The 72,089-nt window shown below is 35.6% G+C and overlaps 2 protein-coding genes across 2 annotated transcripts; both read right to left on the bottom strand.

Moving 5' to 3' along the window:
- Positions 1–26,691: 26,691 nt before the first annotated feature.
- On the bottom strand, positions 26,692–27,297 carry LOC131040859 (germin-like protein 9-3). The gene has a single exon (XM_057973816.2). It carries the CDS (start codon positions 27,295–27,297, stop codon positions 26,692–26,694), a length of 606 nt encoding a protein of 201 aa, XP_057829799.2.
- A 10,550-nt stretch (positions 27,298–37,847) lies between these two features.
- Positions 37,848–38,309, bottom strand: LOC131858935 (uncharacterized). Its single transcript, XM_059212425.1, has one exon. The coding sequence runs from the start codon at positions 38,307–38,309 to the stop codon at positions 37,848–37,850; it is 462 nt and encodes a 153-aa protein (XP_059068408.1).
- Positions 38,310–72,089: the final 33,780 nt, after the last annotated feature.

Raw genomic sequence — 72,089 nt, 5'->3', positions numbered from 1 at the left:
TCACATTTTTTGACACAAACGTGCTTTCATGACATAAACGTGCTTAGAGACTGCACAAACATGCCTATGCTCTACATAGACATGCCTAAAAGACACAAACGTGCCTGCACAACATAGATGCGATCGCATCTTACACAAATGCCTTTTCTGGCATAGACACGCCTGGCACAAACACAGACATGCCTAGCCAGCATAGATGCGCTTGGCACCAGCACAAATGCGCCTACACATTTTGGACATTTTTGATATTATCCTAAATGCACATTTATTGCACTACCTAACATGCATTAATGACAACAATTAATATGACAAAGTACAAGGAGCTTTTGTGGTACTCACCGGCTCTCCTACCTCTACTGGCCTTTGAAATTGGTGAACGCGATCAAATCTATGCACCAATGCCATTGCTGCTGACTGTTGCTGCTCTATTCTCTATCTATACTCTGATCTCTTGAAGGTGTGGATGACAATGAGGATGTTTTCCCCTCGTGGTCTATTTATAGACTGCCCTATCCTTAGTCCTAGCCCTCATTTCTCGAGTCAGTCTTCATTATCCCATGATTCTGTCACTTTATTCGATCAGTCCATTCTAGCTTTTCTTTCTTATTGAGAGATTGTCTGTGATCTTTTCAGACATTTTTTCATCCAATCTCTTGAGGGGGCATATCATTCCCATCTTGGGGCAACTTTGTATTAGTTCATATTATCTTCTTTGAAACAACACGACAAGCCGCATTGTCTCAAAGAGGGGCAAAATGTAGACACCTAAAATTGTCCAGTCTAATTAAATAAATATTTTATTTATTTAATTATTTTAAGCCTAATTCTTCTGTTAATTAAATAAATCTTTATTTATTTAATTAATTTATTTATCCTCTTCTAGCCTTATTTCTCATTTAAATAAATACCTTTATTTATTTAAATGATCTTTTTCTTAAATTAAATAAATATCTTATTTATTTAATTGATCCTTATTCCTCTTTTAATTAAATAAATCTTTATTTATTTAATTAATTCATTAGCCTTTTCTACCCATGACACATGTCATTCATCTCTTAATTCATACACTACCTACCCCCTTTCATTATTTTATTATTTCCTCTACCTACCCTTTAATCATAGCCGACCTCTTTTTACACCTCTCAATCTTATCCCTCCATTTCATATAGTGTCTTCTATATAAGGAGATGCTTCCTTCATTATCAAACCCTAACTACCTGACTACTTGACTACACTACGCTTTTCATATGTGATCCTACTTGCAACCACATTTCCGTTCTTTGTTGAGCTCTTGTGCACATATAAAATCTGAGAGCAAATATATCAAGCAAGATCAATGGAGATAGGAAGAATGGAGATTCAAACCCTATTGGACATGTGATGGTATAATCTTTGTGATTTCATTTGATTTGCATTGTCTTAGGTAATCTTCATGTGTTATGGTGGATCTTTTTTGTTGTTAGGCTAGGGTTTTTGTGGTTGAATCCATTTAGTCTTTCAATATCGCCATTGTTGTTATCCATTTTCACCATATACAAATAGATGTAGCCCTAGCTGGATCAGGGGTCTTTAAGTCCCTATGGAAGGCCTGGGAATAGGTGAAACATTTGGTGCAGTACAATCTGAAGGGATATAAACAGGGCCAGTTCACTAGTGATAGATCTGTCTGGTGGAATCTAATTTATCATGGAAAACCATTGGCAGCTCTTCAAGGTTGCTTTGCTCTTAAATGGAACAATATGGGAATCAGGCACTTTGAAAAGATTCTGGAGAATGGCCAACTGAGAACATGGGAGGATCTACAACTTGCCTTCTCTATTCTGGTATCGCAGAGCTGAACCTATAACATCCTTAAGTCTGCCTTAACCAACACTCTTCCCTAGCCTCACCTTTCTCACCCCCTCTTCTCCTTCTCTGCAATTAGCTGGGTTGATGGCACACCTCTTTCCTCTCTTAAAGCCAAAAACATTTATGCATCCCTCACTGAAGGAGATACCATTTTTCTTCACCTAAATAATTGTTCGGAGCTAAATTGGGAACCCGAGGTATGGAAAGACAGATTAGGTAGATTCTGGATGACTCCAAATGATCCAAAAAAATAGTTCTTTGGCTAGAGACTGTTGTTAAATAAACTCCCTATTAAGGATAAGGAAGGTAACCACTTAAACTGCAAAATTTGTGGAACCCCTAAGACTGTGAAACATATCTTTTTTTACTGTCATTTTGCGAAGGAAATTTGGAACTTGTTTGGTCAAAATCTAGATGCTAATTGTGTTGAAATCATTAATGTTGTTTTAGGCTACATTAAGGGTTGTAGGAAAACTACAAATATCTTCTGGTCTTGTTTATCTTTAGAAGTTCTTTGGCTTATTTGGAAATACCATAATGATGATGTCTTTAATAACAACACCAGGCACCTCACTGAGTCTCTTAGGGGACTTATTTTTCATACTGTCTCAATGCAGGTCACTGTGGTTATAAAGCTAGATTAAGATAAGTTTGACAAATGGATAAAGGAAGGTGCTACCACTATCTATATCAGAGAGATATCCCACGGCTTCACATGGGAGAGAGATGAGCTAGGAAAGGTGGCATTTGAGCAAGCACTCATGGCCTTCATGGGACAGATTGACTACAGACATCTACATATGGAAATTTATCGGGAGGAAGCTGATCTGATTCACCAAAGCACCTCACACCCTCATAGACAAGACATTCTTGATGGCCGTATGGAAGTATGGTAAGATAGAGATATGGGCTGGGTGGCTTGGATCCCACCAGTGGGAGTCAACTTTTCTCCAGACTCTGAAATTTCTTTCATATAGGCTATTATGACTCTTTAGTTTGATCTATTTGCTCTTATAATATGATGTAATTGTTGTTATCATCTCTCCATATGTGGTGTTACTCGTGGATTATAAATTTTTTTGTTGATGACTACACCCTTCTATGGTGCCTTGATGTGGATATTCTCAGACAATTTTGGTGATATGTAATGACCTTTTGATATTTAATCCAAAAAAAAAATTTAAAATTAAGTGGCAAAGGGTCCAAAACTATTATAGATCCAAATTATAAGCCATAAAAAATAACACCAAAAACCACCATAGGGCTTGGAGAGCAAGCCCACAAAATAGCACCAAACCAAAAGTTTATAAAAAGTACATATAAAAACTAATATAACTAGAGTTTAAAAAAAAAGCAATTAAAAATAGCTAACAACACGAAAATTAAAAATCACATGGGCATTAAGAAATATAGCCCCACCAATCTAGCATCTAATTCAACTCAACTTTTCATGGAGAGGAGACATTGATCTTTTTGCCTTTATTTTTTCCATTATTCTTTCTCCTTGGTTCATTCTTCTTTTTCTTTCTTTTAATATTTCTTCCAATGGTCACCACCCCAATAATAGCTCAGGTTCCCATTAATTTTCACCAGGTTCTAAATTTTCTTCTCTAAGTGTCTTATACAATCTGTGTTCTTCTTGTAACCAATACAATTTTTGGGAGTCACTAAACTATCCACTTGGGCATTGAGATCTTCTAGTTCTATAGTTAAAACATGCAAATTGTGGGAGTAATTATCTTCACTATTAACACCTTTCTCAACTATTTGTTCTTCATCCTTAGTGCCATAATCTTGTAGAATATTAAGCCCATCAACGACATCTTGCATTTATGGGTCTTACCAAGTGGGGAGTGGGAAAAGGTGTCACCAGGATTTAGATTTAGGGAATAATTGAGGGTTTTCTTTGCTACTATGTAGAATATAATTTTTGCTTATATGTAAACAAAGAATATATTCTCATAATCCATGATTTTAGAGAATAATCATGAAAAATTATATCCTTTTTTTAGGTCTTCAGGGTCCTAAGATAAAATTCATTACACATTGGAATAGTTGATTATGTGTAAAGAATGCATCATTTTTTCCAAATAATATTAATTTGAATAGCTCAAAAATGGTACATTAATTAATATTATTTATCCTACTTAAACGGGAGACTCTTAAGCTGGAGCTGGATGATATTCAGATGCAAGTTCAATCTTAAGGAGCTTTCTTGAATGTTGTTGATAGGGAGATTGTTATCTTGTCTAAACTCCATGATATCATTGCTAAAGAAGAGGAGTTTTTGGAAGTAGAGATCCAGATCCATTTGGATAAAAAGCGAAGATAGAAATACTAAGTTTTTCATATGTCGACTCTAAAGTATAGAGCCTCTAATAAGATTCAGACCATCAATTATAATGGGGCAAATCTTCGTAAGGATGAGGAGATTATGTAGGAGGGCATGAAATTTTTCTCTAATCTTCTCTCTCAATATCATGCTCTTGACTTGGATGATTAGCGATAGCTCCTTTTTGAAATTCCTTCTTTGGTTTTGCTAGACATGAACAAATCTCTTTCCTGGATTCCCTTAGCTAGAGAGGTTCATGATGCTATTTTTTATTTCAAATATAACAAGGCCCCGAGTCTAGATGGCTTTCCTATGTTCTTCTTTTAGAAATTTTGGGATATTGTTGAGAAGGATGTGGTGGCTTCTACTAAAGAGTTTTTTTGGTCCAAATCTTTGCTGAAGGAGTTGAATGCAACATCCCAAGAAGCCTAAGGTTCATTCTTTTATGAATTTTAGTCCTATTAGTCTTTGTAATTCTATTTACAAGATTTTCACTAAAATAATTATGATGCATCTTAAGGCTCTTCTTCCTTCCCTTATCTTTGGTCAACAGAATGGTTTTATGCTTGGTAGGCAAACCCTAGACTTGATTATGACTGTGCATGGAAATATTCACTCTTTCTCGATGAACAAGAAGGTTGGATTCTTTCTTAAACTGGACCTTCTCAAGGCTTATGATAGAGTGAGTTGGAGCTTCTTATTGAAAGTATTGCATGATTTTGTCTTGGATGAGCCCCTCATTAAGATTATCTCTCCACTGATTTCTTTAGTCAAGTTCTCTATGATTATTAATGGCTCTCCTACTGGTTTCTTTTCCTCTTCATGGGGTTTGAGGCAAGGAGATCCCCTTTCACCTTTTTTTTAATTATAATGGCTAAGGCATTGGGTAGATATATCCAGAAACATGTCAGATGTGGGTCACTGAAAGGATTGGTCCCCTCTTCTAATAATCAAACTTGTTCTCATCAACAATTCATTGATGACACTATCCTTATTGGGGAGAGTTCCATTTCAGAAGCCATAACTATTAAGAGAATGTTGAAGTTGTATGAGAATACTTTAGGTCAGATTGTTAGGCTCCATAAGAGATTCATTTTCTTTCTAAATACCCCAGTGAGGAGACAATACAGAATTTCCCAAATCATCATATGTATAATTGATTCTTTATCGTTGATCTATCTTGGTTTGCTGCTTTGTGGTAATGAAGTTCCTAATGATTTTTTGGGTAAACTTATTGATAAATTCCAAACCAAGATTTCTATTTGAAAGGGGCCCCTCTTATCCCAGGAGATGAAGGTTCAGCTGATCAAGGCTTCCCTACCAAATCTTCCTCTTGATGCTCTTAGCCTCTTCAAAATCCCAAAAAGGTTCATGGTTAGAATTGAGCAGATACAATGGAATTTCTTATGGCCAGGGATGAAAGATAAGAAGAGGTTGCAAATGGTCTCATGGGACCAAGTGTGTTTGCCTAAGAACATGGAAGGCAAGGCCATTCGTAAGATGGAGTTCAATATGACACTTTTGATGAAACAACTTTGGAGGAACTAGAAATAAGATAATAATTGGACCCGAATTATCCATAGTAAATATTTAAATGGGTATTCTCATACTTGTGATATGTTGGTTAATGAGAGACCTATGGCCTCTTACTCTAGCCTTTGCAAGTGAATCTCAGGTACGAAGTCCTTTCTTTCTCAAGGTCTTTGTTGGTCTTTGGGAAATGGAAGGAAAATTATGTTTTGAGATGATTGGTGGTATGGTGATGATCCTTTGGCAGATGATCCTAAGATTGATCATTTTTGGGAGGCTTGTATTAGGCGGTTTGGTAGATGGGTGGTAGATTACATATGCAACAACAAGTGGGTAGACCTGACTGTGGTGGATCCTTCACTTCTGATTCTTTAGGACTGGCTAAACTTTGTGCATATTCCTCTTTCTATGTTGGAGGATCTCTTAACCTGGTCTCAATCCTTGGATGGAAACTTCTTTGTTTCTTCTGTTTCTAGGCTACATACCGGAGTTCTTTTTCCCAAGCCAATCTGGGGGCTAGTTTGGAATCATAGGATCATTCTGAAGGTAAAATTTTTCTTTTGGCTACAAATTCAAAACAAAATTATGACTATTGATAATATTTGTAAAAGAGGTATGGCCATTCCCAACTATTGTTATCTGTTCTTGAATGATGTTGAGGATGCTTCTTATATCTTGTTCAGTTGTGCCTTTTGTTAGGAGGTTTGGGCTTACTTTTGGATTTTGTGGTCTCTGGATTGGTTTTTTCCCAACTTCTTTGTGGATTGTTGGACTCAATTGACTTCTCCTTGTGGTAATCATTCTCTATCCTACATATGGAGCCTCATGATACCTCATATTGCATGGGGCCTTTAGAAAGAGTGGAACAATTGGATATTTAGGGATAAAGTCTACTATGATAATGTTGTTTCTAATAAATTTCATCTAGCTATCAGAGAAAACTTTTAGGTTATCTATAATGATGTTAAAGTTTATGATTCCCTCACTCCTTCGATGGTTGATTTGGAAATTGCTTATAGATGGAATCTCAATTGGGATATCTCCAAGCCGATGTTTAAGTTGAAATGTTCCAAAGATGGGATCAAGTGGTGTCCTCCTCCCTTGGGATGGGTTAAAAGAAATACAAATGGGGCAGCGAAGGGGAAGATCAGACCTACAAGATGTGGGGGAGTGGTGCATGATAACAATGGTAGACTGGTCTCAATAGTGGCCCTCCCTTTGGGTACCCAGACAAACCACTTTGTCGAGGCCTTCACAGCCTATGTCTAGATCAAATTGGTTAAAGTGAAAGGTTTGAGATGGGTCTGGTTGGAATGTGACTCCCTAAACATCATTAATCATTTAATGGGTTCCTTGCCCCCTAGTTGGTTGATTAAAAATATAATTGAAGATTTCCTAATGCTTCTTAGAGACTTTGATGAATTTAAAATTTCACATGTTTACCGCGAAGGTAATAAGGTTGCAGATAATTTGGCCAAGATTGGGGTTGGCTTGCCAAGTAGGAATGTTTGGAATATTTATGGTCAGATCCCACTGGATCTCCATATCTTACTCTATAATAATTATGATGCGTGTGAAGTACAAGGGTTTTTTGGAAATTATGGAGGATGACGTGCTCCAAGGTGTCCTAGACAAGACATCATTTATGTGGGGAAATCCAAACTTTCTGGTGGCTTTTTTAATTATTTCTATTTGGTTTAGCTTGGCTCTGTCTATGTTGTAATTTTTTGTGAATTAAGATTTTTGTAGGATGGGAGGAGATAGGAACCATTTGGAGCCCATAGTCTATGGAAAATGGCAAAATAAGGAAGTAGTGTGGAATGAGCTCTTGACGGGAGGTTTAATTGATTATATCGAGAAGCTTCATGGTGCAGATACATTTTATACTAAGGCCTTAGTTCATGGGTGGAAGGATGGTGTGCTCTGTGTCTATGGTATCGAGCTAGAGGTTAATGAGGAGTTGGTGGCTAAGGTGTCCAACACTTTGATTGAGGGAACCAAATTCTTTAGGAATAAGAAATGTGCCACCGAGGCGATGGAAATGTTTTTCCTACCAAAAGAAAGGGAGAAGTTGAGGAAGAATACTAATGATGGGTGAGAGAGAATGTCACTTCCGAAGCCATGGCAAGAGGTTATCATGCAGTACCTCACTCTTGATGATATATTCTGTACAACTTATTTAGCTATCACGTCATCATTCTAAATCACTTTTGACATAGCAAGTGCATTTCTTTGCCCTTTTATTTGGTCTTGTCGTTGAATAATAGCATTAGGGTTCATGAGAAAAGTGCATCCTCCCCTATTCTCCATGAGGACTTAATCTCATTGATTATGAAATATGCCAAGGCTCTTCATGTTGAGAGGAATCCTGGGGCAAAATTGGTATTCAATATAAGAAGAATGCTTGTGTTCATTATGGGGACACCTCTTCGAATGAGGAGGTGGACTCCGATGGGGACAAGGTCTTTCATATATATAATAAACAAGACCCCTCATCATCCTAATATAAAATCCCTAACCCCACTGGTAGGAAAAGAATTGTTTTATCTGATGAGAATGACGACCCTGAATATGTCCCTAATTTGATGGACCCTAGTACTGATGTGAAGGTTAAAAGGGTGGCTAGGGTTTATATGTTGAGTGCTAAGGGAAAAACCAAAATCTTTGGGCTCTTGTCTGTTAATGTCAACAAGAAATATACTGAGAGGATGAATACCTATTAGATTGATTTGGATGGGCCTATGGAGGATTTAGGTGTCAATGTTTTTACACCTATTGATGGTGGTGGGGTTACCCCCAAGGAGATGGGCTCCTCGGTCCCTGAGAAAATGATTAATAATACTAATTTGTGGAATTTACAGGATAACCAAAATGCCTTGTTCACCTTGATATTTTAGGAGATCAATAATCTTAAGGAGAAAGCCAATCCACCCAATGGGGACCTGGACAGTATTCTTGCAAATATGCATACCTTGGCTAATGGGATTAAAGACCTCAAGGAGAACCCTGAAGAGCGCATTAAGGCTCTAGAAAACTAATTTCATAAACTCTAGCAAAGTTTAAGTGCGGTGGTGGATATGAGTATGTTTACCATAGACAATATCAATGATGGTCTCTGTAGACTCAATGAGAAGGCTGAGGTTCTTTATGCTATTTCTTAGGGAAATTCCCCCAGCGGTAGCACTAATATGGTCAAGAAAGATAAGGTTGTGGATGAAAGTACCCATAAAAAACATAGGGCTCCCTTGGAGGATGTGGATGTGGATTTGGATGTGAATGAGAAGTGCCTACCTAGTCCAGTGACGAGGCTCCACAACAAGGACAAGGGTATGACACCTATTGACAACATCATTAAGAAAGTTAAGAATATCAATGAACATATCATTCAAAAGAATAATAAATTGGTCAAAATGTTGTAGTTTTGTTGTTTAGGAGTTTTGTTTTGATATTGGCTGTTGTTTTGTAGGGCTGCTATGCCCTCAGCTTTTGTGGGCTTGTTCGTGTCTGTTTTCCTATTGGGTCCTAGATGGTTGTTGTTTAAGACTATTTTTGTTTCTTTTTTGTTGACTTTGGGTTTCTAGTCCCAATAAAACCAGTTTTCCCCTTTAATCAAAACATGTTGGAATCATTGGTTAGGTGTCATGACATGAAGAATGAAAAATATCAATCTTAGCATCCTTTCACTAGAAATTGAATCAAAGGTATTAAAAACTTTGCATTTGTTCTTATGGTACGAAATGAAATTTAAGCAGAAAAGAGGATGTACCTTTGACTCTAGGGTTTTATTTCCTAATTAGATTATTTTTTACATTCATTACCTTTATTTCTCTAAATTATTCTCATTTGTGGCTTCAATGAATTGTTGGGATCCGATTCAATTCTTAAAGCTGGTATATCTTTAACTTTAAATTTTTATTTTTTATTTTCATAATTTTTTCTTGTCTATTCTCTTTTCTTTGCATCCTTAGCATTATATTCCTTTGATTTTTTCTATTTTACTCATTTTCTTAACACAATGCTCAATTCTATATCAATATAGCATAATTTATGAAAATTGTGAGAATAATGATTGAAAATATATATTCAAAGAAAAATTATGCAATTGGAATGTTGAATTCCAATACAAGACAAAAACTAGTTATTTTATCAAAATAATAATTTGTGTTCATCAAAATAATAATTAAAAATATCGATATTGAAATACAAGCGTGTAAATTTTGAAATATTTAATGTCAAATAAATATTAAGGAAAAAATTACTTTTGTCAAGCAATGATAAAAATTCCTTAAAATATTTGAATGAATGATTCTATATAATAAAATTGATAGAGCATATGGAAAAATCGAGTGTGAGCTCCAAACCCCATGTTTTTAGTTTTCTAATATATACCATATTTATCTCATGTCAAGCAAAAACCATGTACTGAAATGATGTACACATGTTTTCAAATACTCTACTTAAAAAATTCGTAGCCTTAGACTTGGCACTATATGTAAGGTTCCCATATACATGATTTGCATTAAAAAAAAATAAAAATGTTGAGCATTCTCTCCACGAAGATTGGACATCTTAAGATATTATTGTAAAAATATGTCATGGTGACATTAAGATCTCTATTACCTTCCAAACCAAGAAATTTTTTATATAATGCAAATACAGTAAATTTTTAATATTCTTTTAGTTTTTCTAGTTTGTTAATTTTTCATCTATGTTTAACTTTTTCAAGTCTTTTTTTTGTTTGCTCATCAATTTTTTAGAACATCCTATTAAACTGACGTGTAATTGTTGGATATTGGGGAGATTGTTGGACATTGCTACTGGTAAGATATGTTGTTGTCATTGATGTCAACATATTCCTATGATTTGCTTTAGCGGTTGCAGATTGGGAAGATCTTATGATTTGGTTTTGTAGTTTGTTTGTTTGATCAGTGCTTTGTAGAGTTCAATATTTCCTTCGATATATTCCAGTGTGATCAAATCTTGTGCTGAGTTTTTGGGATGGTCTTATGTATCTTCCTTTCATATGGTTTGTGATTTGGTGCTCCACATGTTATCTTTTATTCATGATAGTTGCTATTGTTTGAGTGTTCCCGAGTCTCAGATGTTGATCGATGAAGATTTGATAAGTGGTGTTGGTGTAGCTATTACTGATTATTCTCACATGATTTTTGATGTTTCCTAATTGTTTCCTATTTTTTTGATGATCCACATTGATTATTGCATGATTTATTGGTGGTTTTCATGAACCGATGATGATTTTCGTGTTATGCAGTATTTCTGGTGGGGTAGCGTGTTGCTGTTCATTTTGGCATGATTTTCGGTGGAGTTGAGAATTAGGGAATTTGATTTAGGTCCATGTTATGTCATGTAAATCATTATACTAGTCTGATGGTCGGTCTTTGTATCATGTGATGTAATCTTGTAATTGTGAGTTGAGGGTTTAGTTGACTTTTTTGTCAAGGTTGATGATTTGTATAAATAGGTGATATACTCATGTAATTTAGGTGTTGAGGCTGTGTCTGTATTATTAGAGAGTTGTATATGTGCGAAAAGTGATTCATCCTTTGACATTGTGACTGAGAAGAGATTGGTGTTGTAGAGAAGACATTTGTGCTTAACCAAAACTATAATTAGGCATTTGGAGATGCTATTCTTTCAGTTCATTTCTTCCAGATTGTAGTCTAAATGTTGTTGTAAGTCAGTGAGACTTCCCTGAGGGTTGTAGCCTTTCGGGTCATTGTATTTGAGCATTGAGCTCTAGGTAGTGTGCCTGAATGCATGTGCATTCCCCATTGTAATATTTTCATATACTACTACAGAGTATCATCTTACTATGGGTAGGTTCCCATCATGGTTTTTCCCTTAACTGTGTTTTCCACATCAAAATCTTAGTGTTGTGTGTTGTTCTTTTAATTTGCTTATTGCTACAGTTTATCAGATTTGTGTTTGTGTTTAAGTTTATAGATCTGATGAAAACTGATTCAAACCCCCCCTCTATTTTATTCATTGTTGTTGTCAACAATTGGTATTAGAGCTAGATCCTCCGAAAGAAGCTTAACCACTTGAGGAGATTCGAGATGGCAACTGGAGGTGTTATCTTTAATAAGGAAAGTCCGAGATTTGATGGTAGTAACTATTCTACATGGAAGAATCAGATGTAGGTATTTGAGATGTCTTGGAGAAGATTATTGGAAGATTACGAATAATGCCTATTTTGCTCCTCCGAATGGACCATTTACTGCTGATGAGATCAAGGAAGTTGAAAATAACACAGAGCGAAGGAAGCATTTCTTAGTGCCTTGACTAATTCAAAGATGAAAAATGTAATGGGACTTCATATCGCACATGAGATCTCGGAGAAGCTTGAGACCCTGTATGAAGGAGATAAACAAGTGAAAGTTGCTAAGTTGCAGATCTTGAAAGGAAAATATGAGATGTTGAAGATGGGAGAAGATGAGAACATATACTCTTTTATGGCTAAGGTGAATGCCCTTTTCCTAGGTATCAAATGTGCTTGTGGAACCCTTGAAGAAGATGAAATTGTTGCTAAGGTGCTGAGATTATTGCCTTCTTTTTATAAACATAAGGTATCTGCTATTGATGAGATCCAGGGTTTGACTACAGTGACAATCTAGATATGTTGGTTGTGAAGATTGTTTCTTTTGAGATGAGCGAATTTGGTGAATCACATGGAAAATTTGAGACAACATTTAAAGTGTTTGTATCTAGTAAGCAGAAGTACGATCCAAATGAGTGCAAAATATCTAGATATGAAAGAGAGAGAAGAGCTTCAAGCATTGATTGCTCGGAGATTGTGTAAAGGAGCCAATGAAGAATCAGAAGGAGATGAAGATGTATTTCTTGCCATTAAACAAGATGGACCTGTACCTGTTGATTCCACTAGCTGGATTGTTGAAGAGAATTGTTTAGCTGCTAAAGTTCAAGAAAAAGATGAATGGGTGATTGACAGTGGTTGCTCACATCATATGATCGGTGATAAAATAAAATTTATGAGCATGGAAAGGTATGGTGGTGGAATAGTAAGATTTGGAGATGACAAAGCCTATGTGATCTATGGTAGAGGTTCTATCTCATTTGATGGTAAGAATAAAATTGATGATGTCTTGCCTTTATTGCTTAGATTGATGAGAGTTGGTTGTGGCATAGGAGAATAGCTCAAGCTATTAGAGATCTGCCTAATATTTTTAATCGTGCTAATCCGATATGTAAATAATGTCATTTGGGTAAGCAAACAAGGTTTTCTTTCAAGAGAAAGCAATATACATCTGATGGATTGCTATATCTTGTGCATACTGACCTATGTGGACCTAAAAACATTAGAAGTGTGCCATGAGATAGATATTTTATGTTAATTATTGATGATTATTCCAGGATGATGTGGGTTGTCTTTTTGAGGGAAAAATTAGAAGCATTGGACAAATTCAAGATATTCAAAGCAAAGGTTGAGATTGGGTCAAGATTGAAGGTGAAATGTCTAAGATCTAACAGAGGTGGAGAATTCTATTCCAGTGAGTTTAATTCATTCAGTGAGAAGCATGGGATTGGAAGACAATTATCTTCTCCTAGAACCCCTTAGTAGAATGGATTTGTTGAAAGGAAAAATAGAATTGCCTCACATGTTGTAAGGCCTATGCTGATTGAATGGAATGTTATGAAGATCTAGTGGAGATAATCTATTAGCACTACTATTTATACATTCAACAAAGTTCATATTAAAGGTTATACAAGTGAGACCCCTTATGAGCTATGGTTTGGTCATGTTCCTACTCTGAAATATTTCAGAGTATTTGGTAGCAAGTGTTATATCAAGAGAGATGAGGACATAGGAAAGTTTGATGCTAGAAGTGATGAAGGATTTTTCTTGGGATATTCAAGAAATAGAAAATCCTATCGGTGCTACAATAAAAGACTGAGAAAGATTTTAGAAAGTGCAAATGTGAAGGTGGATGAGAACCTTGGAAAAGAGATTAGAGCATGTGGATATGATGATGGTCAACATGTTTTTCTAAACCCTATTCAAACTAAAGAACCAAAGAAGACTGATTTGGTAGAGACTGTTAATCCGGATGTTGCTGCTACCATTGGAGGAGGGCAGGAACCTGAAAAATCAAAAGACTCTGAGGTATGTAAGATTGAATCATTCAGAAAATTAGATTATCAGAGATAAAAATAAAGGTGTGATGACTAGAAGAAGGTTAGTTGTTGAAGAAGTATGTTTGATTTCCAAAGTTGAACCTAAAGATGTTGTTGAATCTTGCAAGGATGAAAATTGGATGAGAGCTATGGAAGAAGAATTAGATCAGATTGAAAAGAATAACACATGGGATCTTGTGCCTAGACCTAAGGATAAAAATTTAATTGGTACTAAATGAGTATCCAAGAACAAACTGAATGAAGCCGATGAAGTTGTAAGGAACAAAGCTAGATTGGTTTGCAAAGGATATTCACAGAAAGAAGGAATTGATTATGAGGAGACTTTTGCTTTGGTGGCCAATCTTGAAGCTATTAGACTATTGTTTGCATATGCTGCTTATAAATATTTCAAGGTATATTAGATGGATGTCAAATATGCCTTTTTGAATGGTGATCTTGAGGAAGAAGTTTACATTGAGCAACCTGATGGATTTTCACTATTAGATAATGGAGACATGGTATGTAAACTGAAGAAATCTCTTTATGGATTGAAACAAGCCCCTAGAGTCTGGTATGCTAGATTAGATAAATATTTGTTCAAATTGGGATTTAATAAAGGTGTTGCTGATAGTAATTTGTACTTTAAGATTGAGAATGATAACATCTTGATTGTTGAAGTCTTTGTTGATGATATTATCTTTGGAGGAGATGATAACTTGAGCATGAAGTTTGCCAGTGATATGTAGAAAGAATTTGAGATGTCTATGATAGGTGAGATGAAATTTTTCTTAGGTTTATAAATTTCACATACTAGAAAAGGTATGTTTTATATCTCAAACTAAATATGTGAAGGAATTACTAAAGAAGTTTGGGTTGGATGACTCCAAACTAGTTGGAACTCCTATGGTGACTGGTTGTAAATTGTCTAAGAATGATGAATCTCTTAAAGCTAATCAGAGCTTGTGCAAATCTATGGTTGGTGGACTACGATATATTACTCAAACTAGGCCTAACATTATGCATGTTGTGTGCATGGCTACTAGATATCAAGCTGATCTGAAAGAGAGTCATGCCACTACTATGAAGAGGATATTCAAATACTTGAAGGGAACTGTGGACTATGGTTTGTGGTATCCAAAGAATGATGATTTCATGTTAGGTTCTTACATTGATGTTGATTGGGCTAGTGATGTTGATGATCGAAAGAGTACCTCTAGTGGTGCATTACTTTTGGGTAATAAATTAGTTTCATGGGCTAGCAAGAAACACAATTTAGTATCCTTATCTACTACTAAAGATGAGTACATTGTTGCTGCTAGTAATTGCACTTACGTAGTTTGGATGAAGAAAACGTTGAAGGATATCAGAGTTATCTATGATGAGCCTACTGTTATATATGGGCCAGTGCAAGAAGATGAGTCTAGTTTTTGGCAAAAAAGTGGAAGTGTTTTCCCTGATTTTCAGGTTTTGTCTCATTTGAGATTAAATTTTGAAACACTTAGAGATTGAATCTTGGAAAAAGTTAGTAATATAAAAGATATCCCTCTAAGGCTACTTTCCAAATATATAATTTATTTTGATACCCACATAATAAAAAATAACGTTTTGAATGGATTTCTAAAAGCTATGTTTTCAAAATGGTTGTTTCAAGACCATACCATGCATGTGTATGACCCACACTTTTTGACACAATTAAAATTATTTTTTCAAACCATTTTTTTAAAAAAAAATTACATATTTAGAATCTAGACAATATATTTTGAAATGGGTTTTAATTTCGTATGAAAATTCTCTAATTAGAGGCACGTAAACTATTTCAGAAGTTCATATTTGTGCTTTAGTTCATGGAGATTTGAATTTGTAGGTCCATGTCTTAGGTGTGGCCATCCTAGGCCTATCCTGGACCTAATCCTGAGATAAGTTGTGGATTATAGAATCAACTTCCACAAAACAGGCCCCCATTTTGAAAACGGTGACCTGTTCCTAAAATTATCGTTACTGTCCAAAAATGACAAAATGCACATGAAAAAATAGGTAAAATCGGATTTGAAAATGGGTGCCCATATTTTAAAAATGGGACCCCATTTCATTTTCAAGCGGGTCCCCATTTGCGAACAAAACGGGGGCCTATTTAGTTTTGCATCAGACTCCCATTACTTTTTGCCTTGGGGCCCGAAGCAAAAATGGGCCCCCGTTTCTAAGAGCGTGTTTTCTCACACATAGACTTTTGCCAATTTGTGACCCATTACCTTGCACTTAGCCATACTATGATAATTCTAGTGTTATAAACATGTTAAAGAATCTAGTGCAACATTCAAAGACTAAACATGTGTCAATAAAATATCATTACTTGAGATAACAAGTCAGTGAAGAGAAAGTGAAGCTAGAGTATGCATCTACAAAGGAACAAACTGCTAATATTTTTACTAAGCCTTTGCCTACAGATACATTTGTCTATTTGAGAGAGAATTTAGGGGTATCTATCCCTCCTAATGAGATCTAAGATGCATTGAGTTGCATCAATCAGGTTGACTTCATAGTCTTATTCCTTTTATTTGGATTGATGTGTTGGTGTTGCTCCTCTAGTGGAGTAGTCTGTTGGTTTGGTTTTATGTTTCAAGGATCTCTTGCATTGTTGTTAAAGGAGGAGAGAGATCATGTGAAAAAATACTTTATCTGTCTTGATCATAGGGGGATTTTGTTGGAGATATCTTCTTTCTTTGTATTGATTGTTTTTCACATTTATATATTGACATCAATGCCAAAGGGGGAGATTGTTGGATATTGCTACTACTAGGATATGTTGTTGTTATTGATGTCAACATATTCCTGTGATTTGCTCTAGTTATTGCAGATTGGGAAGATCTTGTGATTCGGTTTTGCAATTTGTTTGTCTAATCAATGCTTGTAGAGTTCAGTATTTCCTCCGATATATTTCAGTGTGATGAGATCTTGTGCTGATTTTTTGGGATATTATTTGAGGTTGTCTTGTGTATCTTCATTTCAGATGGTTTGTGATTTGGTGCTCTGCAAGTTATCTTTTCTTCATGATAGTTGTTGTTTGAGTGTTCCTGAGTCTCAGATGTTGATCGATGAAGATTTGATAAGTGGTGTTGGTGTAGCTGTTACTAATGATTATAACATGTTTGATGATGTTTCCTAATTGTGTCCTATTTATCTTGATGATCCATATTGATCATTGTGCGAGTTATTGGTGGTTTTCATGAACCGATGATGATTTTCATGTTATGTTGTATTTCTGGTGGTGTAGCATGTTGTGGTTGATCTTGGGGTGATTTCTGGTGGAGTTGAGAATTGGGAAATTTGATTTAGGTCCATGTTATGTCATGTAAATCATTATATTGGTCTAGTGGTTGATCTTTGTATTATGTGATGTAATTTTGTAATTGTGAGTTAAGGGTTTAGCCAACCTTGTTGTCAAGGTTAATGATTTGTATAAATAGGTGAATTATTCATGTACTTTAGGTGTTGAGGTTGTGTCTGCATTATTAGAGAGTTGTATATGTGTGAACAAGTGATGCATCCTTCGATATTGTGTTTGAGTAGAGATTGGTGTTGCAGAGCAAACGTTTGTGCTTAACCAAAAATCTAATCAGGCATTTAGTGATGCTATTCTTTCAATTCATTTCTTTTGAATTGTAGTCTGAATCTTGTTGTAAGTCAGCGGGACTTCCTTGAGGCTTGTAGCCTTTCGGGTCATTGTATTTGAGTAGTGATATCTAGGCAGTGTACCTTAATGCATGTGCATTCCCCATTTTAATATTTTCACATACTACTCCAGAGTATCATCTTACTATAGGTAGGTTCCCATCGTGGTTTTTCCCTTAACCAGGTTTTCCTCATCAAAATCTTGGTGTTGTGTGTTGTTCTTATTGCCACAATTTATCAAATTTGTGTTTGTGTTTAAGTTTATAGATTCGGTGAAAACTAATTCACCCCCCCTCTCAGTTTTCTTCATTGTTGTTGCCAACAGTAATAACTTAATGATCATCAAATTATTAAGTAAAAATAATACTTTCTTCTATTTGAGAATTAAATAAGTTTTAGGATAATGTCAAAAATTATAATTTTACTATACAAAAAGATCATCTCTTGAATTACAATTATGGATATATAAGAAAAGATACACCCCACATCCTCCTGTGCCTTCTTAAGTGAAATTTCTCCTTAAATTTAAGCAACTCAAGTGTTCCCATGCAATTTTTTTATTAAGGAAAATTGATCAACTCAAACATTTCCCTATTTAAGTAGAGCAACTATTTCTTAACAATTAGTAATAAGGTTTGAAAAAGGGGTGGTTGTAAATAAGCAACAATTGCATATTGAGAAAAAAGGCACATGACTCCTCAAAGTTTTGTCTTCTTTTTATTTTCTTCCCATTTTTCCTTCAAATTTAAATTGCAATGATTATTCCAAATAATCTCATTTAAAAAAATAATTTAATATGAATGCTAAAAATTAAGTAGCAAAATTAAATGTTCATGGGGTCACTAGCTCCACAAATTGCTCCTTAAGAAGTTGAGCAACACTACTACCCAAAATAAGCTAAGTAGCTATATGGGACCCACTCTTATATTTAGAAAACATAATTGATCTACCTTTCCTTTAAACATAATGAATTTATCTTAATATAAAATAAATTTTTACGTATATTAATCACTTTGTGTCAATGACTCTAAACTATTAACCTGTAGATACAAATACATATGCAAGCTACAATAATTTCTAAATTTATCCAGCTTTTTAATTACATCTAATTCTATGAACTAACAAAGACATGGTAATAACAATGGAGCATGCTTTACCATGGGGAGAACCTTGGAGAAATGGTGGGGCTTCTTTCTTGTAGAGCCTACATCGTTGGTTCAAACCATAAAGTTTTAGGTTTTAACAATTGTTAGAGTGAATTTTGGAGCAGATGGAGCAAAGGTTTCAGGATGGTTGCAGGAGGGATTCTTCGATCACATTAGTAGTGACATAGATAACTAGAGTCTGGCTACTTGTCCCCCAAACTTATTGGTGATGTAGACAACCATGGGGAGGTTGGATACGAGGATGGTGTAGATCCAAAAATAGGGTTTCAAGTGGACCCAGATGATGGGGCCCCAAGGTTGATATTCCAGGGGGAGTACTCTTCATCCTGGCGATTCGCAAGCTCCTTGTTCGAAGAAACCCATCACAGGTCAATCAGAGTGGGTTTTCCAATCTGGTGTCATGAGTAATTAGTGAGCCTCATTGTTTGGGGTTAAACCAACAAGGAAATAGTCTTTTCCACCAGTTGTTATTTTTGATAAAAATAGTGAGTTTTTGTTAGTAAAAAGTGGAAGCTAAAGGGCTAGGTTGAGATTTTTGCCCTTCTTAGGGGATTCTTTTCCTTTTCTTTCTCATGTGTTGAGCATATCCCTGCTATTCTCTATGGGGGGCCTTGGATTATGGGGTGGTCCTCTCTTGCCCTAAAAAAAAAGACCTTGTGCATGTTTGGGTTAGGTTCCCTGGGCTTCGCTTGGAATACTAGCACAAGGATATCTTTAAGGGTATTGATGGAGTTTTTCGATGATTTGTTGTTGATTGACCCTATGATTTCTATCAGAAAAAGAATGGTTTATGCTCCTATTTGTGTGGGGGTTAGTTGATCTAAGGATCTTCCTCCTTTGATTGACTTAGTTTCTAAGTTGAGGTCAATGACTCATACCATTGAATATGAGTCATTGCCTTTTATTTGTTTTGTGTGTAAGAAAGCTGGACATTGGGTGAAAAGATGCCCTCAAAATGGAAAAAATGATGATCTTGATCAAGAAGGACAAGGTGGGGGGAGATCCTCTAGTGAACATGAATGCAAAGGCTTCCATTGCTCTCATAAAGGATAACCAAGATAGGATGAAGACCCCTCCTGTTCAGATGGTCACAAATATGGAGACATCCTCTATGCAGAAGAAGGATAATGACAACAAGGAAGGTATGAATGAGAGGCTAGCAGAAAGTAATGATAGGGATAAGATTGATAACACAGAAGATGGGGATTTGGTAGTCCAATTACCCCATGATGTTGGGTCCAAAAATATTCTTCTTGGTAATAAAGGAATTGATTTTGAGGGTTCAAAGCACTCAAATGGCCATTTGGAATGTACTTTCAAGGATCAACAATCCTTGCTTGTGCTTGGTTCATCCTTTGGCATGTTGGAGTCTAATGGTGTTAAGAATTCTTTTCCTAAGGTTTCTTCAGCTCTGAATATCAATGAAATTCTCTCAGATGTGGATCTGAATATCATTGTGTGGGATTTTGTTCACTCTCCTAAGGATGAGCAGAATAGAGATGAAAAAGAGAATATTAACCTGGAAGATATTGAGATTGATGAAGATATGTCCTACACGAAAGTGGAAAGGAGGAGGAAGAAATCATAGTAGGTCCCTAGGATGAGAGTTTTCACTTGGAATAGATCTAAAGTGAATTGTGGGCCTCCACAAAGTGCGGGTTGAAAATCAATAAAATGGCAAAGAGAGTAGGAATGTCTCCAGAATATTGTTGATGGGTCACAGAAGATGATCCATGAAAGTCTCTTCAACTCTCTTGGTAAGAAATAAAACTTTTATCCTAGAATATTCGGGGGCTTAATAGTACCCACAAACAAGACATTATTCACAATTTTTCTAGGGATCACAGACCAAATATTCTTCTTATCCAATAAACTAAAATGCCTAAGGATAGAGTTGAGAAACTTAAGTTTTTCAAGTTTTGTGAATCTCAAGGTAGTAGCTTTGACGGTGCTTCTCGAGCTATTGTTACTGTGTGTAACTCACATTTTTTTCAAGGTACCCTTATCTGTGATGATGACAACCATGTTGCCACATTGTTCAAGAATAGTAGAGATGGATTTTCCTAGATCATATCTAATATTTATGCTCCCAACGATAAGGTTTGTAGAAGGAGATTTTGGATGAAACTTCTTTTCGAAGAAACCATCCTGATGTTTCGTGGCTTATTATGGGAGATTTTAACACTCCTCTTCAAGAATCAGAAAAGTTTGTGGGGTCCCAGATTCATAGGGATAGTAAACGAGATTTTTCTGATTTTATTAATGACTAGTGCCTCATAGACCTTGATCTATCAGGAGCTAAATACACCTGGACTAATAGAAGGGTGGGTGATGAGCTTATCCAAGTGAGGCTGGATAGGACTATTATTTCCACAGATTGGCTACATCACTATTTTTCTCTATAAAAGTGATGTTCAGTATCGGATCCGATCACTTTCCAATTAGTTTTTTTGTGGAACCCAAGGGTGGGAGGAGGAGGTTCCCTTTCATATTTGAAAAAATGTGGCTTTCTCACTTGAGTTTTCATAGTTTTATTAAGATTTGGTGGGATATTCAGATTGTCGATACTGCATTGCTTTGTATTGCCAAAAGGATTAGAGTTGTGAAGGAGAAAGTCGAAAAGTGGAAAAAGGAAACCTTTGGTGATATATTTATGATGAAAACTACCCTTCAATCTGAGCTGAATCTTATTCAGGAAGAAAATCAAAGAGAAGGATATTTTGGGCACAATTTTTACAAGGAAAGTGACATTCTGTCAAAATAACATAATATTATTTTTTGGAAGTATCAATCTAGGTCTCTTTAGTTACATGCTAGAGATAGAAACACTAGATTATTTCATGTTACTACCTTGAAGCATTGAGATGCAAACATAATTGATTATATTATTAAAGGAGGAATCAAACTTGAGTGAGAGGAGGAGATTAGTAAAGTTGTTGTGGAGTTTTTTGCTTACCTCTTAAAGGCTGATCCTTCGTTGGACTTGGAGGCTCAGAGCAGTCTTGTGGATTCCATCCTGAAAATTTTGACTGAAGAACTAAATAGAATGCTAACCACTATCCCTGCAAATGAGGAGATCAAGAAAGTTATTTTTTCCTTTGATGGCAACAAGGCTCCCAGTCTAGATGGCTTCCCCTTGTTCATTTTTTAGATCTTCTGGGATATTGTGGATGCTAACATGACTAGTGATGTTAAGGAAGTTTTTGGGGATCGATCTCTACTTAAAGAACTCAATGCTACCTTTATAGTCCTTATTCTAAAGATGCAGGGAGCCAATTCCTTGGATTCCTTCCATCCTATTAGTTTGTGTAACTCTTGTTATAACATCATCTCAAAGGTGTTAACCTCTAGACTATTGAGGATCTTGCCTCTTTTGATTTATCCTCAACATAATGGATTTGTTCTAGGTAGACATTTTGGATTCTATCATAACTATTCATGAGAACATTCATTCCCTTATTGTCTCTAAATCCCAAGGCTTTCTGTTGAAACTTGATATTTCAAAGGCTTATGATAGGGTGGATTGGGATTTCCCGAAGAAAGTTCTTATTGCCTTTGGTTTCTCTAATAGGGTTATTCATCTTATTTAGAAACTTATTTCCACAGTTTCATTGGCAGTCATTGTTAATGGTTCCCCATCCCATTTTTTCAATTATTCTCGGGGTCTAAGACAAGGGGACCCTATCTCTCCTATCTTGTTTACCATCATGGCTGAGAGTTTGGGGAGACTTATTCAGAAACAGGTTACCAATGGTTCCTTAAAAGGTCTGAAAACTTCTTCTACTGGCCTGATCTATTCTCACCAACAATTTGTGGATGATATTATTTTGATGGGGAGTTCAACTGTTGGAGAAGTCAGGGTTACTAATAATATCCCTAGTCTTTATGAGAGAGCTTCGGGACAAATGGTGAAAAGAGTTAAAAGTTATATCCTTTATCTCAACACTCTTGAAGCTAGACAAAAGAAGATTGCTAATGTCCTTGGCTGTTTGGTTGGGGTGTTTCTCTCTACCTATCTAGGATTGGATTCGAGGGCCAAGCCTCCTAATTCTTTTTGGATATCCTTGATTGATATATTCAATAGAGAGTGACGAGATGGAAAGGTTCTTTGTTGAGCACGGCTGGTAAAGCTCAACTTTTGAAACTAGCACTTCAAAATCTGCTAGTGTATGCATTAATTTTTATTCAAGATCCCCTCTAAGTATGTAGACATCATTGAGAGAATTCAATTTTTTTTTTGTGGTCTAGAGTGGAGGAGAGGAAAAGAATCCCCTTGGTGGCGTTGGAGACTGTGTGCAAACCTAGGAGGTTTGGAGGATTGGGGTTTAGGAGTATCAAAATCTTCAACAAGTACCTTCATGATTTTCAAAACTTTCATGTTTTTCTTAATTCCACACAACTCCCAATTGGATTTCATCTTTGGAATAGTATCATCAAGGCTAGGGAGGTTGCTTTACTCGGGTCTTGTTGGAAGTTGAGAAATGGTAGGAGCATTCTCTTTTGGGATGATTGTTGGAAGGGTAAGACTCCGCTGGCCTTAGATTTTGTTCTTGGTATTTTCAAAGAGGAGTGTATTGCCTTATTTGGCTTGAGAGTATTGGATTATTGGGTTGATGGGGGGTGGGTTAATCTATCCTTGGTTAGTCCCGCCCTTGGCCTACTACAGTCATCTTTGAATTCTTTGTCTATAGAGGATGTTAACTCTGAGGTTGCTCTAGTGTGGAGTTCTTCTTCTTCTTTAAGGTCTTTCTTAGTCACCTTGATGGTGTATCAGTCTGTTAACTCACCTCCTTCTCCTTGGTGGTCGAAAATATGGATCAAACATCTGATACCTAAAATCGATATCTTTTTGTGGCTTCTTTACCTGAACAATATTCTTACCATAGATAATCTCTACAAGAGAGGTTTTTCTATTCCTAATAGCTGTTATCTCTGCATGAAAGATGCTAAATCTGTCGATCACTTATTTTTGCACTTCCCTTTCACTGTTGATATTTGGAATTGAGTCTTTCAGCGATGGGAATTATGCTGGATCTTTCCAGAATCAGTTAATGATCTTATTTTCCAATGGAAGGGGCCTACTAAGAACCATATCTTACAAACTTTGTGGTCTTTTGTGTTCCCTCATGTTGCATGGGGTATTTGGTAGGAGCGCAACACCCTTATTTTTAGGGATTCTTACCTTCAACCTGATATTGTCTTCATAAATATCATTTCAGTCATCAATGAGAACATTTCTATTGTGAACTCCTTGTTGAATATCAATAGTAGATTGGTTTGCAATGACTATGGTCATAGAGTTGCCAAGGATTGGGAGGTGCAAGTGGATATCTCTTTGGCCTTGAAATCTAATCCCAAATGCAGAATTGTTAAAGCTTGGAGTAGGCCCCCTCAGGGTTGGGTCAAGATTAATTTTGATGGGGCAGAGAAAGGTAACCCTGGGTCGGCTAGATGTGGAGGAGTGTTAAGAGATCATAATAGTATACTTATTTTAGTGGTTGCACTCCCCTTGGGAACCCAGTCCAACCACCTCACTAAAGCCATTAGGGAATTCCAAGGCCTAAATCTTGCTAAGTAGCACAATTTAAAAAATGTTTGGATAGAAGGAGATTCCAAGAATATAATACATTATCTCAAAGGTATTTCTAAGTCGTTATGGAATGTGGAAGGATGGATAAATAAGGCTAGGGATATCATAAAATCTTTTGAGAAATGTGTTATTTCCCATATTTATAGGGAATCAAATGTTGTGGCGGATTACCTTGCTAATAAAGGTGTTGGTAGTGCGAGACAAGTGACATGGACCAAAGAAGATAGGGTGGAAAATGAATTCAACATGCTAATTATCCATGACAGAATTCGAGGCAAGATTATTTCCTTTAAGGACAATGAGTAAGGAGGCATTTGTGGATTATCGGGAGTTAAGGTCTGATGCTAATAAAATGAGTCAATTGGAGCCTGAGGTTTTGGAGACCTTAGAGAGCCTCATATAGTTTATGTTCTTGTTTATGGTTTTGTCTCTATCTCAGTGCTGGTTCGTGGTTCGTTGTTGCTGGTTTTTGGTGCCTTTTTGGATTTTTGCTAGTTTTTTGTGCCTTTATAGATTTTTGCTAGTTTTTTTGCTGCAGTTTGTACTGTTCTATCTTCAGTAGCCTGTTTTGTCTTGTATTTCTTTTCTGGGTTTAATGTTTTGATTCGAAACCTTTTAGAATCATCTTTGTAAAGGGTTTTAGGGTCCCTTCAAAACCTGTTTTTGCCTTAATCGAAAACAAAGACATGGTAACTCCAACTATTCACAATCATAAATTTGGAGTTCATTTGTCACAAGAATATGCATAATCTCTCATAACTAATCAACAATAGGTAACATCTAAGAATTCAAATAAGTTCATAAAAAAGTATTTGTTTCATAGAACTAGTTTTTGATTGATTACACTCAAGAGAACTTTAGTGATCAAATGTGCACTTCAATTATTTCTCACCATAAGATACCATTTGATTGATGAAAGATTATTAAGATATGAAAATAATAAACATGATATATATATATATATATATATGATTTATGCTTTGATAGATATCCACAACAATGATAATAAACTTGATAAAACTTACTCTTTTACCAAATCGGCTTAAAGACTATCCACACCTCCGCCTCTTTCAACTAGTAAATGTTTTAATGACACCAAACATGGCCATCAGAGAGGTATGAAATCAATTTCTAGAAAGGCACAAACCAGATTTGTTGATGAGGCTTTCAAAACTTTAAGCAAATGCAACGGCAGGTACAAAACGATTGCCATCTTCCTTTTTACTCAAGCAACATGATTTTAGGAGGAGACAATAAGGAGACAATAAACATGGTATATGAAAGAGTTGTTAGGTATGTGAAGCCCAACAGTCACATGACTGTTCGATTTCCCTAAACTATTCATTTCATGTCTGAATATGAATATATAAATATGTGTGCACTTGATGTACTATATTGTATTGGAGATTGATTAATGAAGTTATTCCCTGCTTTCTGATGGACATAGCCACTTAGTAGTGAACTACGTTAAAACTTGTGTTATTTTATGTGTTTGTCTTAATTTACTTTCAGCTGTTATGTGTTGTTTATATCTTTTCTCTGCTTGTTTAAATTAACAGGAGCAGTTCTGAAGTCATTTTTTAGAAGCTAAAGTAGGATTTTCAATTCAATAAAAGATCAGAAGAGTTACCACTTACTGAGAAGTCCAACATTTGGAGTCTAGTAGTTCCATTATTATGCCAAGGATGATGACTGTTTTCCTCATTGGTTGTAGTGGACGCAACGGCAACACTCCTTTCAGCTATAAGCTGAAGACTTAGTTATGGGTTTGGAAATGAGATATTTCCTGGTATAGGGAGGACTATGTCTTGGGAATAGCATCGGAGATACAATTTCTTGCTCTCTCTATGTTAACAGTGATAGAATGGATATCACACAATAATCATTTTGTAGGCCGAATGATCCTTGCAATGCCTGAGGCTTGATGGTTGCAATCCTTAATAGAACAGAGCAAGGAATCTTTATTTAGAATTTTGGAAATAAAGTAGAAAGGCTGTCAGGTCGCATGTCCAAATAGACTACATAGTTTCTCTCTATCTCTATATAGTTAGTATTAACCTGACATAAACATGCAGACTCTGATGAATATAGTATTGACGCTAATGGAAAATATAGTATTACTATTATTCAACATCGTATTATATTCATTTTTAATTCTTCGAAATATTAGATATATATAGACAGAGAGACCATGATCATACTGCCTTAAACATGAGATTTTATTTTCACATTTTAGTAAAAACAAATCAAGGCATTTACTATAGTCACAAGCACAAAAGAAAGTAAACAAACTGAAAAAACATGCTCAAGCTCAGAGAGAGGAAAGAAAAGAGAAAACATTATTATGTAGGCGGTGAAAGATGAAGGGTGGTCGACGAAGAGGGGTAGAAGAAACCAACTAATCAGGGATTTTTAAGCGCAGCTTTGAGCAGCTCGATGGTGTGTGTGTCTGTCTTGAATGATTTGGCCAGAACGTTATCGGGGATACCGGTTGTAAATAGAGTAGAAGGGAGCGAAACGGTGCCTGCATTGGCGCTTCCGAAGGCAGAAACAGCCATGGCCTCGACCTTGTTATCCGTATTCAGTTGGTAATGGAAGAGTCCTTTGGGAAATACAAATACATCCCCTTTAGTGAGGGTCTGTGTGAAGAGCTTTCCCGTGGTGTCCACAGCTCCAACGAGGAGACATCCTTCCACAAGAAACAGAAGTTCTGAAGCGCGGGGGTGAGTGTGAGGAGGGTTCAGTCCGCCCGCCGGGAACTGCAGCACCGCCATTGACACGCCCAGTCCGTTTAACCCCGGAAACTCCGCCGCCACCGCCTTTGTCACTTTTACCGCCTTCTGTCCTGCTAAATTGTTGTTGCTCACATTTCGGAATCCCGTGAAAGTGAAGAGATCCCCAGTCAATTTTAGCGGGTTCTGCCCCGCCGGAACGGTGAAGTCAGTGAGAATATCAGGATCCGATGCGTAGATTACGCCAACACTACTGAATACTACTAAAAATGCCATCGAGCATGCTCCGTTGAATTCCATCTCCTTCCGAAAGTAAATACAGCAGAAAGGGGGAATTCTGAATGTTTGGGTGTGAGGGGAAGTTAACAGGAGAAGTATAGTATTTATAGGACGATTAGAGATAACCTTAGAGAAAATTACGAGGACTTCAATGATGAAGCTGGCTTTGTTTTCGATCGCCTCTACATAGCCCAAGCTAAAATTCAAAAAGTTTGGAAACGAATATCGGATTTTCCCACGAAAAGTGACCAACTCAATCTCGATTATATCAGAGCGATCTACGCAAAAAATTCTTGATTGTGTACATCAATTCTATTTTGAGAATATACCCATCATGATTTTTTTTTTTCCAATCGTAGTTAGATTATTTTTCTGATTTATACTGCCTTACAAAGTTATAAATCCGTCTCCTGCAAGACTGAGGCTTTGTGTGATTCGATAGGCACTTTTTGAGCAGAGCATTTTAAGAGGGAATAATTGATGGCAGCTGTTAAATTCATCGTTCCTTTAAGCAATTTAACGTCTTTTGATGTTTTATATTTATATTTCTAACATAAAATTGTAAATTTGTGATTGTCTTCTCATGGCAGTATAACATGTTATGTTTGCCTTTTATTTATATCTGAAATTGGCATTTTTTTTTTTTCAATATATTTTTAACATTAAATTATAAATTTATGATTGTTTTTTCATGGCAATCTAATATGTTATGTTTGTCTTTTCTTTATATCTTATTGACATTTCTATCTTCTTAAAAAATCATTAATTTAATATTTTTTATGTCTTTTTGTTAAGTTAGGCTTCTTTCTTAATTCTTCTCTATTTTAATTAATTTTTATTTTAATATATTCAAATATGTTGGACCTTATCTACAATTCTTGAACATTGTAACATTATTGACCTTGATCCCAATGTGTCTTATCCATACTTAAAATCTGCATTCCCACACCCTAAGCCAATTCCAAAATGTAGAGGAGTGATCTCACATGGTGTAGACCTAGAATCTAAAGTTCCAAAGATCTACTCCCCTCCTTTTGCAATAGATGCAAGGAGTTGACTTAGTACATTTTTATGGCATGATTCATTGCATCTTGCTTATAGGAATTCATTTCAGCATTAATTTACATCCAATAATTAGTTACCTTTCTAGAATGTCAAGGAGCATTCACTATGAACATCTCAAATTGGTGCATTGAAAGGAATAATTATTGCATTATATTTTGTATCCTTAATGACTTCTATGCTTATTTTATATTTACCAACATTTGCCAAGGGATTTAATTGAGAAAAACACGATTTCTCATAAGTCAACAATCTCTCCAAGGTATCTAAAAAATTGACAATCCTTAAGCACCAATAGAAAATAGATATTGGCGTGGCCAAGTTTGTAGAACTACACATTTTTTTAGACCATTTTTGTAGGTCATGTGCCATATTCATGTTCAACATGATTGGATCTAGAGCCACAAGATCACCATTTTGAGAATTGAAGTTTTGTAAAAGTCCAAGGATAGTATAGGATTACCCCTTGAACTAAATCAAAGTTTGAGTCGTGTTTTCTCCAAGGTTGGAATCTCCTCATCATTATCTTTGCTACAAATTTCCCTCCTTCATGTCAACTACTTCCATAGTGTTGGGTTCATAATTATTAACAACTATTTTTTTAACAAAAATCAAGTGACTTGTAACTTTTTATTTTTTACTTTACCATGTGTGCTTAAAGGTGAATTTGAAGTTATTCTTCCTCCTCTAAATTGTTAAGAGATGACATCTCAAACTTTCTTTTACATAAGGTTACTATTTATAGTAAGTTTTTATCTAAGCATGAATTTTTCCAAAATTTTCCCCTAAGGTTTGGATTGGCTAGGTAACCATGCCAATATTTTTTATTGCAAGCTCATGTCTATATTTGAAGATATTAAAGTTTCTATTTTTGAAAGTTGTCAACAAAATTTTTAGAGTCATTTTTCAGGGTCTTAGAAGATTGAATAATACTTGAAAGTGTTTGTAATTGGTGTAGCTAGTTATAGCATGATAGAGCATATCATGACATTTTTGATGCTTTAAATATTTTGTAAATTAGACACCTGGTTCAAAAGTTATGGCATTTGAAAGTTATGTCTCTTGAAATAGAAAATACAAAAATATGTTGAAAATATAAATGAACTATAAAAGGGAGCTACATGTGTTGGTGTGTGTGTTTACACGTCATAGGTAATCTTGTATTAGGGATAAGTTGGGGTGGTACATTTTGGGTGGTTTTAGCTCATGGTTTTGTAATACCATTTGGTAGTTTCATGTATTGTATTTCTTATATATTAATTGAATGTGATGGAGGTTATGTATAAGGGTATTATAGCTATAGATTTACCTTCAGATCTTTGGTTGGTGATACTCCTACAAATAGATTTTTTCATAAGTATATTTATTTTGTTGTTGATTTTAAAAATATATATTGGCCAACTTTTGGATTGTGGGATTTTTCTCTCAAAAGGGTTTTCCCCATGAAAAATATTGTGAACATTATTGTTAATCTATTTGCATGTAATAAATCCTTTTGTATGTGTTTCTTATTTTGCAATAGCAATCAAAGATTTGTAAGAAAATTTGTGTTATCTTCCCAAGTAGATTAGTGTAAGGAAGTTTTTTTTGTGCCTTATCTTCTTTTCTTAAATCTTTATCTAGATTGCTTCCCTCTAAAGGTGCCTCTTGAACATCTAGTTCATTCTCAATTATAGTTTCATTTATGTTTGGTAGAGACTATGCCTCCTTTTCATCTCTTGGTTACTTGAGGTAGTCTAAGAATTGAATAGAACCTTGAAAATGCATTGTTATGAAAAATGGTGGAAGAAAATAAGTACTTTTGTATATATCAAAATTAAATTGATTTGAAATGTTTAGCAAAATTATTTAAATTGAGTAATGTAATTATTTTTTATTAAGGGAAAAATGGGTTTTGAAGGGACCCAAAACCCTATATTTTTATAGGGAATTGAAACCCATTAAAAAAATTTTGCTACAAGATGAAGCAAATGAAACCAACAACCAACCCACATCCAACCTCAATAGATAAAAATATTAAAGAACAAGCTGCACAAAACCAAAGGCCAAAGCTATCACACCTAACTATCAGACTCGTGAATAAAAGGGTTTTTTTAGGCTCCCTTAACATTTACAATGGGTTTTAATAAGGCTCCCATAACTTTGAGATCTAGTACTAGAAGGCTAATACATATCAACTAACTAGAAGAACCTCAACCTCCCAACTTATCAAGAGAAAGAAGAGGAACAAAGGGTATTGACAAGCTCCTCAAACCTTCACATTGGGTTTTAATAGGGCTCCCAAAAACATCCTACCATAGCCATCAAAGGCTCCAAACTAGTATGTCCAACCCTCTCCTACAAATCCCTTCTCTACCTTCATACAAGAGGATCCCATGTCAATAAGAATAGAAGAGGAAGACACAAAAAGGTATAAGGGCCTCACTCTATCCATCCCTACCTCAAAGTAGCCAAAAACAAGAAGATCCTTTGTAAAAACACTTCCAACCTCTCCCACAAGGCAATTCACCACCTCCATAAGGGATGCCATCGCCTCAATAGGACCTAAAAATGAGGAAGAAAGAAACCAAAAGAGCCAAACATGAGCCTTAGCCCCAACAAGATTCCCAACTGCAATAGGAGAAGATTCTACCTCGATAGGAGCTACATGGAGAAGACCCAAGAGAAGAGAAACATGAGACCACTTGACACCAAAGAAACCTAGAGAGCATTGGGCTCTAGCAAGGCCACAAACCATGGGGGCTTCATTGGCTAGGCAATATTATATCACATGCATTCATATTAGGGGGTTTAATATCCCAAAAATGAGGGTGTAATATATTTCCCATCAGTGAAAATAGGGGGAATTTTAATTCCAGCTAAAAAAAAATTAATATTTGGTGAAAGTGGGGGCTTTTAATTCGGGCCATGTATTGGGAGAGGGTGACAAAAAGGAGTTTAGGGAAATATTTTAAAAAAAAATTGGGTTTATTTAATATTCCATGAACACACATTCTATAATCAAGGTTCACTAAGTGAAGCCCCTGTGCCAAGAGAAACCTCAAAACAAGAAATTTCCCATAACCAAAAATATGGAAAACAAAAATCTAGGATGTGCCCTTGAAAATTAGCACCAACACATTGACCAAAAAGGGGTTTGAGAAGATGGGTAAATCAAAATCACAAACCTTTCATTGAATAAATAAAAGGATATTACCAAATAGGATAGAGAATGTTGCAAACTCACCAAAGTAGGACCAAGCCCTAATAAAATATCAATTAGAACCAAAAATAAAAAAGAAATAGTTGTCTTGAAAGAAGATACCCCACAACAAAGCCAACCTATGAGTAAGAAATTGAAATAACAACATCAATAAAAAAAGGAAGTCAAGCATATAAAACCCTAGCAAAGACTATCACCAAAAGAGAAACACTCAACTCTAGTGAGGTCAGACTCACCAGAGAAATATAAGAGATCATCTGGAGGAGGATACCCAAAATGACAAAGTAAAAAATATAGTCACCAACACCATAGGAAACCAAATATTTGTCCTAAAAGACCATAAAATAATCCACTAGAAGAGGATAAACCCCACCTCCCTATGCACTCACCAAATCTACCTTGATAGCCTTGAAGAAAATAACAACCACTACCAACACAAGAGGAAGGATTAGGCAGAAAGGAAAGGCAAGTGAAACGTCGGAAACTATAGCCATAGAAAGGACCACCATAAGAAATAGGGGAAGAGCAACCCAAGTCATACACATACACCCACTAGAATAAAAACTCTACCTAGTAGATATATAAGAATAGAGGATCTACATAAGGCCAAATCACCAACCACTGCTCAGTAACACTACTATCCTTTCTCAAAGGTAGATTGACCTTCCTAGAGATGAAGAGAGAATGACAACCAGACGAAGGAGGATCACTGAGGAAAGTCAGAGCCCACATAGAACAATCCTCATCCTCTTCATTACTAGAATCCCCCTCATCTCATGCAACTACACCTCCTTTTGCCTCCAATCCTAAAAAGCCTAGCTTCATTTCAAATGCTCCCAAACCTGCTCAAACGCTTCATGATTCAGAGTAATGTAATTGTTTTTGTTATATGGTTTTTTTTTAGGTGTTTGATCCTTCATTAAAATGTTGTTTAAGTTATTTATATTTTCTTTTATGAGAATGACATACTCTTGTTTATATATAACTTAAAAAATGTGGTTTATTTAATTAAAGTTTTATTATATGAATTTAAGTTTGTTACTTGAAAATTAGACCAAGATTCAAACATTAGTACCCATGAGCCTATTTTGTGGGGAGTAGATACTACTAGATTTATGTTTGTTGATTTAACTCGATTGATTTTATTCTCTAAATGTAGATATGGGGGTCTAAATCATAAGAAAAAACCATGAAACTAAGGAACTCTACATAAAAGAATGACTCTTTGATATTGACATTGACAACGAATTTGGGATAAACAAGGGTCAAAAGAATAATAAAATTATATTTTCTACCCCCAATGTAATTAAACAAAAGAATCACTAGGCAGTTTGAGTGCATTTAAGCTTAGGTGCATTTTAGTTGTAGAGAATTACTTATCTATACACCCTAGGTCTTGAGTAGTTTAATATTGGATTCAAATGGAAGAGAAATTGAGGAAATTATTTCATCTAAATAGTATCTATTAAAATATTTTAAATTTTCAAAAAATCCTAATTAAATAATGATACTCTATGTCCATTATTATATGAGTAAAAATTGTATTTTGTCATAGATTTAGCAATGTGTGGTTTTATATTGTGATAAAAATTTGAATAAAGATCATTGAGTATGTGCAATAAAGAATTTATTTTGATAATTCATAGCAGAAGTGGTATTTTTTAGCTTTTCCCTAGAGCTAAGAACCAGTCGAGTGGACTCAAACCCAAGACCTCTCATGTAGGAGGCTCACAACTAACCACTGTGTTGTGGGGTCATCCCCTCTAAAGATATTAACTGTTATTAATTATTTAAATTTTATAAATTTGCATCAAAACATAGGTTGATGATTCTATATTCTTACTTATTAGGTTTAATCATATTCAAACCAAAATAAACCTAAGAAATAGTTAGGATGAATCAAGTTACATGTGACTCTATAGCCAAATCAAACCAAATTCCTATAGTCATAAACGAGACCAAGGGATGGTTGTGTGTTTTAGAAAAAGAAGTTAGATAACCTAATGATAAAAAAGGAGGTGAGAAATGAAACCAAGGATATGTTGAGCATGAAGGACATAGTAACTCATTAAAAACCAAAGTGAATCAACGAGATCTTTTGAGAAACATGGATGCAAGCAGATGACCATTTTTATTAAACCCATATCAATCCCATGAGTTAATAATAGAATGACTGTCTAGACCTAACCCCAGGATTAACCAAATCAATCATTCCTATTTACTAAGAAGCATATCATAGCATAATTATAACTTAGCAATCTCATACTTGAATCTATTCATTAGGTTAACAAGTTTCTATCACATAAGAATGCATATATTACAAGTATCACAATTTTAAACAGTGCTTAATTTAAGCTCACACAATATCATATAGGGGAGAGGGACCATTAGTCGTTAGGGCTAACTTTGTCAACATGTAGCCATTACATGAAATATCTAAGACCTCTATTTTTTTAAAAATGTAAAATGTACACTTATCTAGCTAGAAGGTGTGACTCATCATGCAACTTGTCAAAATAGCATGTCTAGTACGAAGTGTTGTAAAAATGACTTTTTAAAGATTCGACCAAAACTTAATCTAAAAATGCATAGTAGTTAAGCAATAAAACATCATTTATTGTTTTTGATTAAGATAAATGGGTTTTACAAGGACCCAAAACCCAAATCCAATAAAAAATTAAACACCGTAACCAAAGTCTAACCAGTCGCTAACCAGCTATAGAAACATGGGATTCACCCCAAAACAAAAAACCACAAAAAATAGACCTAAACAAGACAAACTAGCAAAACAAACTAAGAAAGAGATTTCATAAGCTCAACATTCTTTTGGATCGCTTTATTATTAATCTCATGGAGTCCTCTATAATGAACCTCGAACTACCAATTACCTAATGTTTGCTTGTAGTCCTGATACACAGTCTCATGGATGCCTACACCTCTTGGTTCATCTTAGCCAAGTTGATATCTAGGGATCTCTCAGCTCTAGGCATCTGCTCCTTCTGCATGGAAATTTCCTCATTGATTCTTTCGAGACCCTCGACATTGTTATGCATGGCTTCCTTGCTAACCTCCACCATACCTTTTTTTTTTAATCAGTAAATGGTAATTTATATTGATATGTCAAAAACATTCTATTACATATGATTTATAGAAAAGAGACCACCAAAAAACTAAACACATGTTATTTGATAAATACATACGAAGGATGGCTAAATGATCAAAACAAAAAAAAACAAAACATAAACTAATGTGGTGTATTAACCACCACAATCTCCTTTCCTTTCTCGCATCCTTCCATATCACTCTCACGTTGATCGTCCTCATTGACATAGTCATCATGGGTTTCGGGGGGGAAGCCAATCCATAATGACCTACCACCCATGGTGTTCTTGGATCCTCGAAGACGTCCACATTTTTCTTCAGAGAGGAACCTGATCTTGAGTCCCCGCCCAGTCTCCTTCCAAGAAAGGGGCTCCATTTTTCCAACTCCAGTCAGATTTCAACATTTTCCCACACCCTGATGTATTCCTGCACTCCATGCATACCAATTTAGGCCGAAGCCCTATGAACTTCCTTACTACAGTTCACACTTTGTAAAAGAAATGGGCGTAAAAGGGGGTTGAAATTCACATGAATACAACCACACGTCATTCAAGAAAACAAATCCTTCCCCATCCCTTGCCATCTGAATGAAGCCCGCCAATTCACCTCTCCATTATTCCTTCACACTATTCGAGACCAACTAGTGAATACTATCTACCCCTACCAACTCAAAGGCCCACACAACAAACATGGATTTTATATCCACATTAGTATGGTATTTGAACTCCCCCCACATGTATTCATCACCAATCACAATCTTCACTCTGTTGAGAAAGTATTGGTCTTCAAACCTAGAGACATTTGAGAGATGCTCATCAGAGATGGCACCGCAAAAGGCCACCATATCCTTACACATCACCTTAAGAGAAAATTTTGGCTCCATCACTATACCAATGCACAAAACCTTCACTACTAACACTCTTGCACTACCTTAGCAAAGGCTCACTACTCTATGCTCAATAACCAAGACCGAACTTTGCTTCCCTAACATGATAACTCCCTTCTTAAATGTACATCATCCTTCACTATATTTGAAACATTCCTCGACCGCACACCATTAATGCGAGTACTCCTTGAGTACACATCACATCTAGCCATCTCTCGAGCTCTGCCACCCTGCCCAATAAAAATAGCCACAATACGGAGGAATGACAAACACCACAGATTATCGACCTATACCACTGCCAAGATTCACTCAAAACTTAACATTAAATGCTCATCACCTCAATGGTAACAGATAGTATCTATAAAAAATCAACCCCAAGATACCAAATCTACTCTGACACTAATATTCTCATCACACCAACCTCCAAATCTAAAGCCTCATTTGCACATATATCTGCCTCCAAATTGCCACCTTGGAGAGTGTGGGATATCTTAAAGTCTTAAAAAAATTTCAAGCTTGACATGATCATGTCAATATCACAACTAATTTTCCAACTTAGTGAGCTACCACATATGGTTGCATTGAAGATCACTAGGGAGTCCCCTTATAGATGTAGCTTGGTCACCCCTAATCTATGAGCTATAAGTACAAAAAGAATGACTGCTTTGGCCTCAGCTTCTTTGTTGGGACCATTTGGCAACCTTTCCCATCCTTCACCAATTTTGACACCTATAAAGTTCTTTGCAACACACCCAACACTTGATGGCTCTGGGTTACCCTTCAATGCACCATCAAAATTGATCTTTGTCCATCCATCTTCTGAGGGTATCCACTCAACTACTCTCTCCCCAACACCTAATAGATTAACCCAATCTGGCCCATTAATGGGCACCTCCACCAAACTTTTTAGTTTACTCTTTAGTTTTTGTATTTCTTTCTCCAGCCTATCAATTTTAGCCTAATGTTTAGTCTTCATAACCTTAATATCTTTCACAATTTGCTAGGACAAATTCAGGAGCTCATCAGTCTTATCTGGAGCTGAAATCTCAGTAAAAGTAACTATGAGATCCTTAATCCCCCTTTTTAGAATAATAATTTCCCCCAAAACCCATCAGAAGCACTTCTCCTGATACATCAATGACTTCCCCAAGAGCTTATCAACATCCATTTTATCATCTATGGTGTTATTATGTTCCACATTGAGGGGGATGTCATGTTTAATTTCAATATCCTCCTTGTCAAGAATCTCCACCTTTTTTCTTGTTTTCTATTTTTTCAGATTATGTGGGCCCAAGATGTGGGTCTGCAAAATAGGGGGTTTCTTTTTAGCAGCCCATCTAGGTGGGTTTTTTCTGCTTGCACTAGTCCTAGGAGTTGTCTTGTTCAAGGGACCCTCATCATCTAAGGGTTTATAATCCAAGTAATCTGACACCTAGGCATTATTCCAGTTCATAGCCCTTTTGCCCTTTATATCATCAAACTCTATATCTAAAACATCATGCACCTCCTGGCTAAAGACTTAGGGTTTTTCAGAGCAAGGGAGGGTTTAACCTCATGGCCTTTTGTATACTCCATGATAAGGAGGATTAAACCCTCATGTAGATATGGATTATCCTCATTCTTAGAATTCTTACTAATAGATAGCTCCAATGAAGATAACAAGTAAAATGGAGTGGAAATTATTTTTTCATGCCTAAAATGATTCAAAATTCTGAAATGGTAAGAAAAGGTGCTAGAAAAGTGGCCATTGAGGGTTATGTACCTCATTATGAATTTTTTCATGTCCACCCAGAGACTCTAAAGGTCTAGCCTATTGCAGCTTCTCTCTGGGTTCTTCTTAACCCTTCTTCTTTCACTTTGTTTTTAGGGCTTCTTCTGAATTCTTCCTTTCCTTGAAAAATTCCTTGCCCTCCACGCTGAGCCCAAAATTTTTAGGAATAAAGGATTCGTTAATTGTAAAGTCTTCCCCATACACATGTAGCACCCTATTATCCCAATTGTTCACAAATAAATTGGTGAGCTGATGGTTTTGTCCATGAAGTTTCTGAACAAAGGGCTCAATTACCCCATCCATGATTTCCCTCTAGACCTCCGAATTTTTCTCCCAAAGATCACATGAGGATGACTCCATTTAAATTTTGTCTCCCCCCATTATGATACTACTTCTTTAATTATTTCGAATGACACCAAAACTAGGCTTCAGGACAACACAAAACAAATAGAGCCACAAGAATGATTTGGAAACTCACCTTCGCTTATTTCTATGAAAATTCCTACACATGTGATTTGTCATCATTAATATTCAAGCGAAGAGAGATTTTCGGCGTCGTTCCTTGCCAACTCCCACAACTGGAATGAGAAAGAATCCTCTTCCTGCCACCACTTTTCATCATCTCTAACCACACTGAGATTAGCCATGTGGTCAGCAGGTCTGTTACACTCCCTCAAAACATGTGAATTTTTAATAGCCTCAAATTTGGTCATTGTTTCAAAGCCTTCCTTCATTAAATGGTTAATCGTCCAACTAGGAGGAGATTTTTTGTTCAAATAATTTATTATATTTAACAATTCACTCTCCAACCATACCTTCTTAAATCCTCTATGACTAGCCATTTTAAGCCCAATGTAGGTTGCTTTTGCCTCAGAAAAATGGTTTGTTTGCGTGCCCAGTGGGAGTGCCACTGCTGAGACAATCCTAACATTGTAATCACGCGCAACTCCCCTATAGCCTGCTGGCCCAGGGTTACCTTTGGCCATCCCATCAACATTAATCTTGATCCACCCCCTAGGGGGAGCAATCCAAGCAATGTTGGTTCTTGTGTGTTTCATTTTAACAATAGGTCTAGAAATATCCCAGTCAATGTGTCATTTGTTGATGATATCCCAGTCCATTTTTGAAGAGCTAATAGCTAGATCATACTGTCAGGAGGGTCAAGACACAATAAAAATTTTCTTAATAAAGGATTGATTACGACAAGCAACCATAACAACTAGAGAATTTGTGTCTCTAAAAAATGTGATTATTTATTTCCTTTCAAATGCCCCAAGCCACATGAGGGAGCATAAAGTTCCAAAGAAACTTAAGAGATTGATTTTACAAGGAACACAATCATTACAACTAATATTCCATCAGACTAAAGCAGAAGCACCAAATAATACCCCAAATTTCAAAGAAGTGGGCCCAGATATCTTGACTAAAAGAGCAATATAATAAAAGATGAGCAGTATCCTCAACCTCTTCCTTGCAAAGAAAGTAATGATTAGGCAATGACATCCCCTTTCTACAAAGGTTATCAATGGAAAAAACTTTATTCTATATAAATAGCCAAAATAAAATGTTAATTTTGGGGATTAGGAACTTATTCTAGAGATAAGACCAAAAAGGGGTTGGAGAAAATGATCTAGAGAGTAGAGAAAAGGCCTGAGAGACAAAAAAATCACCAGGATAAGATCCCACCAAGACTAGAGAATATTCAACAAGAATAGACAGAATATGGATAAAAGAGTTCCATTTCTAGAGAGGGAGGAGCATCGGATCCAAATTAGAAAAGTCAATCCAACTACCATCCCGGATATAATCAGCAACCTAGAAGCCAATCCTATCTTTACACTACTCCATGAAAGGGATTGCCCAACTATAATCAATTAAGGGACAATCACCAACCCACCAATCTTCCCAGAAACAAATGTTCCGACCATTATCAAGGAACCACTTTGAACCTTTAGAGGTGAGGGATCTTGTATTTAGGAAGCTTGACCAAAGGCTAGAAGCATTATGGGCCATGCAAAAGCCTTCAAGAATATCTTGAGGAGATTGAGATGAGTGAAGGTACTTATAATTAGTGATAGTAGTCCATTCATTGGATTCCTTAATCACTCTCCATAGTTGTTTGGCTAGAAAAGCCATATTAAAATCATGAATATGTCTAATGGTTAGCCCACTGAGTTTCTTTGGCATGTAGACTTGGTTCCAAGCAACCAAAAGAAAGCAGTTTTTTAGATTCAGTACCTATCCACAAGAAGTTTTTCTGGATCTTTTCCATTCGATCAATAAATTTGGTTGAGATTTTAAAAAGACTCAAGTATAAACTAGGAGATTCTACAATGAAGCTTTAGTCAGTTGAAGCTTACTTGCTTGGTTCAGTGAAGGACCTTTCCAGCCTACAAGTTTGTTCTAGAACCTATCAATCAAATTAGACTAGAAAGAATCTAGAGTCGGACCCTGGCAAAGAGGGAGCCCTAAATAGGTATCAGGGAAAGAGGCCAATTTACACCCCAAGACCTCTGCGATCTTAATTAGTTTATGAATAGGGGTGTTCAGGAAGAAGATGAAACTTTTAGGGAGACTAATCTTCTGACCCGAACCTTTTTCATAAAGAGAAAGAAGTTATTGTAATAATTTATCCTCGGACATCGAACTATCCCCGATCAGCAACGTATCATCCATAAATTGTTGATGGGAAAAAATTTGAGGGCCTGAAGATGGTCTAAGACCCTTAAGTCTACCAGCCTTGACTTACCTTAGGATAATCTTGCTGGGAGATTCTCCCATAATAATAAACAAGAACAACGAGATGAGATCCCCCTGTCTGAGACCCCTAGAAGGCAAGAATAAATCAGAAGGAGATCCATTAATCAACATTGAAAACTTGGGAGTTGAAATTTGTTGATTAATCAATTGAATGAAGTGATCACCAAAACCAAAAGAACAAAGCATCCTAATCAGAAAAATCCAGTCCACACTGTCATAGGCCTTTAACAAGTCAAGTTTTAGAAAAAAATCAAGTTTCCTATTCACTGAAAGGGAATGGATGTTTTCATGAACCAAAACGATTTAATCCAAAATTTGACACCCCAAAACAAACCAATACTATTGCATAGAAAGCAAACGGGGGAGAAACTTCTTTAGCCTATTAACCAAAATTTTAGAGAAAATTTTATAAATAGAGTTACATAAGCTCATAGGCCTGAAATTCTGGAAATAACTGGCATCAAATTTCTTAGGAATCAACACAATGAAGGGTATATGCAAGATAATGAGTCACAAATTCACGGAAGTTTGCACATTGGAAAACACGCTCCGCAAAACGGGTCCCCATTTTCAAAAAATGGGGGCCCGTTCTTAAAAAATGGGGGCCTGTTAATGGTTCGGCTTCCCGAGCCGAAAGGTGACGGGGGGCCGAAGCTAAATAAAATGGGCCCCCATTTTTTTACAAAACGGGCCCCTATTTCTAAACAAAACGGGGGCCCGTTTTGAAAAAATGGGCCCCCATTTTTAAATTCTATTTTTACCCTTTTTTTGGGCAAATTTTTCATTTTCACCGTGACAGTGAATTGACAAGAGGAGATAAAAAATGGGCCCCCGAGCTTTGGTTTCCATTTCAAGCCTCCACCACTATCCCAGGTACACATTCAGTCATCTATTTTCACATTTCATAATTTTCTTGTATATTTTTCCTTTTTTTTGTGTATTATTTAGTTTTTTTTGTATTATTTTAGTTTTTTTTTATAATAGCCTATAAATAAATTATTTTTTATATTTGTAAATTCTTGATCTTGATCTAAAATATTTTTGAACAATTAACCCTAAACCCTAATCAACAAATTTAGAAATCAAAACCAAACCTAGATAATTAACAAAATGAAATCGACACAAACAAAAAATGAAAATGAAATGGAAACAAAAACAAAAATGTTCAAAAATGAAATTGAAATAAAACCGAACATATGTACCTAAATTATTCTTAATCCTCATTAGGCAATACAAAAGTTACCACTAAATTAGTATAACCTTAAAAGTAATTAACATTACTCTTCAAATTTTAGATATCAAAGTTTAGGCTTAGGTTTATGCCATGTCATGGCATAAAGGTCCTATTATGGTCCTATTATGTCATGTGATGGTATAAAAGGATCAATTATGGACACATTATGTCATGCATGACATAATAGGACACATTATGTTGTGATGGCATAATAGGATACATTATGACATGATGGCATAATATGTCCTATTATGCCATGACATTGCATAATGGGTTTAGAGTTGGTCCTATTATATCATGTCATGGCATAATAGGACCTATTATGCCATGATGGCAAAATCATGTCATGTTGTGGCTTAATAGGTCCTATTATGGACCTGTTATGCCATGATGGCATAATAGGTGGACTATTATGCAATTTCATGGCATAATAGGACCTATTATGCCATGATGGCATAATAGGTCCTATTATGCCATGACATTGCATAATAGTCCACCTATTATGCCATCATGGCATAACAGGTCCATAATAGGACCTATTAAGCCACAACATGACATGATTTTCTTAAAAATTGCTGACTTCATCATCTAATTCATCTCCAACACTGAAACTATGCTAATTCGACATGTTTACTTAAGATGATAGGACCAATTATGGACCTACTATGCCATGATGGCATAATATGTCCTATTATGCCATGACATTGCATAATGGATCCATAGTTGGTCCTATTATGTCATGTCATGGCATAATAGGACCTATTATGCCATCATGGCATAATAGGTTCTATTATGCCATGACATTGCATAATAGTCCACCTATTATGCCATAATAGGACCTACTAAGCCACAACATGACATGATTTTCTCGAAAATTGCCAACTTCATCATCTAATTCATCTCCAACACTGAAACTATGCTAATTCGACATGTTTACTTAGTATGATAGGACCAATTATGGACCTATTATGCCATGATGGCATAATAGGTCCTATTATGCCATGACATTGCATAATAGGTCCTATTATGCCATGACATTGCATAATAGGTCCTATTATGCCATGACATTGCATAATAGGTCCATAGTTGGTCCTATTATTAGATTTTTAAAAACTTATAAATATCCTATTTATCATTTAACATATCCACACCTAAAGGATTTGGTTTTGCATAAAAATTAAAAAAGAGAGAAAAGTAAACATAATTTTTTTATTCATGGGTGAAAACCATTCTTATGAGACCTTGGACAAGTACCTTGGCATCATGTATAATTTTTTTAAAAAGTACCCTACACTTGGAGCATACCACAATCCATTCAAATTCTCTTTATTCTCAACCATCCTTGTCATCATCCATATCATGTATCTCACATTCCTAGTTTTGACCTTGATTCAAGTCTTTTAATCATTTTGAGACATGTTTTAGGAAAATTCTAATATATAAAATCCTATTTACAGAGAACTGTTACAAAAAAATTGAGAAGATGAGTAACATCTATCCACATCTCTACCAAAGTAGGGAGTATGAGTTGAACATGTGATGCCTACCAAGGTAGATATCTACCCAAGTAATCTTATCCTATCCTCTAGGTGCAAATGTGCAATACAATAGTTAGGTAAATGCAAGAAAATAATGATGCACCAACAAAGTGAATGTACACATTGAGGTGACACATAACAGAAAAGAGAAACCACTAGATATCACATGATTTAATATTTTATGTTTACTTATATTCTATTACTTCATGTGTTTTATCTCCTATTTTTACATTAAATCTAATCCTTATTAGTAACTACTAATTTCCCATAATGATTTATGTCTTATACTTTAATCTTTGTTCTAGCTTATGATCTTCAAGACTATTTGCTTCACATGTATGTTCATATAGTGGTTTTTTTTATCTTATTAAAGCATTATCTTATGTTTGTATATTGGTTAATCTATCTTCTTAAAGTATTATCTTATGTTCATACATTGGCCTATTATTATAGAGAATATAATAGATTATCACTATTTGATCACGCATTTTTGCATCTTAATATCATATGATTGTGCCTCACATGACGATCTTATGATCATATCTTGGTTTATAGAGCGTAATGATCTTACATTTCAATATCTTATTTTAAGCACTTATCATCAATCCTTATATATTCTTACACTAGAAGGAGGATCATCTTATTTCTCACTTCTTTATTGATCTTATGTATGAAATATTTTATAGTGATTTTAATAGTTGATGCATTTTACAAGAAATGAATTTATTAAATTGAATATATAATAGATTTATGATGTTTCATTGAAAGTTTTTATTAAGTTTTGTGTGCAAATTTTATATTGAGAGATTCAATAGTATGTACATGTATATTTTTTTAAGTTCAATATTATATTATATATTTCATGTGTATCTCATTCAACAACATAGAAATGTTACTATTTATAAATGTTTTTTTTTTAATTTAGTAAAATAGATTCTTCTTTGACATAGAGTTGTATATAATTCATGTATATCTTTATATATGCAGGAGCTCTTTATTATCATGGATGTCTTTGACATAGATGAACTATTAGGTGAAAATCCCCCACCACAACCGCCTCCTCCTCCTCCTCCTCCACCTCCACCACCACCACCACCTCCACCTCCACCCCCTAGATTGGATGAAATTCATTTAAGAGAATGAATTAATGAAAACCTACAAGTGATTGAACAAAACATTGCTGCTATCCAAAATGAGCAAATCATGCCACCCCATCTTGTAAAGTTTGCAAAATCAATGCAAATTGTTGTTGAGTCAGTTAGATCTATTGATTCTCAATTAGATCAATTTCATAGACGACGACAAGAGTTACGTGATTTTTATGTCGATGGTTTAACTTATAGGAAAATCACTGATTTGAAAATAACCAAAGCTCATTTATGTCCATATTTTACCAACCCCAAAACAAGAGAACCAATGCAACCTAACCAGAAAAGAATTTCAATTAGGTAGTGTGTGCATCCGGAAATGGCTAGATACTTTTGGGATAGATGGTGGATGGTTTTTTATTATCCACCACATCATAATTATGAGGTCCCTTTTTATTTTTTGAAGAAATTATACTGTCAGTTTGTAATGAACCAAAAACCAAATTATTTTGACATTAAGTCATTCCAGGGTGTTGGTCGTGGAATACCACAACATAGATTAGGGGCACAGAGTAATAATCCCCTACCGGATCCACCCATAGTTCCACTTGTTGCTCCATCGATTCCTGCAGATGTCCAAAATACATCATTCATTTTGACATTAGATGCTTTGACTTCCCTCATAGGTAACCTGAGTGAGCAAGCTGCTCACATGGCATCTGCTCCTTGATGGATGCCACATATGTGTTCGAGTTGTCATGAGACGTGTGTAGGTCCTACTACTGCTGCAGGATCTACTTCAATTCTAGCTGAGCATGATGTAGCAGATGATAGTATGATGACATCTTATATGGATTTTCTTTGCTTGGATGTTCATCTTGACCAGGTATAGATATATATACATGTACATGTCAATCTTTTTATACTTCATTAAATATAGGTATAAACTAAGTGCATCTCTTTTTTTTATACAATCTAATACTTCATTAAATAAATTTTGTTTATGTAGATAAGGACTACACCTAATATTAGAGTCAATATTGCATCTATTGGAACACAACTCGGCACACCTTATGGGGTATAGTATAAATTTCTATCTAGACATTGTACTATCTTTTTAAGTTAATATGTTATCATCGTATACTATATAAATTTTCATGTTGATGCATTGAATGCTTCTTTCTCCAAGATTCAGGTCATGAGGGACCCTCTACATCACATCGAGAAGAGGGTCTGACTACTGTGACACCATCTATGGTATGTATCTTATAATTCTTAAATAAAATATGAACTCTTACAATATTGTAACTTAACTTGAAATTATTTAGTACACATATATATGTTCACTAAATATGATTTCATTGAATGCATGTATGCAGGTGGACACTACCATTAGGATAGGTTATCCTCATAATTTTGATCAGAGCCAATTTGAATGCACATCGACATCCTTTGAGGTATTAATATGTAATACTTAATTTGATCTTATTTTGACTCTTCATTTAAGATTTAATTGGACACTTTGAATTTGACCTTGTATAGGAGTTAGCTAGCACTACATTTGGTGTTGATACTGCACAAGATACTGCTAGAGGATTTGATGAGCATATGGTAAGTTTGTAACTTAATTTATGAATTCTACTATATTTGATCAATGATTCTTTTAATAGTTAATTTCAAGTAATATTTTAATATTATTTTTTTATTGTACAGCGTGAGACGGGTGGATCTGGACCATGTCCCGGGGATAAGAGAGATACTGCTAGAGGATCTGATGAGCATATGGTAAGTTTGTAACTTAATTTATGAATTCTACTATATTTGATAAATGATTCTTTTAATAGTTAATTTCAAGTAATATTTTAATATTATTTTTTTCTTGTACAACATGAGATAGGTGGATCTGGACCACGTCCCAGGGATAAGAGACCATGGGATGTTATTGATGATAGCACTTAGATTTTACTGTTTATTTGGCTTTGATATGTACTTTTTTATGGACTTTACACATTTGTTTACACGTGCACATACTTTATATATATGGACAGTTGCATAATAGGATTAGATCATATATATTTTGTGCATACTTTATATATTTTGTGCACATTAGATATTATGTGGAGTGAACATCATGTTACCATCTAGATATATATATGGATTAGATATTATATGGATTATGTGGACTTGAAATTTTACTGTTTATTTGGCTCTGATATGTACTATTTTATGGGCTTTACATATTTGCTTACATGTGCACACATACTTTATATATATAGATAGTTGCATAATAGGATTAGATCATATATATTTTGTGCATACTTTATATATTTTGTGCACATTAGATATTATGTGGGGTGAACATCATGTTACCATCTAGATATATATATGGATTAGATATTATATGGATTATGTGGACTTGAAATTTTACTATTTATTTGTCTCTAATATGTACTATTTTATGGGCTTTACATATTTGTTTACACGTGCACACATACTTTATATATATGGATAGTTGCATAATAGGATTAGATCATATATATTATGTGCATACTTTATGTGTATTGTGCCCATTAGATATTATGTGGACTTGAAATTATGTGCACATTAGATCATATATATTGACTTGAAATTATGTGGACTTGAAATTTTATTTATGGAATTTGTGCTTAATCAACTTTATAGGCATTATGTGGACTTGTAATTTTATTTTTGGAATTTCATTTAAATAGTTCTTGTGATTAGATAAACTAAAGGTGCATACATCATGAACTAAGTATCAAAACATATCTTATAATTATAACATATTCTAAATTAAAAAGTATCAAAACAAATATAATGAATAGAACTTGATTAAAACATAATTATCTCATTCATAAATTTGACCAATAGTCTCTCATTTATGTATATTGTACACAAAATGTAATCAAGAAGACATATCTAAAATAAAATAAACAGTCTATTTAAATTATGATAATAAGTATTTATATCTCTCAAAATACAACATAAAGTATGCACAAACAATAGTAGTCATTAAGGCCAAGTCTACTCTGAGAGACTTGAAAAAAATAAATACATATGATTAATTTTTATAATCAGGATGCATTGAATTTAAAATACAAAGGGATTTGCCTTAAGGGTACCAAAATTTAACTTACTTGTAATTATTCAAAATGAAACATAAAGTATGCACAAGTAACTTTGTTTTCATTGATGCCTTCTACTTGTGGTAGACCTGAAATTTTTTTTTACTAGATTAGATTTTATAATTATGATGCATGATATAAAATGCTATATATAATATGCATCATGACTTTTAAAAGGGAGGTGGATTAAGGGTTTAAATTATAACTTGCTTGATATTCATTCCGTTATACCATCTGCATCCTCTCTCTTTTGCAAAGCATCTATAATTGTCTCATGCTCTTCCATAGAGAGAGTCCATAATTGTTTATTAGCAGGCCTGCCACGATATCTATCCAATTTTATATTAGTTGCCACTATCAAATGCGAGTAATGTATAATCTTCTTCTCTAATTCATAATCTTTAAATGTGGGCAATCCATTCTTTCTTGTTAGATATTTGCGTAGCCAAGTGCCAACAACAACCACAGATCCTGTTGGATAGTCATAACCATCATCATCTACTCGAGGAGTGGTTAGCTTATGTTTTGGCTCTACACATCGAGCCAACCAATACTCTGTTCCCTCTTCATTGTCCTCTAGTGCAACAACAACATAGACATGTCCTGTGCACAAAACAATTTTATTTTAATATTTAATGAGAAATAAAAACAAAAATATACACTGTAAGATTTCATAAATATGTACTATTTAATAAATCAAAACAAATTTCAAAAATAATTTTACCTTGTTGTATTTAAGATCTGAAATGTGATCATAGTCATTTGATGCAAACATTTGATCCATATCTTCATCAGTTCTTTCATGTGGATCATTTGCATCTATGGGTGTCAATGATCTTTGTTGCCATTCTTCAACCCATTCTTTATTCTCACAAAATTCCCAATCTCTGGGAACACAAAACTAACAAAAGCAAGCAAGTTGCCTTCTGAATATAGTCCATGTGTTTGAATTAAAACTCTTAAACGAATGCCATTTAGCTGATCCAATGATGGTATTACAATCATGCCGAATAGGAATACTATCTTCCTCTATCAACCAGAAGAAACATTGAATTGCAGAGTCTTCAGTTGATCCTTTTGACAACTTTGAATTGCACCAATCTACAACTGCACGAGCATCTCTGAATTTCACTACATCCTCAAATTTCAATTGTTCTCTAGAAAGAGATCTTTTTATATAGGCACTGGCTCCATCGTGTTCCCCCTTACCATGTCCCCCTTCAAAAAAACTCCGTAAATGTTGGACTTTGGTTATCTTGTGAACTTTGCATGGCCAATATAACATTCTTGCATTTTTGAATTGTCTAGTGCAGTTATCTGACCATATCATATGTTGTTTCATGTCAATTTCTCTTTCCTTAAGATTATCATAAAATACCTCAAAGCAATTTTGAACAAACTTTGAAGAGTGTAATCGATTATCACTAACATAGAAATGATACTCCCTCAAAATTTTTCTGTTATCTTTTGTACCGTCATGGTCATGTCTATATATAATGTGCACAAATATGGCCACTTGCACTGAGTTGTAGTATTGTGATTGAGTTTCCTCTTGTGGTTTTAGAGTATAATTTTCTGCAAAATCCACAACTGATACTATTGTTCCAACTGGAAATGTGTTCTTGCATATGCGAAACTGTCCATCAAGCCATTGGGCATGTTTCACATATTTTGGAACAATATGAGTTTTAAAATCACTAATAAATGCATTCACACTATTCTGTTTTGTAATCAATTCTAAATGTTTCCCCATCTTTCCATCCTTTAGAGGGTATTCTATATTTTTAAATCTCCTAACATCAACCATTTTTTGTCCAAACTCAGATGAAACATGTTCATGCAAACATTCACCTATTGAAGAATAGTTCCCACATAAATTGCAAAGGCCATAAATGCATGAACTAGAAAGAAATAATTGTTCATTAGGTGGTTTACAAAATAAATTTCCAATAAAATCTTTTATAGTTTCAGGTGGAACTTAAACACCACAATCCTGCACAAGATCATTACCATGCAACATACAATGTATATATCGAAAAACATCATAATAGTAGCGAAACTGAACATGAGTTTTACAACAACAAGATATTCTTTGTTTATTGATTTTAACATACCAGGGTTTGCATTTTTCAAATGATCTTTGACTAATTCATAAATTCATTAACACAAATTCATCACTAAATTTTTTAAAGAATTCAGTTTGAGTCATGTCAAGAAGATGTTTTGGATGAGGATCACGAATTTTTGATCACACCCTTAACTTTAAAACATCTCTAGCATTTGATGAAACTTTAGTGTTATCATGCCAAAATTTTGCAATTAATTGTTTAGTTTCATCATTTAATTTCATGTCCGACCTTTGAAGTCTACCACTAAAACTCCAACAATGGTTTAGTGGATCAATTTCAATTGTGTCTCTTCTTTTGGCCGCTCTTGACAAGGTTCTGTGATGTAAGTTCAAATAGCCACTTATATCACTTAACATTCTTTTACTAACAATCATTTTGTCAACTATAGCAGTCATTATAACTCTACGTGCTGCATTCTTATCTTTAGATCGACTTGTTTTTCCTATAGAATCAATGACACTGGCAACAGTAGATACAACTTTCTTATATGATTCATCTTTTATTTTTGGTTTTGCATAAATACCTATTTTTTTCATGACTTTATGCATTTTTAACATTTTTATTAATTGTAGCATTAATTGACATTGGAATCCTAACTTTTTATTATAGAAAAATTGTTTATATAATCTGTTTGCATGTGTTCTGATTTGTCTCCAAGAAACTAACCCATTAAGATTATCTAGCACATTGCTATCAATAGTAAACAAATTACATTTATTTTCTTTTAGAGAGGGTGGTGTAATATTTTCAATTTTTATTTCTTTTCATATTGGTGTATGAAATTTATATCCAACTTCATTTAAATCAGCAATTTGATTGGCATCATAGTCATCGGGATTTAAAAACATACCAGGATTCGCATCCACATCAACATTTGCATCAACAGTCATACCCGTGTGTGGTTCTACATTTCTTGCATCCATCATGATGTCTTCAATTGTCTCATCTACAACAGGAACTGAACTAGATGTTTCAAAAGTGTTATTCAATTGTCGTTGTTGTGATCTTCGATCTCTTTGGCGTTTTTCCTCCTTCTCTCTTTGTGCTTGAATTTTGTCCACTATCATTGTCCTCTTTTTTTTCTTTTGACGTTGCTTAGAACCCATTTTTACAAACTTAGTCTTCAAAAAATAATATCTTTTTACTGAGTTCTTAGAATAATCGTGTAAAAAAGATTAAAAAGTACTACCAAATGATGTAAAAAATCTTTGTCAGTACGGATTTCAATGATAGTGTGGTAAATCGATGCAATCTATCTTTTTTTTAACAGCAATGGTTATTTAGAAATGGGGGCCCGTTATTAAATCCAACGGGCAAAAAATGGAACGGGGCCCCATTTTAGAAACAGGCCGTTTATAAAACGGGGGCCCGTTATGTAAAATTTGAATTCACAACCCACCACTTGCCTCGGGATTAGGCTCGAGATAGGCCTGGGATGGCCATGCCTAAGACATGAACCTGCAAATTCAAAGCTCCATGAATGAAAGCACAAATATGAACTTCTGAAATAGTTTACGTGCCTCTAATCAGAGAATTTTTATATGAAATTGAAACCCATTTCAACTTATACTGTCTAGATTCTAAATATGTTAATTAATTTAAAAATTGATTATTTTAACTATTTTTCATTTAATTTATACTAAATCGGGTCCATAAATTTGAAATATTAACTAATTTTCTTAATTTAATAACTTTTTTATTTTAATGAATTTTTTTAAAAAAAATTATATGTCATCAATCTACACAAAATTCTTTTCTATTTAAAAAAAAAATTCAAAAAATTGCTAAGTTTACATCAAATTATGTGGGTTGTACAGGTCAAATTTTTAAAAAGATAATTACAACCATTAAATAATTAATTAAAAAAAAATATTTGAAAAAAAAATACAGAAAAATATAATCATCAATCTTTAGTGTGTTACAAACCATTTCCCAAAATGGTTTGAGAAAATAATTTTAATTGTGTCAAAAAGTGTGGGTCGTACACATGCATGGTATGGTCCTGAAATAGGCATTTTTAAAACATAGTTTTTAGAACTCCATTCAAAAAGTTATTTTTTATTATGTGGGTATTAAAATAAATTACATATTTGAAAAGTACACTCAGAGAGATATCTTTTATATTACTGACTTTTTCCAAGATTCAATCTCTAAGTGTTTCAAAATTTAAGCTCAAATGAGACAAAATCTGAAAAACATGGAAAACACTTCCACTTTTTGGCCAAAAAGTGGACTCATCTTCTTGCACTGACCCTGAAAGTGACATTAACCTCTTTAAGAAGGGATTTGTATCTAAAGAACTCTTGAGTAGCATACACAACATCCTCTCCCACAATAGATGAAGAACATAGGAGAACCATCAGGCCCCAAAACTTTATTCCCTTCAAAATAAAAAATTGCTTGCCTAACCTCATCAACAGAAAGGATTCTAGTTAGGTCATAATTCATATATGGAGAAATACATGGCTAGACTTCATTGAGAATTTCCTCCAAAGAAACCAAGTCAATCAGAGCATCGACTAATAAAAGGTCAGAAAAGTAGCGAACAAATTCAGAGCTCATATCCTCTTGCTTTTCAATCCAATGGTTATTGACAAAGATCTTCTTTATTCTATTAGAATCTCTATACTTAAGAGTTTTCATATGGAAAAAATAGTATTCTTATTCCCGTTCTTCAACCAAATGGCTCTGGATATTTGTTTCCAAAATTTCTCTTCTTTAGAAATAATATCATATAATTTGGACAATAGTTCATCTTGTTTGTTCATTATAATGGGGCACTACCGTTGGGATTGAATTTGAGATTGAATATCATCCAGCTCCATTTTGATAAGGAATATTTCATTTGGAAATATTGCCAAAGGAGGACTTATTCCATTTTTGGATATTATTTTTAACATTACCCAATTTCTTGGCCACTCTAAGCATAGCCATACCATATACCTTAATGTTCCACCAATCTGTAGTCTTGTCCACAAAATTAGGATTATGAGTCCACATTTTTTCAAATCTGAACAGGAAAGCCTTTTTCCTACTAAGGGAAGAAATGCTCAAAATAATTGGAAAATGGTCAGATCCAATCCTAGATAAAGAGGATAAATTACAAGAAAAATCCAGCAGCCAAATATAAGACCCCTGTCAAGTCTGACTTGAATAAGATCTCTCCCACTCTGCCTATTGGAGAACGTAAACTTAGCCCATTCAACTCCAGAGAAAATCAAGTTCAAATTTGTTTCAGTAGCTACATTAGGAAATGAGAAATCCAGAGTCATCTTATTTTTCTCCAATGGATGAGGGATCTCTCCCTGAATAGGGCATTCTGGAGGTGGAGACCCAGAATGAGCATCCTTCAAATCACTCCCCATGACTTCCCCCTGTACCATCTCACAATGCTAACTATTAAGATCTAGAGCCACTGTCTCAAGAACCTATGAACACTAAAGCCCACAAGGCAAATCCACAATAGTAACTGACTCAGAAGATTTTTTCCTCGAAACTTTCTTAGACTGATTCTTGGTAGGACAGTCTCTAGCCCAATGACCAACCTTCTTACAATGAAAATAAGAAAAAGGAATTGATTCATATTCCACCTTTTGAATCCATTTCCCAAGTTTTGAGTTAAAAGTGATTTCCTTTGGTAGGTCTGAAGATTGCTTAATATTCATACAGATATAAGAACAAACCAATCTTATTTTAGTCGTAGTCATTGGGTCCACTGAAAGCAACTCATGAAAATAAGCAACCAACCCACTAAAGATTTCCTCATCCCAATATTCCAAAGGGAGACTCGGGAATCGAACCCAGATAGGGGCTTCATTGCATTGCCTATCCTTTAGGCTTAAATTAGGGTCCCATTTCTTTAGAGACAAGGAGGATTTACCCAACAGCCATGGTCCACTAGCTAATACCGATTTTAGATCCTCATCACAAGTAAAGGAAAAGGAGAAAAAGCCCTTTTCCATTGCAATAACCTCAGTTTGTCCTTTTCCTCTCCATTTATGAGCCACCCATGACCTAACAGATTTAATATTGGGTCGCGACCCCACAAATTTTCCCACCAAAACAAAATCTATATTGGCTAGATTTTTATTCACAATGCAAATTGGAGTGGATATAGAGAAAATACTAGAAACAGGGTCAACACTGCAAGAAAGAGGGGAAACCAAGTTACCTTTCGGATGCACAACAAATAAAGTTGTCCATTTCTTATTGCAGTTAGAAACAGACGAAGAAGAATTCTGGCACCTGACAGGATCACTAGGACTCTCAAAACCATGTGAGTTGTCAAAATTGCTGGATGAGGCATCATTATGGCACATTGGAATGTGCTGAGTAGCACCATCCCAAGAATTCCTACAACATAAATGGACCAAATACCACCATATCATTTTTTTGTTACTAACATATCATATTTTTATTTAGAATATAACTTACATGCAACATAAATGGACCAAATACATATTAGTAACCATAAATCTTTGTTATCATTAACTATTAAATCCAACATAAATGGACCAATAGTTGAACACAAAAAAACTAGTTGTTGTTATAGAAAAAACACATTATTATATAAAATACAACTTATATCCTACACAAATGGACCAATAGTTGAACACTAAAATGTTTTGAAAATGCTTCACATTTCATGGAAAAAAAAGGTATTTTTTGTGCTCACCTTTTATATTTGTGATAGGACAATTTATTAATATAAAATTCTCCAATGCATATGCATTGTTACCCCAATAGTTGTACACATAGGAATACTATTTTTTCACTATGACAAAAATACTTGTTTAAATAAGTATCTTATTTTATTAAACAAGCATCTTATTTTATAAATGACACAATTACAGTGGATAGTTATGATATTTTATTTTAAACAAAAATTATTTATTTCACTTGTTAATGAATATATACATGTTCTTTTTATATAATATTTACAGGTTCTTATGTGTTCAAGTATAGGTCCATTTTGACAAACATTTGGGTTTTTTTAAATCATTTGTGGAGTATTTATTTATAATATATAGCATAAATTTGTTGTAAGATTGGATATTATGAGCACAAATTCTTTAACTACTATTGGACCCCTCTTCCCTAATATATCTCAGTATAAAATAAATGAAGAATCCTCATGCCTATAATATAGCCACCACACAATACTGATTCCTTCCTCCAATTATGCTAGCTTCACAACTTATCCACTAGCATAGAAATTCCCAAGACTTCAATAATAGAAACCATCTTATTCCCTCACAATAATTGAACTATTTCCTTCTCTCAATGAAGAACAATGAAAACAAGAACAATAAGAAAAATGACAAGAGATTATGGAGACAAAAGGATGAGATGTGATGAAATAAGATGATCAATGCTCCAAGCGAGATCCTCTATTTATATATAAGTTTGAGAGACTTAATGCTATAATTAAGTTCTTTGAATTTCCACCACTCTCCCTCTTATCACCATCACTAAGCCATGTGGTTTTTCTTCTAATTACAAAGATGACATATAAATAGTCCTATGAAATATTATTGTGTAGAGTTAAAAAAATCACCCGCATCACATTTAGTGGCAATTCCGACATGTGTCACCTCCCCCACGCTACTTGGAGGATAGGTTCACCCAATTCTCCTTTTATCCACTGAATACATCCATGTTAGCTTCCCAAGAGGCATTACCAATTATGTCGATCTGAAAGATTCATAGGATGCAGAAGTGGTGTGGAGATGTTTGCGCGATGCGCTACCATCCTGCCAACCTGCTAGCCAACAATTGGTCGTTGGGATGTTATGACATGTGCTAGTAAGGAATCGTAACCCCTCCCTATGTGACCATCGACATTCAGACTCATCCATTAGCCTATATTCTTCGTTTTGGGAGATTTCCAAAGGATCTTTTGGCAGATGGGAGACTTACTCTTGGATATTGAAGCTCTTGGAGACACCACCACCATTTTTGTAGCATCACCAAGCTACCAAGTTTATCAAGCATTCCAACACTTGCCAAGCATTAGGGGAGTAATCTTACTCTATCTTGCACTTCTAATATCTCATTTACTTTTCAATTACTAAATAGCATGGCATTGTCTTTGTATTTGCCTTTGCATTCTTCTTTATCATCTTCTTCATCATCTTCCTTTCTCGTGGCATTTTGGGTTGTGTGTGGAGGTGGAAACACCAAAATGAGGGTCTAACTTAGGCAGACTCCAAAACACAACCCCTAACATTTTCTCTCTTGCATGTGTATAGGCACAACTTCGCGAAGAGGAGATTATCTTGCGGGAGGATTCATAGCATGGACCGGTTGTGAGATTTCTTTGTCCTCAAGTATTTTCCTCATTTTGTATCGTAATCTATTTTTTTCAAAATATCCAATATTTTTTAGCTATTTTATAAATTCGGTCAGCATGTCCAAGACTTTCTCCTTGGACTCTGCACTCCGTCTGTATAGGACGATAACACGTTGCATTGGTGTCCCATCTTGACACGCTCATCCTGAGGACAAAGGCTCTACAAAGCCATACAGACATGGTTCTCAGGTGGCTGACACTCCTTTTAAAAATTTGCTATCCCCTAGCTCATCTTAGTGCCAGTTCATAGAGGTAATCAGAAGGACAATTTGTTCTTGAGGATTCATCATCCTTGAGGTGACAAATTCCCTCCATTACATTTTGGTGAACTTGATGTGAAGGGGGATTTGTGTGTGTTTGATTTTTCTAGTATAGCTCAGTTGCCTTATTTCATTTCCTTTTCTAGTTCAGTATAATTGTTTTACTTTTCATCACACTCATTTAAAAACTTAAAAATTTAAAAAGAGGACAAAACAAAACTGAGAGCAACAAACATCTTTTTCCCTTTCATGTTTTTATCTGAAACACATCAAAACAAAACAGTCCTACATCTTTTTCCAAAGACTTGCATGGGTGTCCCTATTCCATGATTTGGTTGTCGATTAGCTTATAAGCTTTATGACCCAGACTGTGACAGGAGCCGTAGTCAGGAGGTCATCCAGTAGGAGTTTCCCTCCTGATTGCTATAGTCCTCCTCTACCTGGAGCCATGCAAGGTGAGCACTCATCCAATCCCAATGAGTTCTTGACCTCTCATAGTATGAAATCTATTCTAATTGGGGGGCCTTCTCCTTCTAATTCACAACCTAACTCTCCTAGAAGTTCTACCTCATCTTCCCCTCCTACTATCGATCACGATTCTATTGTCTCTATCTATTTTGAGCAGATCAATTCTTTAGAGAAGAATATAAGAGATTTTGAGGGATTCTTGAACCAAGAGAACATCCTCCCCTAGGCCAGGAATGTCGTCAGCATGTTGAGAGACTTGTTGGTATCTGACAAGAGAAGCCTAGAGATGCTGAGGGCCCTATCCATGATTGTTAAAATCCATGTTCCCCTAGCCGGGTACTCCCTATGGGCACCTAGTTTGATCCATTTGGGTCCCAGGTTGGTGTTAGCATCTCGAGGTTGGGAGCCCGCATGGTGGATTCTACCATCCCTAGTATCAGTGCCTCCTTTGTTCCTTTAGGTTACATGGGTATGGTTAGTGACTCAACTTCTTTTTCTATTGCTAGCCATATTGCAAGTGTCTCTGCCAGTGCCATGTCAGGAGGCATGTCATCTGGCGGGGGAGGTGGTGCAACTCCACCACCTCCTCCTCCTCCTATGAACCTAGTTCTGAATACCATATTGCAGAACATGGGTCAGCTTCAGTTGCAGCTCACTTCTCTGGCTTCTGCTTCTAGTCAATCATCTACACCCATGTACTATAGGAAGAGCCCTATAGACATCACTATCCTGAATACCAACTGTAGTAACATAAATTTGTCCACTTAATTAAATGAATATTTAATATTTATTTGATTATTTAACCATCAATCATTAATTAATTAAATTAATATTTAATTAATTCATCTTAACCCTCTTCTCATATTAATTAAATAAATTATTCAATTTATTTGATTTAATTCACTTAACCAAATTCAGACCATTAATTAAATAAATAAATCATATTTGTTTAATTAAATCTTCTCTCACATTTAAATAAATTAACATTTATTTAAATCACCTTTATCATCCACCCAATTGCATTTTCCTACAAATGCAAGTTGCACAACTATTTTAAATAAATAAATTATTTATTTAAAATCCTATTTATCCTCACCCACTTGAAACCTTTAATGGTTTTCCTTAAAGTCTTCAAACTTAATGGCTTCCTTCTAGAGCATTCTCAAGCCTTTAATGGTTTCCCTTAAAGTCTTCAAACTCAATGGCTTCCTTCTAGAGTCTTCTTAATCCTTTAATGGTTTCCCTTAAAGTCTTCAAACTTAATGGCTTCTTTCTAGAGTCTTCTTAAGCCTTTAATGGTTTCCCTCAAAGTCTTCAAGCATTTAATGCTTTATCTTCCTTTTTCTCATGTAAATAAATTAAGATTTATTTAAATAAAATCCAAAATTCATATTCACATTTAAGTAAATTAATATTTATTTAAATATCTATTCAAATGCAAATTACACCATTTAATTGAAATAAATGATTTTACTTCAATTAAAAATCCCAAAATTCCTCCCACTTGCATTCTCCTACAAAATCCACTTGCATGCCTAAATCCCTTCTAGATTCTTCTAACTCCTTCAAATTAGCCTAATCCTATCCTAATCATTGTCACATTCCTAAGTAAATGGAAGTCACTTCTCAAAAACCTCCAAAGTCTTCAATAACCATTAAAGGATTTATGTCTTCAAATGGTTAACCTCTAAAGTCTTCCAAACCATTAAAGGCTCTTACATAACCATTTATGGTTAACTCACCTTTTACCTTTGGTTAGAGACTTTCCTCTAACTTAACCATCCTTTTGACTCATGGGTCTCTTCAAAGCATTTATTTCTTTGACTAAGATAACCATTTAACCCTTGCACATTCATTTATCCCTTGGATAAAAGGAATATCCATTAACCTAACCCTAACCCAACCCCCTAGGGTAACCATCATGTCCCCTCAAGCATTTAATGCTCCTTATCTCTCCTCTCAAGCCTCCTCATGGTGACACTTGTCAACATGGGATTGGGTTGAACGTCTCACATGGATTGAATATCTTTTAATCCCAACCCTTGTTAAGATTGCTCAATCTTAACCCTTCATTTCCCCATTTCTTCTATAAATAGAACCATTCTCTTGAAGAAAAGGAGGAAGCATTGGAGTATTGTTGTTATACTATTATTAGCATAGATCTTTTTCATAGCATCACTATCTACACTTGCATAGCATTTTTTTATCATATTCAACCATCTTGAATCTCCATATGGCATCCATGGCTAGTGCTAAAAGCCGAGAGCTACACTCATGTGGAACTTGGAGAGGAGAGGAACAAGGGAGGAGCAACTATGAGCATCTTGATTAGTATTTGGAGGAGTATAGTTTATCTATTCTATGTTTGTATGCTTTCTATTTCATGCTTAATATATCTCTTCATATGCCTGTTTAGGATAATCTTTTGTTGCTAACACTAACGTTTGTTTCTTGTGCTCTTGTGTGTGTTGCCATCAAACAGATTTTCTAATCTTTTTTGTAGAGCATCACCAACCTTCCAAAGGCCACCGAGTCGTTGAAGTTTGATAGGTTCACTGGCGATGGTGTCCCAACCAAACACTCACATTGATCCATTTATGAGAATATGCAGTGACTATCACAATCTGGACTTTGTTCTCCTTAAGTTGTTTGCTTGCTCTCTCAAAGGGGTTGCGTTGGAGTGGTACAATTCTCTACCTCACCACTCCATTTGCACCTTTGACCAACTAATGGATCTCTTTCTCAAGAGGTTCCAGTCTAACATAGGCAACAAGGTCACTATATCCGACCTCATTCATTGTATGGAGAAACTAAATGAGAAGGTGATGAATTTTATCTCACGATATCAGGTGATCTCAACTAAGGTCCCCTTTTCCTTATTGGATAATGAATTACAATGTATGTTCATAGGAAACCTATAGCCAACATTGAGGGAGAAGTTGTCCCTAAACCATTATCAAAACTTTTCCAGTATGTACTATGCCTTGACCGATTACCAGCACACTGTGACACAGTTCAGAGACTCTTCCTCGAACCCTCATGGTGGGTCTTTTCCTGAAACCTCCTTAGATGGGTCTTGGATGAATAAAGTTGTGGCTAATGTACCAGCTACTCCTTCGATAGATGCCTCTCAATATTTTCAAAACCAAGTCTTCACAAAATTGAATGACTCATATTTAAGTATCATGCAATGGTTGTTGTGAGACAACCTTACCACCGTACTTGAGCCTAAACCTCTATCAAATAACCAACCCTAGCCCTGCTAGTTTGATGGGTCAAAGTATTGTCGTTACCATCATGTGCCCGGTCATGATACTAAGAGATGTTATCATCTTAGACACATTGTCCAAGACTACATCGATAGTGGGGATATCAAAGTTCACGCAAGGAAACACAAGTCAAACAAGTTCATAGATAAAACCAATAGTGACTTGCAGATCTATACCAACCCGTTTCCTTTGCACTTGACAAATGTGATTTCTACATCTGATCTGGCCTTGGATGGTGGTCCATATGTCAATATGGTGACCATCACTCATATCATATCCCCCCTACCTAGAAGGGGAAGGTGTCTGACATTCTTATCCCATTCACACTGCTCGATGACCCTATTGTGGAGAGATTTCTCCTCTCTATATCCCTGCTCAATTGAATGGTCAAACTATCACAAGTGTGATGGTTGACCCGTCCAACAGAGTTGATGTTATCACAGAAGAGACACTCTTCGTGAATGAATGGAATAGACTGGTCTATGACGAGTGCCACACTACCTTGCGAAACCACAATGGATTCTTTATCAGCCCATTGGGCAGCATCACCTTGATGGTCATGGTAGGTCCCAAGGTGGTATCCTTGGTTTTTACTATCATCCTTGAATCTGACCTCTTCCAGTTTAGACTCGGGATCTTGTGGCTGATTCCCATAGAGGCAGTTCCTTCCGTGGTTTACATGTGCTTAAAGTTTCCTCATGAGGGTGCAATGCATGTCATCCAAGATACTAGCTATCGACCATTGATTTCTCATGGGGACTTCTCTTTGGATCACTTTTGACCTACCTCGATTGGGCCCATAGTTCCCCATGGTGACCTTTTGTATCTTATGCATTATAAATACAAGAAGGGGGAGTTGGCTTCTATGTCAATACAGCGTGCCATACCTTTGTCACCTCCTGCATCAACTTTTTCACCCGAGATCATGGTCTTGGAATGGGTTGTGCCACATATCCCTCCATCATAGGGGGTCAAGGCTAAACCCACTCTCGCATCGAGACCTCTTCATCCACCTAGGACCATGCAGACCCTAGTGGTGTCCTCTATTCCTACAACTGCACCTAGTGCAACCAAAGGAAATGAACCTCCATTGTCGAAGTCCATGGCCCACCCACCCTTTGAGATTCCCATCATGTCTGAAATTCCTAGGCCATCTTGTTATGTGAAGGGGAAGCGATCATCTCAAGTTCCTTCATCTATGCTCACATCTACATCACAGACCATGCCGATGCCTCCTATTCCTCCACCCACTCCTCGAGCAAACCAAGTTCAGGCACCCATCGCCATGAATGTGGTGCATGTTTAGGATGTCCCTCCTATTTCATAGGTTAGGCCTCATCCTATCCTTGAGTCGATCTCGAAGGCCTCTCTTATGGAAAATGATGCTCCTAATCCATCTCAGACTGCAATTGGTGGACCCCACCTCTTTCAAAACCAACGTCCACGTGATCGTAAATGCTTCCTATGGGCCCATGCTTGAGCACATGACATTACCTTACAGTTCACTGGTGCATCCTCCAGTGCTCCTGTTGCAAACCTTGTTCCTTTTGTGGCTCCCACTTCTACATTAGTTTTGATTTTGCTTCTCACTGCTCCAAGGACCTTTGATGACTCTCCCCCTAAGTGGGTGTAGGTTTTCATCGCTCCTTCCTTGGAGCCTTCACTTATTATTTCTCTGTTGGACACTTCGCCCTTGTCCATGCCTTTGGATATATCGCACACACAAGTGGTCTCCAGTGCATCTTTCACTGCTCCATTCCTTCAGCATCGTGACTTTCCTGGGGTGCTTCAGCCTACTATGATTGATAGGAGGCCTGACACTCCTATCCCATGTAAAGTGAAGTTTGAGTGAGCCCTATTTTAGAGTTTTGATGATGCAAGTCTTCCCAGGTATGTTCTTCATCCCTTCCTTTGCCTGTCTTAGTGCCTATTGGTTTTCCTGTCTTTGTTTGCATGATCAAGAAGGCCTTGCCTTCTCTTGAGTTTTTCACTACCCCTCTTCCTAAGGTCCACAGTCTCTTCCTTGTTCCATCTTCTCCAAGTCAGTCATTTGCTTCCTCCCCAGAGGCCTGTATGTTCAACTCCTTCGAGGACATTCTGGCCTTGTCTACAATCTGCACATGATTGTTGACCCTCACCTCCTTCGAGCTTGTAGATGAAGATGTTGTTGTTACTTCATTTTCTTCATCTCTTTCTCTCACTACCGATGAGTCACCTAGTGTAGCCCTTGCAGTAGTCCCTCCCTGAGCTCGCCCCCTCTCCCTATGGCCTAGATTTGGAGGATGAGGCTCTTCTTGGGGATGATGATCTCCTACAATATGATCCTCTCCTAAGGGTTGATCGTTAGGACTTTAATTTTTCATCTCCATCTGCTTGCATGTGTGTGTGGTTGTGTTCCCCTGTGCTTTATTTATCTTTTTATTCCCTCCTTGAGGACTCAGGTCACTCTATTGAAACTGGGGTATGAGAGATTGACTATTTTTATCCGTTGTGCTCTCCTGCTGGACCCAAGTTACTTCATAGGATCTCGGATACAGGAGTTGTTTTTGTTGTACACGTTCCTCTATTTTTTGTATCTTTCTTTTCGACATTTAGGGATGATGCAAAGTGTTGGGGGTATTCTTTTCTTTCTTCCATGTTGACCCAAATTTTTATTTTTCTTTGTCTTCCTATGCTCTTCTTTAGATTAGATAAAATTGGCACGATGACGATACACCCATGTCGCAGTGATAGTCTTTTTGACACTTCTCTAAGTTTCAATGCCAAACTATTGGATCTCCATTTCCTCTTGCATTGCATCTTTTGATGTTATGGACATTTATGTGTCACTATCTCTTGGTGGCATTCCACGGAGACATCTCTCTATCTTGACATGCCACAACTCTTCTTCTCCTTAGAATGACATGCCTTCCATCCATATCATTCCAAGTGGGTACCATCATATCATCATTTCTACATTTGTTCCTTTATCTTTATGTTTTTTCATACATTTTCTTTATCATGTGCGCCTAGGTGGGGGCCAAACCACTTGATCTTTTCTTTCTAAGTGGGGGAAAAACCACTTGATCCATTCCAAAGATTTCCTACATGGGACCTAAACTATCTTTCCAATTTGCATCATCTTTCTTGCCTTGGTAGAGGCCAATCTACTATGTTCTGATTCCAATTGCATGGAAATCTAGAATGTTGCTACTCATGCTGGCTAATTTATCTACCATATCACATGGTGATCCATCACCTCGCTACCCATGCCAATATATCAGTTCACCCTATCATATGGTTATCCATATCGACATTCCAATTTTCTCTGTCATATGATTATCCATATTGTTGTTCCAATTCATCCAATCATATGGTTATCCATATCGATGTTCCAATTTTCCCTATCGTATGGTCATCCATACTCACTTATCATGGCCCATCAAATGGCTCTTGGCATGGCGCATCATACCATATTAGCGTGTCTTGTACCAATGGCGGCCACCCTATCTTGTATCTTCTTATCATCAGGGACTTTACTCCATGGTGAGGCTTGTTCTTGTTGCGCTTTATTCCAACTTATTTATCACATGTTATCATCCATTAGGCTAGACTGCGGCTAGTGTATTATCTATGTTCCAAGTACCGATTTCTATCCCAAAATTCTAGAATCTTATCATTGGGGAAACTTCATCTAATCAACGAGCATCTGCTTCCCTATCATGATATTTTCTCCTCCTCACCTTTTCTACCTTTCCTACTTTAGCTTCGCATCTCTTAACGAAGAATGCTTTCTAAAGTGGGGGAAAAATTTAGATTGAAAAATATCATCCTCATCACCTTTAGTGGCAATTGTGCAATGTGGCACCTCCCCCACACTTCTTAGAGGACATGTTCACCAAATTTTCCTTTTGTCCATCAAAGAAGTCTATGTCAGCTTCCCTGAAGGCATTACCAACTCTCCTGATACGATAGATTCGCAAAATGCAAACGCAGGGTGAAGACGTCTGCGCGACATGCTACTGTCTCGCCAACCTTCTAGCCAGCAGGTGGCCATTGGGAAATTACGACCCACGCCAAGAAGGAATCATAGTGCCTCCCTGCATAGCCACCGACATTCAGATTCATCCCTTAGCCTATATCCATGGTTTTGGGACATTTCTAAAGCATCTTTTGGTGGATGAGAGACTTACTCTTGGAGACACCACCACCATTGTTGTAGCATCATCAAGCTACCAAGTTTATGAAGCATTTCAACACTTGCCAAGCACTAGGGGAGTAATCTAACTCTATCTTTCACTTCCAATATCTTATTTACTTTCCAATTACCAAATAGCATAGCATTGTCTTTGTATTTGTCTTTATATTCTTCTTTATCAGCTTCTTCATCATTATCCTTTCCCATGGCTTTTTAGGTTACCCGTGGAGGTGGAAACACCAAAACAGGGGTCTAACTTAGGAAGACTCCACAACACAACACCCACAATTTTCTCTCTTTCATGTGTGTAGGCACAACTTCACGAAGAGGAGATTATCTTGCGAGAGGCTTCACAACATGGACCGGTTATGTTGTTTCTTTGTCCTCAAGTATTTTCCTTATTCCATTTTGTAATCCATGTTTTTCATAATGTCCAATATTGTTTAGTTGTTTTATAAATTCTGTCAGCACATCTAGGACTTTCTTCTCGGACTCCGTGCTCTATCTTCTCGGACTCTGGGCTCTATCCGTATAGGATGACAGTACACTGTGCTGGTGTCCCATCTCTACACACTCGTCTCGAGGACAAAGGCTCTGCAGAGCCATCCACAGAGGCTTCTCGGGTGGCTAACACTCTTTATATAATTTTGTTATACCCTGGCTCATCTTAGCACTAGTTCATAGAGGTAATTGGAAGGACAATTTTTCCTTGAGGATTCATCATCCTTTTGGTGACAAATTCCCTCCATTTCACTATGAATCATCCTTAATATTATGCTTAGTCAAATATGATTAACTAACATAGACATTACCTAAAATAATTAGACTCGTATCCTAATTACTACATACCTATCGTCCAAATCTTCCTATGCTTATTAGCATTGTGAAATGGGTCGATGCATGGTCAAAGTATCGATTCTCATTAAATGCATCACCTTAGAAAGTGGTGATGGGTGTGGGGTCAATGTGTTCATTGTGCTTCACAATACAATGCTTGCATTGCATGAAAAAAAGGGAGAGTTGGTAGTTTAACCACCGCACCACCCTCCATTGGAGTAGGGTGTGCCACCTTCCATGGTGGGTTCCCCTCTCCCATTCACCTCCCTCCCTCCATGTAGAGGTCGATGTAAGTGGTGGGGTGCAGATCGAGTGAAACAATTTAGATGGAAATCTAAACAAGGAGGCCAACACACACACACACATTGCACATAGACATACATATACACAGATGCACACACGTGTGTGTGTAAGTATGTTTGTATGTATATATGTACATACATACATACATACAACACACACACATATACACATACATACAAATATATATACATACATATAAATATATATACACATACATACATACACACACACACACACACACACACACACACACATATATATATACATACACATACATACATAATATATACATACATATATACATATATATATATATATATACATATACATATACATATATATATATATGTGTGTGTGTGTGTATACATACATACATACATACATACATATTCAAATCAAAACATACAAGACATCGTAAATCATCACCAACTGGACAGAAGGCAACTTACCACTACCCAACTAATTTAATTCAACTTGAGCAACTAGGTTGTGAGTGTGTGATAGCTCGATAAGGCATATATATAAGACTACCAAACTAAATTCCTCTCCTGAGTGATACTCTTCCTCTTGTCCAAAGGCTTGTTCATTTCCTACATCCAACTTATCACATCACAATAGTAGTCATATACTATGAAAACATGTGTGTGACAATAGTAGTCATATGCTATCAAAACATGTGTATGTTTCTATATAAATGTGTATGTATATATGTATATATGTCTATATGTATACATGTATATATATGTACATATATATATGTACACACACACACACATATATACATACATACATACATACATACATACATATATATATATACATACATAGATACATACATACATACATATATATATATATATATATATATATACATGGTTAAGTTCATAATAATGGTTCCCACTTTCACCCAAGAAGGAAAAATGAGGTGGAAGGAAACAAATTCAGAGGGGGTTTGAGTGAACTACCCTTTGGGGTTCAAGCAAAGCCCCACTTCGCTCGAACCCCCTCTTTCGAGAGAAGCACCTTTAATGCTTGTTTATGTCATTTTTCAATTATATTGGGGGGGTTCAATCAAACCCCCCTTCATTCGAACCCCCCTAAAAATGGGGGGTTCGCTTGAACCCCCCTTCATTTGAACCCCTTTTTTAACACTTCTCTAAAGCTTTCTACATTTTTTGCCTTCAAACCTCTGGTGGAAGGCTCAAATGGAATGATGTTGATGACCCAAAATGTAGTATTGTAGTCCTCATCAAAGCAAGCTTTCCAATGACTATAATTTTATTACATATTGAGTTTATTATGAACTTGTTTTTTTAATTTTACCAAACATACATTTTTCACCTAACAAGAATTTCTCTATTCAACGCACTGGGAGAAATAGTAAATGAATTTTAAAAAAATTATGAAAAATATCTATGTCCTAGGTATTTATGTCTTCTTTCTAACAAAAAAAATAAAATTGAATTTTGATATATATAGAACAAGTTATCTGATCAAACGTACACCTATGTCTAAAATATAATTAGTCGGACTTCAAAACTTAATAAAATGAAAAATATTCAACATGTCACTATCAAACCAATTGCAAGCCCTAGATATTGATGGTACAAACCAAAATTCAAAATAATTGAGTTATTATCATTTATAAAAAAAAATTATGTGTTTCGGGAGGCACATCACTGTTAAAAAATGTAGTTTGCTGTAAAAAACCACTTTTCGAGGGAGATGAAAAAATAAAAATAAAAATCCTTCAAAAAAATTTGAAAAATATATATATAGAATCTACAGACAAAATGATACAAATCGCTAATTTACATCATCTTCAAATTATTAATAGTTTTAAAGTTATAGCTGTCGGAAGTTGAAGATTATTTTAAAATTATTCATCTTAGTGTCAAAAGTGGCATAAAAGTGGGAACCATTATTGTGAGTTCACAGACATATCTATATATATGTGTGTGTGTGTGTACAAACATATATATGTATATATATGTGTGTGTGTGTGTATAGATATATGTGTATGTATATATATGTGTGTGTGTGTATATATATACATACATACATACATACATACATACATACACACACACACACACACACACACACACACACACATACATACATACATACATACACACAGATACATACATACATATATATACATATATATACACATACATACATTTATATATACTATTGGAAACCAATAACACCGAGAGCGGGGTGAATCAGCGTTATACCGGAATAGAAGATTTTAGTGTTAACAAAACATACATACACCAATCAGTATACCAATATAAATAAAATTGAAAGAAGTAATGCAACCAATAAGCCAAACACATAATTGAGAACCATAACACATAGATTTATATGTGGAAAACCTCAAAGAGGAAAAACCACGGTTGGATTTGTGACCAACAATATCAATTCACTAGCCATATGAAGAGATATTACAATATATGATAGGCCTACAGTTGCACGAAGGCTTACAGCATAGAGCACACTGCTCATCACAAAAGGAGTCTCACTGACTACATAACAATCCAGACAAATATCCGGAGAAGTGTGAACTACTTAATATAGCATCTCCTATGCCAGAATATAGTTTCGGTTTAAGCTTTGTCTGTTCTGGTCAAAACCCTAAACCTTAGTACCAGAATAATCCTTACAATGAATTCTTCACATACATAGTCTCTCTAATATATTTCACATTACATTACATCCATATATCCATTCCACATGTCTATCCCTATTCACTTATTCTTCTTCCTATTACAAAATGTTCTAATCAATCTCTCCTATATACCCTATACAAATTTATCCCTTATGTCGTCTTACAAGGATATGTACAATATTACATTTACATGTCCGCTATGTAACATAAATGAATAAGTATTAGAACAAGTTGCCGATTCTAGATCCAAGATGTGTCGGCCTCCAATACCGATGACCTTTACTATACGATATCATCCTGCATTGTCGGTGATCAAAGAAATCTACTATCCTGCTGGTGTCAGTGTTAGTGTTGGTGTAGAGTCTGTGAAGTGCCTATCGGTACACCATATGAAGCCGGAACCCAAAATCATGTTGCCATCAATGAAAAAATAATGAAACCAACCAATAGGGTGCCAATTGCCAACAATCTCCCCCTTTGGCATTGATGGCAACACTCATGTGAAAAATGGTCATGGTTTCAACTGTCGGTTTCATCCTGCCCTGCTCCCCCTAACCTAAATATGCAAAATGCTCCAATACTCCAAAATTCCCAAAACTCTGTAACTCCCCCTAATGTATGCAACCATTCATTTTTTCACATGTATGCTACTCTCCCTTTGACATCAATTCCCAAAAATTATAAAAATAATGTGAAAGAATGATAATTGTACACTGAATACCTCCAAAAATGTCTTACCAGAGCTTGACCAATTTCAAGATTCCATGTAAGCTTTCTCCAATAACTCTACATAAGTATGCCAACCAGTTTTGAATGTGTCGAAGATAGATACAAGTCCACTCAGTAAATATGCAAGTGATTGTTTCTCATTAACTTCTCCTGGTGTGGGCTTACCAATTATATCCATGCATTCCCTCTTATGTACACCAAGTGAATCCAATCTTGGACTCACCAAACCTCTGAGACTTCTAGCTCTCTGAATGATCTTATCTCTTTCCTTTTCAAGAGCAAAAATTTGGTTCTCGAAGGTCAAAATTTGTCCATCAATAGAGTGGTTGGTGAAGTTAGTCCATCAAAAGAGTTGGCAATACTAGCAATTTTGTCCTGAACCTCTTTTATTTTTTCATCTACTTTTGTTGTAAGAATCTCTATATTACAACATACCCTGTATATACTAGTACCTTGTTTCAAATAATTTTCTATCAAAATTAACTTCTCAATATTTTTCTTCTCTCTATCAATGATCTAGTCAAAAGCGGCTCTTTTAGCCAGAGTGAATTTTTCAAGTGCTTGCCTGTTAGAGATCTATTGTAATGATTGAAAATATTTAGAGATCTGGTTTGTTATTATCTTAAGCTTGCCAAAAGGGCTTGCTTCATTCTCAATCTTACATTCCAAGACCAATTTGTGCAAAACAGTTATGGATTGATCTATAATCCCTTTGTTTGTGGTTCCTTCCTTCATCAGTTTCTGAGCAACCATCATCATTAGCTCTGTGGGACTCATCTCTGTGATGGTTTTATTCTCAACTAGAGAAGTGTCAATTGTCAATAATTATGTGCTAGCAACTTGTTCCATACCGGATTCCCCTATTTTCTCTGGTGATTTAACTTTTATTACCTCCTCACTTGCATCAGTGGCTTCGCCACTTGGTGCAGTCTATGCAACTATTGATTCCTCTCTAGTAATAGCATCCTCAACCTGTACATTAGTATCTAGAGGACAAGTGTCCTCAATGTTAGTATCCTTTACAATGTTATCTGTGTTAATTGATATCCCTATATTTGTCTATACATTTGTGTTAACCAGTAGTTCAATTTCCACTATCTTGATATTCTTCAAAACTGAGGGTTGAGTACCCATAATTTCTTTACCTTTCCCTTCAACCAATGTATCTACAGTATTCGTCTTTGTCTCCGGTAAAGTGAAGAATCCTCTATGCTCTCCCAAAATTTTTATCCAACCCTTATGTGTTTCCTTTATTATCTCTAAGACTTCCCAATACCACAATTGATTGCTTAAGCTGTCTTCCTACCAATATTCCAAAAGCCCATTGCTTCCTTCTAGAACTGGGGGTATCATTCAAAAAGTATAACATTAAGTAGACCAAAACATTTCCATACCGGAAGGTACCCTTCTTCTCACCTTTAATCTTCCCTAAATTGATCAATAACTCCTCAAGCATCTAGTCACAAAGATCTAACTTGATATTTTCTCTCATCATTCTATTTGTTGCCAAAATACATGAACTAGAAACTGAATTCAGTCGGTTAGACTAAGTTACCTTGTAGCCTATGATCATGATTCCAAATTTTATGTCAGTGTCAGTGATGATGATCACCTACATTGATCTCTTGTCTAATGTAGCATCAATGAGCTTCCTTACAAATTCATTTGATACTTTCTTATCTGGATGTTGCCCTATTGATGAAAAAGCAATAATTGCCCAAATGGCTTCCTTAGTGATTTTATAGGGTCGGTCTAGCCATATGAATTCCCCATGTACTCTTCTCAGTACATATTTGACTATCTTATCCTCAAACTCTAGAATATCCAGAATATCAGTGAACCCTAGATCTTCGATGTGTTTATATAACCACCTAATCCGTAGTAGACTATCAGCCCTCTAGATTCTCCCATGAGTTCATTCATATACATCCCCTTGATCTCTGAAGTGCCCAAGTCCTCTATATGACAGTGAATATAAGCATTAACATATTCCACATATACCACTCCCTCTGAGATGCGAGAAAATGCTCCAACTGAATCTTCCTTGGTAGCCACATGTGGATACCATTTAAAAATTGGCCTGGGGTGGTCCTTAACTTCTACTATAGTTGGATTTGCAATGAAAATAGGAGCATAAGATGCTCCTGAATTCATGATTCAAGAAAAATACCTTAAAAATGCTTTCAGTGAAAACCTCTAGCAAATCCTTCTAGATGTCGGTGTGATTGTTCAAGATAAAATTTGATTGCCTCTGAATAGATTTTGGTTGCACTAAGTCACTTTGAATCGCTCTGAAATAAATGACTACCGGTGAATGATACTAGATCTCACTCTGAATATATTAATACCAGATAATCATCTCCAATATCTAGAACATCTTCCAAAATCTCCTCTAGGGGCATATGCATCATATTCCATAAAATTTTCCTACCCCTAAGGAATCTTCCTTAGTTACTAGATGAGCTCACTATTGGTGCAGGAGAAGCCTCTTCTACCAGATAGGTAACTGAGACATTCTCATCTGATGATTTCTCTTCATTCTTTCTAACCCATCTCTAAGTATGATCTTGTTGAATTTCATTAACCTTCTCTTTTCCTTTATCATTTGATCTTCCATTGCCAACTAGTGGATTTCTGCTTCTGCAGAACTCAACAATATGTCCAACTTCATTGCATGCATAACATGTAACATTGTTCTTTTGAATTACCTTGCTAAAACCAGTGAAATTGCTTGACCTGCACTGATTAGCCATATGTCCAAATTTTCCACAAGCATTTCATTTTACATTCATTGTACAATCTTGTGTCTTATGACCAATTTAATTGCATTTAGAACATTTATTGGGAGGAGAATTAGGGTTTTGATTTGCTTCGTTTCTACATTGCCTAGCCATGTGAACAAATCTATTGCAAACAAAACATCTACCATTACATTTATAAGAATTCAATTGCCTTATTGGTTTCTTATGGTTTTGATCTTCATTAGCAGTATCGAAACTTTGTCCATGCTCAAATCCAAGTTCATTGGAATCTCCAATCTACCTCTATCTCTTCAGTAACTCATCAAGCTATGCTGAGTTGATTTTGAATTTTTCTTTGTACTCACTTGCAGCAGTTAAATCATCTCTCAGTACTATCATTTGTCTCTCAAGCTCTTTCTCATTACTCCTAGATTGTACCAAATTATACCTTAATATCTCATTTTCATGAGTCAACCTAACGCGTTCTTCAAATTTATTCTTCAAGGATACATCAATATTTTCTTCCTTTTTTTTTATGTCCTCAATATCCTTTGACAACATCATAGTCATAGTTTGCATTTCATTCTTCATAATCATGTTCTCTTGACTCAATTTATGAAATTGTTCCTTAAGTGCATCTTCATCATCCTGATTTTGAAAAAGTCCCTTCCTCCTAGCTTGAACAGATGAAAGTCTTTCTTGTAGGACAAGAATAAATTATTTAGCAGAATTCAACTCATCTTATAGCTTTAAGCTCTTCAATCTTTAAACATCATAATCTTCAAGTGTCATCTCAAGCTTCTTCTCCAAAGCCATAGTCAATGATTCCGATTTGAGGATCTTCCTCAAGTTGTTAAACTTCCTTCGATCCACAAGGCTTTGATACCAATTGTTGGAAACCAATAACACTGAGAGGCGGGGGGGGGGTGGGTGAATCAGTGTTATACTAGAATACAAGATTTTAGCCTTAGAAAAACATACATAGACCAATCGGTATACTAGTATAAACATAATTGAAATAAGTAATCCAACCAATAAGCCAAACACATAAATGAGAACCATAA

This window comes from Cryptomeria japonica, chromosome 10, assembly GCF_030272615.1.
Source record: "Cryptomeria japonica chromosome 10, Sugi_1.0, whole genome shotgun sequence".
Classification (NCBI taxonomy): Eukaryota; Viridiplantae; Streptophyta; class Pinopsida; order Cupressales; family Cupressaceae; genus Cryptomeria; species Cryptomeria japonica.
Note: the sequence above shows the minus strand (reverse complement) of the source record. Positions and strands in the feature narration are given on the sequence as shown.

What these genes read in the sequence shown, in the direction of transcription:
- LOC131040859 (XM_057973816.2), bottom strand. Translation starts at nt 27,297, where the DNA reads ATGGCATTTTTAGTAGTATTCAGTAGTGTTGGCGTAATCTACGCATCG.
- LOC131858935 (XM_059212425.1), bottom strand. Translation starts at nt 38,309, where the DNA reads ATGGCCAAAGGTAACCCTGGGCCAGCAGGCTATAGGGGAGTTGCGCGT.